This window comes from Lacerta agilis, chromosome 4 (genome assembly GCF_009819535.1).
Source record: "Lacerta agilis isolate rLacAgi1 chromosome 4, rLacAgi1.pri, whole genome shotgun sequence".
Classification (NCBI taxonomy): Eukaryota; Metazoa; Chordata; class Lepidosauria; order Squamata; family Lacertidae; genus Lacerta; species Lacerta agilis.
Window position 1 is genome coordinate 23,882,983 of NC_046315.1, and position 61,463 is coordinate 23,944,445.

Here is a 61,463-nt window from a genome sequence, read left to right on the forward strand (position 1 = left end):
CCTCTGTTTTAATCTGGGCCACTCTCTTTTGTAATAAAAGATACTGTATTGTTAAAAAAAAAAAAGATGCCCCCCACCTGCAGATGATCTCATTAAAATTTCTAGGAAATAACTCTAATAAATCCTAGAAGTATGTGGTCTCCAGACAAGAAGCAGGATCTGGTTGATGCTGCAGGAGAGGTAAGCCCAGCGGTCTGCGGGGGGCTCCTTCCATCCTTCGCTTCAGTGTTGGGTTCATAATCAAAGACATTGTGAAATTAATCATCACAACTGATTAAAAGAACAAAAGCAGCATCTGCTTTAACTTTCATTCTTGGAACTCTCTGCTGGAGATTTTCCACATTCTTTGAAAAACAGCACTGGAGCGCACGAAGGAGCTGAATTTACTCAAATATGGCAAATAGATGAGCCTTGTTGTTGTTTAGTCGTTTAGTCAAGTGCGACTCTTCGTGAACCCATGGACCAGAGCATGCCAGGCACTCCTGTCTTCAGTAAATGAGCCTACTTTCCCCTTATTCCATCTTGCTCAATTTCCGCTATTGTGTTTCTAGTTGTTTTGCAAATTGTATGCTTATTTGTGTGCATGTAATGTGTGTGTGTATGTGTGTGTAGATAATGGGAAAGAAAAAAAATGCATTTGCTTTAGGGACTGGATTTAAGCCCCTTTGCAAGTTTGCCTAAGTGGGTGGGCCACTGAGGGGGAGTTCTCACGTTTGCAGCCCCTGTTTTCCATCTCATTATTCAGTCCTTTTGTATGTAGTGAAAGAACTAGCACTGAAAACATTTTTTTAAAAAATTCCTTATTTTGATGATGCACATTACTCAGGTATCCTCTAAGTATTCAAACGGTCATCAGATAGTTTGTATTTGATGTCTGTACATGCCATAGCTGACATCAGTATGTGACAGAATTTAATAGGTGACACCAGGACTGTATATGGGACCCCTGATCCAATTATGGGCTCAATCCAGTGCTTTGCAGTGGCCCTGACAGTGAAATCGTTTCCCTCAGAAGGTTGTGGTCTCTCCTTCCTTAGAGGTTTTTAAGCAGAGGTTGGGTGGCCATCTGTCATAGATGCTTTAGCTAAGATTCCTGTTCCGTGACTCATCTGTTGAGGCTGCGAACAGCAAAGGTGCAATGGCGTCCAGCACACTTCCACTGTGCCAATCTGCTTCCCCCGGCTGCAGCAGAGTATCTTCAGCAGCGGTGTGTCTGTGCGTAAGGAGTATCAGCCATGCAGTAAAACTTTCGTACACAGCTTCTTCTATTCTACAAAGCTTTGTTGTACAGCAGCAAAAAAACAACAAATCTGCCAGGAGAGAGCGAAGGCATGTTGCCTCTCCCTTCATAGCCAAAACAGGAAGTAAGAGGTGTTCACATAACAAAGTATAGCACCCGTATGCGAACACACCCCAGTGACAGGATGTCATTTCCCTTGAGCTTTTAGCTCTGTAAGCTCTGGGTCTCCTCACAATTCCTGCATTGCTGGGGGCTGGATTCAACTCTACATTTTTATGATTCTATGATCATTTGTTCCGCCCACTCTTTGCCTATTGCCCTGCCCAGCACTGACATGAAACCCTCCCCAATGAGGAATGCATCCCTCAGGCTGAAAAAGGTTCCCTATCCTTGCTTTAAAGACAAGCGGATTGATTACGGCATGAACTTCCATGGTCCAGAGATGGATGGCAGAAGCCAAGGGTGAACAGCAACCTGGGCACCCCTGTCCCAGTGATGTGGGGAGATGTAGTCCAACAACATCTGGACAGCCACAGCTTCCTTGCCCTTGTCAGGAGGCAGTGACGGCCACCAACTTGGTTGGCCTAACATTGTATGCAATGAAACTTATAACAAGTGAAACTGATCTGTAGAAAACACAACTTGAAGACGAGACAATGCACATATTTTTTGTAAACTAAGCAATCTTTAATACAAATATATTAAAAAGAAAAAAAGATTAGAAGAAAATGGTGGAAGAGAAGTCTATCAATGGTTACTAGTCATGATAGCTATACTTTGCCCCTGTGTTAAGAGGCAATATGCTTCTGAATGCCAGTTGCCGGAAAGCACAGGAAGAGAACATGACCTTGCGCTCAGGACCTGGTTTGGGGCTTCCCGGAACAGGATGCTGGACTAGATGGGTTATTGACCTGATCTAGCAGGGACCTCCTTACGTTCTCAAATCTTCGGATGCTGCCATACTGACAAAGCACCAAGATCTGTTTCACTTCATTTTCCCAGCAGAACTCGTTAGTACAAGTAAACAGAACTTCTGAAAACTACGCAAGTCTGTTTAGCTCAGTTTCCTTTTCTACTTCAGATGGATCGTGCCCTTAATCACAAGCATGTGTAATGATTTCTCAAGATGGCAACTCAGGGCTGGTGGTGGGACTATAATTCTTCATTATAAGCATGGATCATGCCTATATTTAAAGTTGAGAGATACGGTAATGACCAAGAAGATAAGAGTGTGTGTGTGTGTGTGTGTGTGTGTGTGTATTCTGTTCTGGCCGAGGATGGTTAAGCCTGCTGTGACCCAGCTTTTATCAGAGGAAATTCACTTGTGTAGGACAGTGGAAGTTTAATCTATAGATTCACAGTGCTGAGCTATTCTGATTGAGCCTGCTTAAAGCTCGTGTCCTCTAGGAGTACAGCCGGGTCAGACCTTCTCATGGCACCATCAGGGTAGAGCTTTGAGGCAGAAGTGCAGGGACCACTCAGCACAATGTGCAAGAAAGCCCCCCCCCCATGCAGCAGGCTGGGGTTACCACATTTCGAATTAAAGAGGGCCCCCGTGAGACCATTAAGTCTGAAGTTACCTAACTGCACCCTTGAGCTGGATGGGGCTTGAGGACAGAGCCAGGCCTCTGGGTGCAGCGCCAGGAGAGAGGCCAGCGAACGGCCTCCTTCCTCTTCACCACACCTTCAGGCGCAAGAACGCATGAAGAGAGCTAGAGAGGTCAGAGGAAGCCAGCCAGGTTCCGGGAGGATCTTTCGAGCACCGTTAAGTGGGAGGCTCAAAGAAAATACAAGCAATCAGATAGAGAAGACAATTGTGACTTGAGAACATAGAAACAAAATGGCAATTATAGTAAATGGGGATGCGTCAACAGTTCAGAATGCTTCACTGAGTCTTATAAACTGCAGATATGTGTGTGTGTGTGTATATATATATATATATACAACCTCTGCACAGGATTCCTTCTCTGTACTGTAATCAGTAAGTTGATTTAATAGGCAGATGCTGGGAAGTCATCGTTACAAAACAATCTGTGATTCCTAGGCATGCCTTCTCAGAAACAATCTCCTTTCCATTCATTGGGGCCAGTGGTGGACTTACAGTAGAGGTTTCAAATTTCAGCAGCACCCTGTGTGATGACAAAATTTGCTCTTGCCGCCTCTCACCTTCCTTTGTACATCATTTCTGTGGTTCCCCCTGGAGTGCAGGTGAACTGGTTTGAGCACATTACACCGATCCTGGTCCAACTGCACTGGCTACCAATTAGTTTCCAGGCCCAATTCAAAGTGCTGGTTTTGACCTATACAGCCTTAAATGGCTCAGGACCACAATACTTCAAGGACCGCCTCTTTCCATACAAACCTACCTGGACCCTGAGATCATCTTCTGAGGCCCTTCTTTGTGTGTCTCCTCGAGAGGTCCGGAGGGTCGCAACACGAGAACGGGCCTTCTCTGCAGTGGCTCCCCATCTGTGGAATGCACTCCCCAGGGAAGTTCGCCTGGTGCCTTCATTATGCACCTTTAGGCACCAGGCAAAAACGTTCCTTTTTAACCAGGCCTTTGGTGATCCAACACTCTTTTAGAATGTGGGTTTTTTGGGGGGGTGGGGGGGTTATTGGGTTGTTTTTATTTTTATTGTGTATTTTGTGGTTTTATATTTTGATTTCATTCTGTGAATTGCCCTGAGACCTCCAGGTATAGGGCAGTATATAAATTCAATTAATAATAATAATAATAATAATAATAATAATAATAATAATAATAATAATACTGAGTAGAGACTTGTGCTGCAAGTCAGGAGTGGGGAGTCTTTGGCCACCCCCATGTTCCTGAACTCCAACTTCCATCACCCCAACAAACATGGCCAGTGGGCAGGGATGATGGGACTTGTAGTTTGGTGATACCTGGAGAGCCAGTTATTCCCCATCACAACTTTAGGTCAACTGAACTGGCAAGTGAGGGGTGTGGCTCTCAAGGAGGCCCAACTGTGGGTGCAATGGGACTCTTCAAAGTGCTAGGCCACTGAACTTGGGGGTTGGGGGGGGCCAGATAGCAAAGGAACAAAAATCAGTGGGCTTTCCCAGGGAGTACGACTTCAGGAAGTGAGCAGCAGAAACTGACTCTCAGTCTAACTTATTTCACAGGGTGTCATGGTCTGGTTGGACACAGAGGAATGGTGGGAGGAAGCAGCTGGGGAACCACCAAAGGAACAAGCCACAGAACTGGGGAAGTGGTGGTGGGACAACGATGAGTGGTCAGAGGGAGAAGAGGGAGAGGACTGGGAGGAGGAGGAGGAGGAGGAGGGTGTAGAAGCAGAAGCCGATTTCCTCCATCACTTCCTTAACTGCAAAAAATTCATTTAAAACAAAAAAACAAAAAAATGTATTTGTTTTACCAGGTCAGCAGAAGGCTTTAATCCACTTTAATCATGCAAGCCTAAATTTCCAGTATGTAATTGAATTCCTCCTGATTTATTTATTATTATTATTTTTTAAAAAATAGAGATTCTACAGTTAAAGCATGTGCTGTGTGAAGAAGTGCTTTGTTATGTCTGCCACACCTTTGGCTTTCACCATTTGAGCTCACTAGTCATTGGAGGGATGGTTATCGTGATTGGCACTCCCAACGGGCCTTCGATTTATCAGTGAGCAATTTCTGGCGGATTTATCTGCGTTTTTCTTACGTGCTTTAAGGTAATTTTGCGGCTGTGCAATAAAGCAATATTAAATCAGTTCTGTTCATCAAAAGAAATCCATCAAGCATACAATTTTGTCCACCTTAAGAATTTTAGATGGAGGGAAATTTTGCTGAGAAGCTTATAAACATCCATGGATTGAAAACTGTTCCTACCATGGATGTAGCCAAGGGGGCGGGGGCAGGGCAGCTGCTCCCCTAAATCAATAAAAGTCAATACAATTCTGAGGTTCTTCCTACTCACTTTGCCAATGGCTTTGCAAACATTACTGTCTTTAAGCGCCATCTTGTGGCTTCCAGGAACTTGTTCCTAATTTGTTCTAAGGAAAGGTTTAAGGACGAGGGTTTACTCTATGAGGCAATTATTTGGGATATAATTGTTGCCATGGTAATAGGGCCTTGTCCATCTTCATGGTGCAACTCGTCATCAGTTTGCATTGAAAACTCTTCCTATATATTCAATGGGAGGATGATGCTAAAACTGCAATTGCTTTCTTCTTAGAGAAATGCCAACCTTTTGGAGGGGAAGAACTCTGCCACAAGGAAGCAAACTGGGTTTCCCATCCATGTGTTTGCTGCAGGGAAATGTGGGCAGGGGTGGCAGTATTTCGTAACATGGTGCCCTGTGCAAGCCCAAAGGTTAGCCCCCCAAAATGGATCTTTTCAATTACGGATCTTCTCAATTTTGCGCCCCCTTGGCTCGGCAACCTGTGCAGGGGAACAGCCCACAGTGCCCTAAGTCCTAAGGTGCTGATGTGGGGCCAGAGGACATCTACAGGGCGAAATCAACACGTGGCAAATCTCCCCTGCGAGTATCATCCTGCCCTGCATTCATGTTAACTAGCAGACCATATTTTGTGTTCCCCAGTATAACATTGGGCTCATCCAGACATCCTGCTTATCCAGATATCTTGCTTATGCATCCTGATCTGTCTGCAGAAAAGTCTCCCCCCGCCTAAAAAGTGGGTTTCTTGCACTAGGGTGACAGAGCACTTTAATCTACTTTAATTGCACAAACCTAAATTTCCAGGATTTGCTTGCTTCCCTCTGAAGGCTTCCAGAGTCCCAGGTATGGTTGCTGTGCAAAGAGTGTTCTACACAGGCAAACACATTCTAAAGACAACCACTAGATGTCACTCTTGTGTAAGGGACAGAATACCACTTGCTAGATTTTCCTAGTTTGCTGACATGCTAAATGGAAAAAAAAACCTTGCCTTCTTTGTGAGAGACTTCGGGAGTTAATGTTTAAAAAGTTGTTCACGGTCAGGATGACTGCAGGGCATTGTGGGTGAGTGTGTGGGTGTTTGGGTGGCCCTTCTGATTTTTTCCCCTCCTTTCCTTCCTAAAAGAGGAAGGACTTGGCCTCGGAATATTTCATCAAATGCCACCCACGCTTTCTCTCTGTGTGAAGCTTTTCTCCCAATGCAAACAGCAGTTTTCAGAGAACTGATTTTGGTCAGGACCACATCAGAGGAGAATACCGTTGATCCCTCCTCCCTCCTTGCCTGCTGTGATCTTACAATTATCAGCCCTTCCTGAGGCTGCTATTACCTGTTACCTTACCTGTATTATAAAATGCATGTGCAGTACTGTAGATGCAAATAATCATTTCAAGGCTGCTTTGGGCTAGATGCGTACCCTCCAGCATTTCTCCTGTGAAAATAGGGACGTCCCATTCCATAATGACCATTTTACTATTTATACCCCACACATCTTACTGGGTTGCCCCAGCTACTCTGGGTAGCTTCCAACATATATAAAAACAGAACAGAACAGGCTTCCTCAACCTAGCCCCTCCAGGTGTTTTGAGACTACAATTCCCATCATCCCTGACCACTGGTCCTGCTAGCTAGGGATCATGGGAGTTGTAGGCCAAAAACATCTGGAGAGCCGAGGTTGAGGAAGCCTGTAACAGAACATTAAACATTAAAAAAACAACCCTTCCCTATACAGGATTGCCTTCAGACGGCTCGGATAACTCCATACCCTCCAACATTTCTCCAATGAAAATAGGGACATCCCAAGGAAAAGTGGGCCGTTCCAGGGTCAAATCAGAAACCAGGATGCCTTCTCCAAATCAGGGACGTCCCTAGAAAATAGGGACACTTTGTGGGTCTGTACATGTGCTGCTTTTATCCAAAGGTTTGGCCATCCTGGGCGCAGCTTGGTCATTACAGGATCCTAACCTTTGTTTCCAAGCGCTACATTCACTTCTGGGTGACTCCATGCCATTGGCGGGAGCGAAATTGGATACAGGAAAATTTGCCTTTCTACAATAGGCTAGTTTCCACACACATAAACACAACCCTCTCCGTTTTCCATCCAGACAAGCAAGAGGCATTCTCATGGTTCGAGGACATATTCCAGCCAGGCCAAAACACCTGGGGTGTAAAGCAAAACCAGTGACGAGTGTGGCTGTGGAGAAGGTGTGTGGCTTGGGGGGAGTGTCCAGGATCAGATAAAGATGCCCAGAGGGCCACATTTGACCCCTGAGCCCGAGGTTCTGCCACCCGTGATCAGGACTGTGGATCTCATTCTTTAGTATGGTTCCCAGTCTAGAAGTCAGCCAGTGGCCCTGATGCGTATTATCTGTGGTGTGTCTGACCAAGACGGAAAACTCCTCTCAAGTAGTTCATTGCTTTGTTGCTTTGGTTTGTTGTTTCATTTTTTACTTGTGTTTGATCTTGTATTTTATTCTGTGAACCACCCTGGGAATCTCTTGATGAAGGGTGGTATATAAATTTAATTATATAAATATAATCATATAATATAAAATTTATATAATTATAGAAAATTATAAACTCTTTTATTATATTTACTATAATATTTTTATTATAAAAGATTATAATTATAATTATAATTTTTATAATTATAATTATAATCTTTTATATAATTATAAAAGATTATAATTTTGTAATTATAATCTTTTATATAATATAAAAATTATGTTATATAATATAAAATATAATTATATTATATAATTATAAAAATATAGATATTTTTCACATCTAGGGGGAAGCTAGGAGAGGCGTTTAGTGACCATAGTTTCCCCCCGACCTGATTGGAATCATTCCATATCTCGGATTCAGCCTTTGCCAAAATATATATCTTTGCAGACAAATGAAATATTGCTATTTTCCCCCCCAGCAAGAAAAGCACACACACCACAAAATCAATTGAAAGCTGTGCGGCTTAATTATTAATGGCCACAGAGCTGACTAATCGTGTTTGCACAGCCTTTCTGTAAACAGGTTGATCACAAAATGCCGCGTAGTCCAGTCCCTGAGTGTCTAGCATTGATTCTCAATATAAACACACCTTTCAGCCGCTATCTTCCAATGCAACAAGTTTAGAGAAGATAGCCAAGATTAGGCCCAGCTCCATTTTTCAGGACAAAAGTCTGGATTCAGCTGTCTTGGACGATGGCATGGAGGCATGGTGGAATGCCAGCCTCTTGGGCGCAACTTCCCTCAGAGGCAAAATACGTTTTTACCTGGCCGCGCAGGAAGAGCTCCTCTGAGGAAAGCAGCAGGGGTTTTCTTTCAAGAGTAACAGAACCCATCGCTGCACACGTTGCAATATTGCCTTTGAGGATGGCTTTTCTATCTGCTGCATTTGTATCTCACGCTTCCCCCTATAATGACTTTGCAAAAGTAGGTCGGGTTGAGAGATGCATTGCCTGAGGCCTCTCAGTGGAGCTTTGTTGAATCCAGGCCTAGCCTAGTCCACTCAGGCCACCTTTGGTAGCACTATGGTATGTACCACTTCAAACTGACATGGCTTCTGGAAGCTTGCTAAGCACGCTAAGAGAGCTGTTGGGAGACCCCTTCACAGAGCTACAATTTCTAGAGTGAAATTCCCCGTGAAAGGCTTTGCTTATCAAACCGGTATTCGAATTCTTGTAGAAACAAGGTTTGTACCCGACACTGCGCACAAGCGGGAGGCAGATTGTGCAACGGCTGGTTCCGTCCCTCTCCCTCCTCCTGCAGCCCCCATAATCCTCTCCAGAAGGTCAGGGAGATCTACTGAACATCTGCCAAACATTGTGGGCTGTGCCTTATTGGGGTGCAGGATGCGTTTGTGCAAGAGTGTTGATCCAGACAGAACCACGAGGTGGTGCCTTTTCATCAGACTTCTTGCAAGTCTTGCTGAGTCTCGCATTAAGAGTTTTCTGCACGATAGTCTCTCCCGACTCCAGCGTCACTGGTTGACACTTTCACCCTGCAACTAATATGAGTCCCCCCACCTCCAGGGGGTGGGCTGTGACACAGGGGAATGGATTAAACCCAGTTTCCCCTTACTGTGGCTCAGCTCAACATCCCCACACCTGCTCTTGTTAAAAGAAAAGAAACATCCAGTCCCGTTAAATGAACCCGTGTCTTTTTAATGTCACATCTGTTTCTGCCTGGATAGTGTTCTGTTGCTTGGTCCCAGCCCCTACTCACCTAGCAGTTCGAAAGCACGTCAAAAGTGCAAGTAGATAAATAGGTACCGCTCTGGCGGGAAGGTAAATGGTGTTTCCATGCGTTGCTCTGGTTCTTCAGAAGCGGCTTAGTCATGCTGGCCACATGACTGTACGCCGGCTCCCTTGGCCAGTAACGCGAGATGAGCGCCGCAACCCCAGTGTCGGACACGACTGGACCTAATAGTCAGGGGTCACCCTTTACCTTTAAGGAACCTGGAAGACATTCTTGTGGGGCTTACATAAATCATTTTAATCCCTGAACTCAGGACAAATGGCACAGTTCATTCACTACATAATACTTTTAAAAGAATCAAATACTATCTTGAAGGTTCCAGTTACAGGTGGGTAGCCGTGTTGGTCTGCCATGTTGTTGTTGTTGTTCAGTCGTTCAGTCGTGTCCGACTCTTCGTGACCCCATGGACCAGAGCACGCCAGGCACGCCTATCATTCACTGCCTCCCGCAGTTTGGCCATAGTCGAAACAAAATAGGAAATTCTTTCCAGTAGCACCTTAGAGACCAACTGAGTTTGTTCTTGGTATGAGCTTTCGTGTGCATGCACACTTCTTCAGATACACTGAAACAGAAGTCTTGAAGGTTGTTAAGTTTCTAGCCCTCATGAATGCAGAGGTAAAAAAGTAAAATAGGATAGTTATGGAGGACAGAAGTAGATGGTATATTATAAAAGAAGTCTTGTAAATGTAACAAGTAATATTATATTGGTGTCCATAGTTTCTCACACCCCATAGGGTTCACACATTTGGGGTGGGGGCTTTGCTCTTATGCCTTAAACAAACACTCATAACTTAAGAAATGAAGCTGCAGTGAAGCTGTATTTAGAGTGGATATTGCTGATGGGAAAACCATCACAGGAGTCATTTCTGCCTAGCAGGCTCTGCCCAGCTTTTAGAAGGATGCAACACAAATAAGAACAGTAACTCTAACTGTAGAGATGGGTGTTACCTGTATATTTCAGTTCCTCTTATTTTGCCTACTCTTAAGTTCAGTTCTCAACATTTCCACATCAGTTTGTGTGCGCGCGCATGTTTTTAAAGGCAGTCCTCATGAAAATTCATCAGCATTTTAGGGCAAATTTATGCTACTCTACACATTTTTGCATGTCATTTTGCCTAATCGACACATTTTTGCAGACCCATTTCCTCTAATGTAATGCTTTTGTGTATGTTATTTCAAGAAATATCTGCCCCCCCTTTTTTGGCATACTTTAGTATATGCATTTTTGCGCACATTACTTGCCTGATGAATTTGGCCCTGCGAAACCTGGAGAAGCGTGGATTTCAAAGAGCAGCTGTGTCTTGGTTTGCATATTGTTTCAGAGAGTGCAGATTAGGTAAATTCACCTTTAAACTGCAACTTAGTCCGTTCCCCCCACCCATCTCTACCCTACTGTGCATTCACATGCCCGTGGTGTGCCGTCCAGGCAATGGCCAGACCCAGACCGGCTTAGCATCAGCAAAGTGGTGCCCTGAGACAAACAACCATGCTGCTACTGGGGGAAAACAGTGGGCCTTCATTTCAGCCAGTGCTCACTAGGGAGCCTGAATCTGATTTTAGCAACAAGGCATGGAAATTCTAACAATGAGAAACATGATGTAAAAGGGTAGTTCTTCTGAGCATCTGTAGAGTGTCCAGCAGTGGTAAAAGGTAAAGGGACCCCTGACCATTAGGTCCAGTTGTGTCCGACTCTGGGGTTGCGGCGCTCATCTCGCGTTACTGGCCGAGGGAGCCGGCGTACAGCTTCCGGGTCATGTGGCCAGCATGACTAAGCCGCTTCTGGCGAACCAGAGTAGCACACGGAAACACCGTTTACCTTCCCGCCGGAGCGGTACCTATTTATCTACTTGCACTTTGACGTGCTTTCAAACTGCTAGGTTGGCAGGAGCAGGGACTGAGCAACAGGAGCTTACCCCGTCGCAGGGATTCAAACTGCTGACCTTCTGAACGGCAAGCCCTTGGCTCTGTGGTTTAACCCACAACGCCACCCGCGTCCAGCAGTGGAGGCTGGTGCATTTGGGGGCAAATGAGGCACAGCCCCACCAACCTGTACTTAGCCAGCACCCAACAGCCTGTTTTCTTACTTCAAAGTCTCAGTTTTGCCCTTGTAGAACTCATCAGGGAAGAGCTTGGGGAGAAGACTAGACTTAGTTGTCTCTGCCCATCATTGGCTCTGGCGCCACCTAGTGTTGGCCTCCCTGCCTTCTGCCCTACCAGTCCCAATGGGATGGTTTCTCTAACATAAAGTGTGGCTTCCAGGGGACATCTCCCCTGATGAACAGCATCCTAGGAATTATTCACTCTCAGGGTGGAAGTCACTGCTAGACTAGTCCGGGAAAGGGCTTGCTTTGCAAAAAAAATATTGTCCCCCTTGAGTGCGAAATCTAAGCAGGCATGACCCTTGTTTTTCCATCCCCTCACCCCTTCTAGTCACGCTGACTTCCCAGTAAACATGTTTTCTTTTCCAGGTACAGCACTTGTAACAGTATTTGCTTGAATTAGGGGGAAGTTTGCTCTGCAAACTGCATTCACCTTTGCCAGATGGGAGCAGCTGTTCCCTTGACATTCTCCCAAGGCTTCTTGTTTGCATAGACTCTTGTCGGCAAATAACCCACCCTAAACAAGCCATTCATGCTGCCTTGCTCTCCAGAGCTGATAGGAGAGCCCGGAGTGGTGTCAAAGGACACCTTCTCCCTCGTCTTTCCCCTTCATTAACAGACAGCCACCTCCAAGACGGCGCCACTGGACCATTTACCTCCTCCATCAATCATTTTGATGGGGCTGATGGGAAGCCTTGCTATAGAAAGAACGAAGGAAGCAAGAGCGATTACAGTTTTGCTTTTGTGAAATGTCTTGAGTGTGCCAAGCCGACACCCTCATGTCTTGGTGAAGCAGAGGCATTGTCCCTTCCTACGTATCTGGAGTGTACTCAAGCGACCAAGATGCGATATGGATCCAAGGACAAATTCCAGCCATTCACCTTTCAATGGCCAACTAGATAGCATTGAATTTGAACCTGGGAAGCCTTGCCTTAAAATCCCAGGCTTAGGGTTGCCAGACTTTAACCAAGGGATGAGGTCGTTGCATTATTGTTCAGTCTGCGGCTGTGCTGGCATTAAGGTGAGCTGTCCTGAGGTCTAAAGGCCTATTCAACGTGGTGGATTGGTGTGGTCATTCCAGCAACGGAATAACCACGTAGCTATATAAAGCAAAGTGACAACACACAAAGCTGTCACACGGCAAAGTATTTGCAAAGGCACGATCACATAGCAAAGGCATGGTCTGAACTGAGAAGAAAAAATGTAGCCTAGGAAGGGATTGTTTGGGAAAGGGTTAAGCATTTCCCCCCAGCCACGGCTTCTCTGGACCAATCAGTGCTTTTTTCTGGGGGGATGCAGGGGCACACATAACCCTAAACATTTTGTGAATCTACGTTTGGCCTCATCGAGGGGCAGTATTTCAATATGAGTAGGAAAATGAGAGTACCCCTAAACATTATTATTATTTTTTTAAGAAAAAAAGCACTGGAACCAATTAATGTCTTCCAATGCTCTCTCTCTTTGGGCTTTCCCAGGACATTTTGTTGCTTGAGATGGACAAGATAGTCCAGGGGTCAGCAAACTTTTTCAGCAGGGGGCCGGTCCACTGTCCCTCAGACCTTGTGGGGGGCCGGACTATATTTTGAAAAAAATATATGAATGAATTCCTATGCCCCACAAATAACCCAGAGATGCATTTTAAATAAAAACACACATTCTACGCATGTAAAAACACCAGGCGGGCCCCACAAATAACCAAGAGATGCATTTTAAATAAAAGGACACATTCTACTCATGTGAAAACACTCTGATTCCTGGACCATCCACGGGCCGCATTTAGAAGGCGATTGGGCTGCATCCGGCCCCCAGGCCTTAGTTTGGGGACCCCTGAGATAGGCTCTTTCCATGTGCGAAAGCCAACCACACTGGCAGCTGAATTTTAAGAACATGAGAAGAGCCTTCTGGATCAGGCCAACGGCCCACCTAGTCCAGCATCATGCAGGAAGTTGCCTTATACCATCAAGCCTTTGGGCCATTTTGGTTAAACTTGTCTATAGACTTGGATTGACAAAGATGCTGCTCTCTCATTCCTACCGGAACTTGAGTTGGAGAGCCTGGGGTCATGGACTTGCAAGGGGAGCTGTCCAGCCAATGCCAAACATGGAAACTGGAGCCCGGACCAGGACATGAGTGCTAAATGGCAGGAGAGCTGTCCACAAGGTAGCTGAGCCACAGACCAAGGGAGCTGGGGCATGATAGATGTGGCCTCAGCAACAGACAGGCAGCCAATGAGGGCCCTTCCGTTGCAACTCCACCCATTCTGGTACCTCAGCAGAAGCTCTCATCCTGGAAGCACTTAGACCTCAGACCCTGCTGTCTCTGCAAGCACTTGCTTATATATGTTGACTGAACTTGTAGTCAACTAAGCCCCACCCCCACTGTGGAGCTACCCGGCTGTTAAAGGACCCTCACTTTTTTCTGCAGTCTTTGGATCCTGTTGTGCTGGGAGGGGGAAGACAAGAGCGCTGAAGACAATTCAGAGTCCTCTGTTGTACAGTACACAATGCAAAAGTTGTTGGTCATGACATATAGAAAGCCCTATTAACATCTGCTATAAATTTTGGAAACCTATTTGTTCTCTGGGCATTTGGATACCTCTTAAGAGATTGCAATCAAATTACTGAGATCAAGGAGCAGGCTTTTGTCCTTGTTTCGATACCATCAGACCACAATTTTGACTCAAGGTGGCTGACTGAATGTTTCAAAACTGCCCTGATTCTAACCACTGATTTCAAAACGGCACTGGTACTTTTGTTTCTTAGAATTTCCAAGTGATGCTAATTATGAGGCTGCGAGTTAGGAATTGGGGGCCAAAGCCCAACAGACTAAGATTAGTTTGTCAAAATGGAAATATAAGGAGCAAAATCCGTTCCACCCCCCTGAAGATTTGGTCATCAACCAATTCAAGTGCTGTTAAACAATCAATCTGACTTTTAGCAGGCAGCTGTTTACACTGACGTTCTTAATTTGGAAGCTCATCTCAGCTGTCCACTGTGCAGATGTAAACAGAAGTTCCCAGCTGTTACAGATTGAGGGGCTGGGTGGAACTGCTGAGCACAGATTTTTATTGGGGGTCATAGAGACAAACCCTCTTCTTTCTAACAGTAGGGGTCATTCTCCCTATAGCACTAGCGTTGCACTGACACCAGCCCAGGGCATTTATAGCTGGTATGTCCTAATCTAATGAAAGTGGTGACATCCTTTCAGTGTGTCCATGTATGTAAACTTTCTTCCTTAAAAATAAAATTAGTTACTAAGCGTTCTGGAGAGGATGATTTATTAACAACAACAACAACAACAACAACAACAACAACAACAACAACAACGTAACCCTTAAAGTCCATTAAAAAGAAAGAAAGTGGGTTTGGTGCACTAGGGCGATACAGCACTTTAATTCACTTTGATTGTGCATTCTGGAGGCACACTTAATCTGACTCAGTACAAGGCAGCTTCTTAGGTTTCAGAAAGCTCCTGTATTTCACAATCAGAGGCAGCATGCTTCTGAATGCCAGTTGCCGGGAACTGCAGGAGGGAAGATTTGCAATCAGGTCCTCCTTGGGGGTTTCCCATTGGCTTCTGGGTGGTCCCTGGGAGAAGAGGGTGCTGGAGCAGATGGGTCCCTGGCCTGATCCAACAAGCTCTTCTTGAAACTAGCATGGAGTTTGAGGAGGACGAGTGAGACCTAGGAGAATAGACCTCGGGGGCTGGGTGAGAACAGGTCCACAGGCTGGAAGTTAGTTACCTGATCTTAGGCTTGCCCTCCCTCTGAAAGAACAGGTTTGGAGTATGGGGTTGTTCTTGGATCCATCTTTGTTGGTTAGGTTTACTGTATTGTTTTGTTCCCAGATAGAATCATAGAATTGTAGAGCTGGAAGGGACCCTGAGGGTCATCTGGTCTAACTCCGTGCAAAGCAGGAACCCTGCCCACAGCTATCCCTGGGCGGGCTTGAACCATCAGCCTTCTGGGTAACAGCCAGAAGCAGTGGCAGAGGAAGCCTCTCCGTTGCCTGGGGCGGCGGAGTGGAGGCACCCCCCTGGGGGCAGGGCGTCACGGCGCACATCGGATGCACTTCGCATGCCCGGAATTTCTGGGCATGCGTAGTGCATCCGGACTGGCGCTGCTGCTCCCGCGGCAAGCCGGCAAGCGAGCGGCGGCTTGTGGGGCTGCCCCGGCCGTGCTGCTTTACGGACGGGGCAGCCCCACAAGCCAGCGAGCGAGTGGTGGCTCGTGGGGCTGCCCTGTCCGTCCATAAAGAAGCGGCGGGGGAGTGGCGGGAGGGGCCGGGGAGTGTCACCCCCATCCCCCGGAACCCGGGGCGGCCTACCCCTTACACCCCACCCTTCCGACGCCACCAGCCAAATGCACCGGCCCATTGTTAATTTCTTGCACCACCTGATTGTAACAACCTTATATCAATTATATTGATTTCTTGGAATTTTCTATCAGAACGGTCAGCTTCGGTTATGTTTATTGCTTGCATGTTTATAAAAACCATATAAATATATTTAAGAGAGAGAGAGAGAGAGAGAGAACTGCTCACTAAACTCCCCCAATTTTTCTGTGATATGTGTGTACTGCGTGACAGAAAGTGCTAAACAGACCTGAGACAACAGGGAATGTGATATTAAGGAAAAAAACTGGTCTTAAATATTATTAAATAAATATTAAATATTCATTTAATAATGGCACCTGGGTGGTGGAGGCTGGTGCAGAAATGTACTTTAACAGAATAAATGTACTTTATGTTTTTCTGCTTATAAAGAGTTTGACAATAAAACAAACCTATCTAATCTGAAATCTAAATCAGCTCGCATGAGTTTAGGAAAATTTAGAAGTGGCCTTGAGTCCTCCCATTTCTTTATTATACCTTTTCTTATGTCCAGTTTTATCTCGCTAGAGGATTGCTGCCTTTTGTGTTCTGGTGAAAAGGCAAGAATGTTAGAGATAACTCTGCAAACAAGCTAACCAGGAAGAAGGGAATTTTTAAAAACCGCAATGAAAAATATCTTGGGTTTGCAGAGGGCAATCAGACCTGCACCTATCTATGCCAAAAGTGAAAAAGAACAGTTGCAACTTTAATAGAGTTCAATCTCTTTTCTGTTTACAGGGAAATGTGTGCACTGCATTTTCCTATCATGCAAATGAGTGACAGGGTGCTTTTTTGGTTGTGTGTGTGTGTGTGTGTGAGAGAGAGAGAGAGAGAGAGAGCATGAAAAGGATGATTCACAAGAAACTGAAGAATTTACAGTTGGTAAATATTCCACATAATCAAAATGGTTTCTATATTTAGAAGGGTGGCTTCTGTTTTTTAATGTATAAGCACATTGCCTACCATTTACCTGCCATAAAACATAATTAAACAGGCACATGCATGCTCCCTTGACTCTGGAAATCTACTTCAAAAGAGGAAGATGTGGTCGGCAAGTTGTAAAGTTTATGGCACCTAGTTGTGATTCCGGGTTTATGGGGACATGGCCCAACAGAGAAACACAGTATGCCTCCAAATAATACCAGTGGCTTTTGTGGTCTGGTCCTGTCTGTGGTCTTCCCAAAGGCATCTGGTTGGCCGCTATGAAAACAGGATGCTGGACTAGATGAGGAATTGACCTGATCCAGCAGGGCTCTTCTTTTGTTTTTAGAATGCTACTGAATGGAGAAGTCACCCTGTATCCTTATAATTTTGTGGGAATAAGAAACGACCATCTCTTAACGGAACGGCCAGTATTTGGGGGGCTTTAGTCATCTCCACACTGTTCAGCGCATGAAGTTAAAAGGTTCTTACGATCTATGTGTAGCAGGACAACATATATGTTGGTCACTAATGCTAAACATACTGGTTTTGGTTGTTGTTTTTTAAAGCCAATTGGCAAGGAAGTAGCTGACCCAAGAATCCAGGGGGACATGACAAAAAGAGGCTTGTTTTAAAACTAAGCCTTTTTTTAAAAGGAGATTGGTTCATACATGTTTGGAACTTTGGATAATGGCTGAGGAAAAGCAAGCTCCCCCGGCCAGCCTGTCTTCTTCTCCAGAGATGTACAGGTGATGCCAATCCTGGGAAAACTGGGTCATTATAAGCCGCTATGTAAAAGTAGCGTCCATCTTTGCTTCCCTTTTAACAAGATTAGTCTTGCTTTTCTCCTGCTCTTTATGTGGCTGTCTAATGGCCACCTCTTCACTCTCATGCTAATGTGATTAGCTGGGCATGGGGACCATACTGGGAGATACTGTCACAAAGATCTCTTCTTACTTGAGTGCACCTCTTTCCTGAATGCAACATCTTGTGTTGGTAGTCACAGGGGGCATTGTTAACCCGAGGATTCGAGCAGAAAGGGATATTTATGATACCCCCCATAAAACCTGATTCAGGGAGACATTTAGGAAAGGAACTGGACAGAAGACAGATGTGTTTCCTTTCGCAGATGCAGAGGGGGGTTCCTCTCACTCGCTTCGCATATGGAACAACTCTTTATGTTGTTTTACAAATGCTTTTTTTTATTTACGAGTAAAGCATGCCCAAGTTACGAGTAAAGCATGCCCACTTTCCATTGGAACATTTATCCTCCATCTTAAGCACATATACACAAAGTGAAAAACCACCAATCTCAAGATAGCTTGCTTCTGAATAAATACGCTTAAGAGTGACAGCAATAGACACGTTTTGGCAACCCTTAGATGTGGGGAAATCTGGTGTTTCATACGTTAGAAGAAGAAAAATAGAAGATTTGGATGCCGTTGGAGTTTTGATCAATCTGAGCAACATAGAATACCAGGTATCCTGTTTTTGATTCCTAACAAAACTACCCTAGAAATGATAACAAACCCATTTGCAAAAGCAGAATTAAAGATTTGGTGAATCCGGATATCAGAATTAACACCCCCTATATCTCAACTGATTGCACCCCTCCTTCTACACATCTGAAGAAAGCTGATGATGAACTGGAAAGAAAGAGACATATACTATACTGATTCACTTGAAAATGACACTTCTCTCACAGCCAGGCAAATCATGGAAAGAATGGAAGAGTGTGATGTGAATTGGCTAGTAATCTATCAGGTAAAACACTTCATCTCAAATTCAACAATTAAAACTCAGGCGACTAGACCACTGACACCATTTGAAAATCTGATTTTGCATAGGACTGAACCCCCTCCCCCCATATTATCAATTTTATACAAAATACTTACTGACCTAGCCATTGGACAATGTTTGGCTATTAAAACAAAAATTGGAGAAAGGACCTTGGTATCAAAATTGAAGAAGCAGATTGGAATAGTCTATGGGGAAACCCCCGCCACCACTAAATTCAGCATCAACCCATATTAGGGAAAACTCTTTTAAGTTAATAAACAGATGGCAACCATTTTGGGAAAGAGTATCAACAGAAATAAGGAAAATTACAAATCAGGATGTACAATGCAACCGCTGGCTAGGTTTGTTAACGATTTTTAAAGACGCTCCACTTAAACGACTGCACAAAGGACTTTTCACTTTTCTGTTGGTAGCTGCAAGATCGCTCACAGCAAAACTAACTAACTAACTAACTAACTAACTAATTAACTGGAAAGGACTTGATCACCCACACATCACACAATGGAAACAGAATGAATGGACAATCACTTTATCTGAGAAACTAAGTAAGAGTATATGCCCTGGATGATGCAACTGATACAGACTGATTTTGCTGAAATATGGCACCCCTTTATAAAGTATTCAAATGAACATCCTGATGACTGGCACCCACCAACTACACATATAGATTTATGGGGAAAATTGTTTACCACCTTAAGCTGGTTGGAGGAAAGGTGGATTATAAATGTGATAGCTAAATAATAAAATAATAGTTCCACTGATGTAGTGGTAGCCTGTCGTGGTGGAATTTCTTGCTTTACTTTCCCTCCATGCAAAAAAATGCCTTATCAGGAATTTTAATTTTTCAGTCTGTTCAATGCAGCTTCTCTGGTTCCCATGAGAATTTTTTTTTAATTAAAAAAAAAACCAGTCTCACCCCAGGGCAAAGAAAGCACTACTTGTTTTATGTACAGAGCAGACAAAGAGGCAGCGTATTTCATGTATTGATTATTTACTTTGGGAAAGAAAACATCCAGGTTGAAGGATGGCGTGTTTTCTTTCTGGACAGGAAGAGATAGGGCAATAGAATAGGCAGCCCTTATTCTGCTGACATGGGAACAAAGTGGTGGTTTGTTGGGGAGTGTGTGTGGTTTGCTTCTGTCACACACTTTGGGACACACTCAAAAAGGCCTGCCGTTTTCATTGGGTTTTTGTGAGTTGGGAAGAGCTGGTTAGTGCAGGGGAGGCTGGTCCATTAGGGCAAATGGGATGCTGTCCCACCAACCTCAGCATGCTCTCACCTGGGGACATTCTTATTTTCAGCTGGACCAGGGGGTGTCTATTGCTGTCAACTACCTCCTCCTTAATCTTGTACAGCTCAGCAAGGAGGAGGAGGACGGGGACTGTTATGTACTAAGCTGAGATCCTAGAACAATAGGCAGGTAGGATCCTAGAATGCAACTACTGATTGGCTTGCAGGAGAAGACCAATCAGACTCCAGGAAGGAAGCAAAATCAGCCAATCAGACGGGACTCATTGTGTACATAAATGTATATAAAAGCCTGAGGGTGGGGGGGGGGTTTCAATCACTGTTTTACAAGCTGCAATTAAGAGCATGAAATCACTGCAGGACTATATTTCAGGGACAAAACGGTTGGCTCTGCCTATCACTGTCTTTGGCTCCAGCTTCTGTTGCCCCCCGCTCCCCTGGCCTGCTGCTACTGAATTAGCAATGTGCTGGATTGTTGCACTATGGAAAAGATCGCTCATAATTGGTGGAGCATCTTTAACAGCTGCACACTCCTATGACACAACTTTACTTTGGAATGCTCTCCCCAGGGAGGCTTGCCTGGTGCTTTCATGACATACCGGTATCTTTAGGTGCCAGGCAAAAACATTCCTCTTCTCCCAGGTCTTTGGCTAATTGATTTTTGTGTGATCTTCAGATGAAAATTAATAAATGATAATAATGATGACGTTTTTCTTAGCAATGACCTTATATTATCTGGGTTTCATCAGCTGCTGGACTTCCTTGCTAATTCCCCCCCCCCCTTTGTGGTGCTGGTTCCAGGGAGCCTGCCCCACCCCCTGTAGTTCAATGGTGGGATTTAGTGGGCTTGCCTAGTACAGTAGCTACTGGTGGACCAATTGCAGAAACAACTGACAGCAGTGCTGCAATCCATGGTGGCCGGCTGAGTCTGAGCAGTCATTTCAGCTTCCAAGAATGTCCTGGTGTGATGCTACATTAGGGCATTGTGGGAAGTGTAAATGGGGTTTAGACTCAACCAATCAGTACATGGGCCTAAGCAGCTGTCCATGGGTGTCTGTGCTGACTCTAAGCCTGTCTCTTTTCCTTCTGTTTCTTTTCTTGCTGTATCTGGCTATTTATTCTAGAAGCCTACAATTCCCCTCTCCTTTCCCCCTTTCCTCTATTGAATGGGCTGTGCTGGGAAATTATGTGGGCATTTCTACTGCTGTCTGGTTATATTTTCATTAAAAGCAATACAAATCTCTGTATTTAACTCTTTTTTTATAAATGAAATAATAATGCTATGTTTTCTAGATAGATAGAATCCATTAGGAAAGAATTAAATTGCAACTTTTCAGATGTCTAACGTATTTCTTGGTCATGTGCTCTTCTTAAAAGCAGGGGAAAACAATCAATGAAATGCCCAGAGCCCTAACAGCAGAAACATCTGTTTGATTCAGCTTTCTTGGATGAATGAGCAGAAGGAAAAGCTCAACTGATTAACTCTGCAATTTATCCAACGTGATTTTGGGGTAAACAGAAATCCCAGAAAGGGCTCTTAAGGACACTGAAATTATCCTGCTGACAATAGACCAGTCAGGCATGGCACACACCAGATTCTTAAGCACGTTATCTGTCACCTGAAGAAGGAAGATATGCCAAAGGGGACATAGAGAAATTAAAGGCATGAAATGGCTGATAATTTCTATGTGCATGGTGCTTTTTACTGCCTTAGTTTAGCATAGGACTATGAAGTTTGTTGTCAGATGAAACAAGCTGGGAGCATGCATGGAATCGCAGCAGAGGATGATTGGAAAATCTCCCCACTATTTCTATGCCTGCTGAGCTTTGGGTTGGAATACTAGCTTCCTGGTCACTTAGCTTGAACTAGCTAAATGGTAAAAAAGGTAGGAGAAAACAATATTCCCTTAAGTAGGTGTATGTGAGTGAATTAACTTCAACACTGCAAACAAAGATGCTTGCCACATCTGGACAAGGTTGGTATCATTAAAGCAATTATGGGGAATCTATAGGATGCTGCGACCCACACTCTAGGAATTGTATGCTGTGCAACAGAAAACCTGGAAGACAAAGCTCCGACTCCATCCTTGAGGGAAGAAAAGCTAGGACAGGCATAGGCAAACCCGGCCCTCCAGATGTTTTGGGACTACAATTCCCATCATCCCTAGCTAACAGGACTAGTGGCCAGGGATGATGGGAGTTGTAGTCTCAAATCAAGCTGTCTGCGGACAAATGCCGGCTCCCTCGGCAGGCCCTTGCAGAGCCAGGCAGAGGCCCAGGTCAGGTAGATAATGTGGCCCCCTTTTTTTCACCCTGGGGATTTCAAGGCTTGAACCGTATCTGCATATAAACACAAAATGGAAAATATAGATATACAACAGTGCTCTTTAAAAATACATAGGGAAAAGGATTATTTTAAGTATTTACATTTAAATGGTGAGCGATTGTGAATATGCTGACTGAGGCCCCCTTTGCAATTGGAGGCCCAGGCCAAGTGGCCCATATGAACCCCCCCCCCCTGTTTGGGCCTGTCCCTCGGCCTATAGAGCGAGATGACCGCTGCAACACAAGAGTCGTTCACGACTGGACCTAATGGTTAGGGGTACCTTTACCTTTAACTATTTCAGACACATGGTTTATATACTTATGTATGTGTTTGCCTTGTGTTTCTGAACGTTTATTTTATATTTGGGACCTTAAAATTCTTACAACAGACCAGAACCTTTTAAAATTCCAGCCAACTATTAAAATAAATTTGGATTTCAGAACAAGTGCTCCAGTTTACACCTCCCTCCCAACCCTTTTGTGTCATGTCCTTTAGGCTCTCTTTGCCTTCAAATGTAATGCACATTTATTAGATATGTATATACACTTCATAAACGCGCAATACAAGATTTTTGGGAAATAACCCGAGTTGTGTTTTTTTTTAATTCGGCAGACTCCGCCCACCCAGAGGGCGAACGCATTGCGCAATCGCGGATGCCGCCGTCTCTTCTCATGCAAACTCCTCCTTGCCCCATCCAGTGGCAGGACGGTGGGCGGGAAGGGACAAACTAAGGATTGCGAGGCTTAGAGGGGCGTGGGCTCCAGGGCTACCACGTGGTGCGCCGCCGTTCCAAGCATGGCCGGAGAGGAGTCTGTCGTCGAAGAGGAAAATGCCGCCGCCTCCGATCGGCGCAAGCTCAAAGAGCCCGGAGCTACTCGTCGCCAACCGCCTTCGGCGCTCCTGAGAAAAGCCTTCATTTGCTCCTTCCCTGACTGCGACGCCATTTACAACAGGGCCTGGAAGCTGGACGCGCACCTGTGCCGGCACACGGGAGAGGTCAGTTGGGCGGGACTAAGGAGAGCGGTCATTGGGCGAGAGCGTGTCCGCAAGAGGACCAACCGAGGTGCCAGGTGTGCTGACGGGCAGCAAGAGGGAATCGAACCTTGGGGCGCGTGAGCGCGAACGCGGCGGCTGCTATTGGAGCGCGGCCTCCCTCACATAGCCAATCGAGGGGAAGCCGGCCGTCACTGGCCGGTCGGGGGTGACGCGCTTGTTCGGGGCGGGGCTCTCTGGAGATGACGCGTTTCCGGATAGGGGCATGAGGGTTTATTTGTGAGTGGCTGTCAAAAGCTGCATTGGTGTGTACGCCGCTCGCGTGAGATTATCGTTAATATATACAGTATATATGTATTTATACGTCGCCATTTATGTATTTACAGTATACATCGCCTTTCCCCCTGAAGGGACTCAAGGAGGCTTACAGATAAAAAAACAAAATAACCACTAAAAACATAGAAGACACAACCATTAAGAAAACAAGCATTGATAAAAGTTAAAACTATGAAAGGGGGGGGGGGATTAAAGGGAGTAAATGCAAATGAAAATCTCTCAAGAATATTGGCCAACCTTCTAACTATTAAAGGGGTGAAACTGGTCCTAGCCAGCGACTGGGGGAGTTTCTGTAACGGGAAGCAGTAGGTCAAATACTTGTGGTGTATTGGACAAAAAGTTAACATTGGGTACTTTTGTGTATGGAAGTGAGAGCTGGACCATAAAGAAGGCTAATTGGCAAAGAATTGATGCTTTTGAATTAATGGTGCTGGAGGAGACTCTTGAGAGTCCCATGGACTGCAAGATCAGACCTATCCATTCTGAAGGAAATCAGCCCTGAGTGCTCACTGGAAGGACAGATCCTGAAGCTGTGGCTCCAATACTTTGCCCACATCATGAGAAGAGAAGACTCCCCGGAAAATACCTTGATGCTGGGAAAGATTGAGGGCACAAGGAGAAGGGGACGACAGAGGACAAGATGGTTGGACAGTGTTCTCGAAGCTACCAACACGATTCTGACCAAACTGCGGGAGGCAGTGGAAGACAGGAGTGCCTGGCGTGCTCTGGTCCACGGGGTCATGAAGAGTCGGACATGACTAAACAACTAAACAACAACAACTTTTTTAAAACCTTTGTCAAATGCAAGTCAAATAGACATGCTATATTTGATCATCAGAAAATTGTCATATGTAAATTAGAGTAATTTGCATAGAGAAAATCTCTGGAAACTTTTCCAGTTATTTTTTTAAAAAAGAAATCCCTTATCAGCTAAGTATGGTATTTGGTGTGCAAGAGCAACTGTTTTGGGAAATTGGTAGGATGTTTAAGATTATGAGTAAAGCAAATAAATTTGTGATATAAAATCAGCGGTCTTTCTCCTTATCAGCTGCCTTTCGTTTGCGATTATGAAGGCTGTGGTAAAGGCTTCACTAGACACTTCCATCTTAAGCGCCATTTTCTTACGCACACTGGAGAAAAGCAATTTGTGTAAGTATACTATGGGTGTGAGTGGGGAAGGTGCTGGAATTGTTAGAACAACAAAAATCCCAAGAGATGTTAAGATCTGCAGTTTGCAGGTTTGCTGCTCCAGGAATAGGATTGGGTGAAGCTGGCAGTTGTATGTTTGCATAACTAATAGGATTAAAATATTTTGTTGAGGTTTGGCTACATGAAAACTCCATCCCTATGGGTGAAGTGGAGGATATGAAATGAAAAACCTTTAAAACAAGTATGGTTCTGGAACATAGGATATTTTAGTTGGGACACCAGTTTCAGCTTTTAAGTCAGTGGTGGGCAACTGTTTCTCTTTTGAGGACTGCATTTCCCTCCAAGGCAATCTTTCAGGGACTTATTAAAACACTGCCTTATACTGAGTCAGGCCTTTGATCCATCTATCTCAGTATCGTCTGTAGTGACTGGCATTGGCTGTTCAGGATTTCAGGCAGGGTTCTCTGCCAGGTGTACTTGGAGATGCCGGATATGGAACCTGAGCCCTTCTGCATGCAAAGCAGATGCTCTACCACTGAGCTACAGCCTTTCCCTAGCATGCTGGCTGTGAGCAGAGCCAAAGCCAGCAGGGGCCAGAGAGTAGGACTCTAAATGCATTTAAAGTAGCATCATACACCTTTGAATAACAACTCTCTGCACACTTAATAAACTGATCCTTTGTGGGAAGCCATGGCTATTCAAGTGGTATTATAGTGCTTAAAATGTATAATGCAGATGAGGCCTAGGTTGAGGCACCCCCTTTTCTTTCTCCTAATGATAATCCCCATTTCCCTCTTCCTGGCACCCATTCCCCCCCTCTCAGCCCAGTGACTAGCTTGAGAGGGGAGTGGCATATGGCTCTTTCTAGAGGTGGGAACAGTTTACCCACCACTGTGATATATTATGTTATTCCCCCCTTCCTCTGTGTGTGTTGTTTCTTTTTACTGAGATTCTTCATAACATACTTATTTTAACTGTAACACATTTATTAGAGAAAAACAATTAGAAAGGGGGGAAACCCTGTACTGACTAAAAAGGTGCACTGGTGTGTTTAATTTTAAGATTCATTTATAAAAAATGTGTGGTGCATCATCTTAGGAGATCTTCCTCCTTCTTTCTCATGCAAGTGTGTGTTGCAATGTATGCCTGCAGCCCCTGAGAATCAAGAAAGTATTCCCTTTTACCCTCCTAACAATTATTGTTTTATTCATTAGCCAATGTATGCACCTTAACCAATTAATTTGGCCAATTCAATGATTTGACTAAGGTTTCTTTAATTAGCTGACATCTGGAAAGGCCAGTTGCACCTGCTTGTATTCTTTCATATTCTTTATAGAGAACATACACTTGTGTATTTGTAGGTGCATGGTGGAGGGCTGCAATGAGAGATTTACAACAAAATCAAACTTGAACAAACACCATGGCCGCAAACATTTACAGCATTGTAAGGAATACATAGTAAGTGGCCTTCTTTATTTGCCCAATTAGGCTTCTAATAGGTATATAAATGAATAATGATAAATAATCATTTGCTCAGTGTAAGGAAATAATTCATAAAATGTGCTTGACTTATTAACTCTTTTGCCAATGTTAGAGCTTAGCCTTTGCATCTAGGTTGTGATTAAGCAGTACAATTATCTGTATACACATGGTCAGCTTTTACCCATTGACAGCTATGGCAGGGGGGGCATACCCTGTTTGCTTGCAGGGTGCTATTTGCTTGTAGCAAGCAGTAGGAGCCCAGTCTGTGCTGAGGACTCTAACCAAAGCTTTGCTGCATGCTGTGTGCAGGTAAGATACTAGTGTGCACTACTGGATCAAGTGACTACATTAAACCCCAAAAGTCCTGGGTCCTTTCCTCAGCTTTGCCATAGTGATCTTTATGGTATGATGTAAAATTGAGCATATGCTAGTACTTTACGTTAGCCTGCCTCTAACAGTAACTATCTTGATTTTTCCAAACAGTGTGACTTTGAAGGATGTGGGAAATCCTTTAAAAAACACCAGCAGTTGAAAATTCATCAGTCTGAACACACTGGTGAACCGCCGTTCAAGTAGGTGAATATTCCTGTTTTTTCATGAAAATAAGTATGGAGGTTTTCAGGGTCCTTGTAGGCAGGAATTTTAAACAGTTGCCCTGAGGAAGATGGTGTTTTTATGTAACAGAGCCTGAAGACCAAAATTAAAGGCTAAAATTAAAAGCCCTGAGAAAAAGGTATTCACCAAGCATTTAAAATAGGATGCCATCTCCAACAAGGCCCTCTCCTTACGCAGCTCTGTTAAGTATCATATATGCTGGCACTGTGAAAATAAAACAAAAGCCACCATGATCAGTTAGTTGTCATTCAAGACTTGAAAGTGGAAGATGTAACCTTAAAGTGTGGCACATTGCGCTTCCAACCGGAGAACTCTTCTTTCAGAACAGTAATTGGAGAATCATGTTAATCTGGGGTGGGTGAGTGATGGAAGTACTGTAAAGGAAAAGTCCACTTTCACTTACACTGTTTATGAACTGGGATTGTTATTTCTGTTTTGAGTGTTGTGTGTTTTGTTTTTGTCATGTAGATGCAGCCACGAAGGATGTGAAATGCGCTTTTCCATGCGTGCCCATCTGAAGCGTCATGAGAAGATTCACGAAGGTAAATTACTCCTCTTGCTTTGGCTGTGTAAAACCCAGCACTGTTGTAGATTTAATGGGTTGCCTTCAAATATAAGGCTCAAAACTGGAAATTATGGAAGCAGGTCTGTTGGTTTTAAATCAGATTTAAATCAGTCACAGTGCAGGGAGCGTGTCATTTCAATAGCAAATTATATGTAGGGCAGGAGTGTGCGAAAAGCCTTTTTTGAGCCTACATTAGGGCTGACTTTGGGGATGATGCTCCTCTTAAAGGTGGTTTGCAAAAAGCCTCTTCCCCATTGACCCCATGCTGGGTTAACATTTCATTGTGGAATACTATACAAGTCACTGTTAAGAGCAGTGGAGCTAGCCCTTACTGTACCAGAAACTCAGCTTCAAATTAAGTTAATTTGTTAACTCTCTCCTTGGACAGCAAGATCTAGGCAGAGCGTGGTAAAAGATGCCCTACAGGAGGGGAAAGAGAACCTGTGGCCCTCCAGCTGTGGATGACAGCTCTCACCATCCTATTGAGAAACAAAATTTAAAAAAAATAAATCCTTCAAGTAGCACCTTAGAGATCAACTAAGTTTGTTCTTGGTATGAGCTTTTGTGTGCATACACACGAAAGCTCATACCAATAATGAACTTAGTTGGTGCTACTGGAAGGAAATTTGTTTGTTTGTTTGTTTGTTTGTTTCAACTATGGCAGACCAACATGGCTTCCTACCTGTAACATCCTATTAAGGACTGCCTTACTCCTTATGTTCGGTCTCGACCACTGAGATCTTCTGATAGGGCACTTTTCATTGGTCTCACATACCTCTCAGGTTCAGCTGGCTTTTACCACGGGCTGAGGCTGTAGTGTGGCAGGCCTTGTTCTGTGGAACTCCTTGCTAGTAGAGGTTCAGCAGGAGTCATCATTCCAGCTGGTTGTAGATGATTTCCTAAAGACTGGGTTATTCAGACAGGCCTTTCAAACCTGAGGTGCTTTGCCAATCACCTTTTACTGTTGTGTTTGACATGGTTAATGTTTTTACTTAATACTGTGCTTTTTATGTTGTATACTGCCTTGTGACATATACAAGAGTGTGGTTTGTAAATAAGACAGTCAATCTGTCTCTGCCCAATGGCTGGGGCTGATGGGAGTTGGGAATCCAACAAACGTTTGAGGGGCTGCAAGCTGCCCATCCATGCCCTACAGCATGTGGCTTTGCATTTATTTACTTTTTGATATTAAAAAAGGTTGTTTAAACTATTTTTCTTAATAGGTTATGCATGCAAAAAGGATGGCTGTTCATTTGTTGGGAAAACCTGGTCAGAGCTTCTGAAACATATGAGACAAAGTCATGTCGGTAAGTACTTTCAGAACTTTTACACATTGATTCAGCTTGAACGATTTCTAAAGTTTGAAACCTATTATGTACTTTTTTCCCTTCAAAAATAGCAATCATTTCTTCTACTAATTATCCTTTCTTGACTTTTTTTGCTTTATAGCAATACAATATGCTGTGCATGCAACTAGTTTCAGATGTGCATTTGTAAGCATGGCTATAATTGTATATCTATACACAAACCGCAATTGCATAACTCTCTTCAGAGGGTTAAAAGCCTGTCATGTATACTCTTGACAGTCCTAATAATAACCCCAATGCAGGTCAATATTATTCCTTTTCAGAGATGGGGGATTTGAGACTTGGGGGATTGTAGCTTGTTCAAAGCCACCAAGTGTGTTCATTGCAATGATAAGATTTGAACCAGGTACTACTTGGTCCACAGCTCTGGACTTTTGGCCACTCTGCTACAATATCTCATATGTAGGGTGCAAGGAATATGTGTGTACAGCTGATGGATGTGAGTAGAAAGTAGAAAGCAGTTGAACAGGGATGGGGAACCTTTTGCTTACAGGTCAGACCTGCCAGGTGGCCCAGTTCAGCCTGCACAGTTGTTTTTGGCCAGCCACACCCACCTGCCAGTTACCTGACATATGACAGACATGGGGAATCGTTGGCCTACCGGATGTTGCTGAAATACAACTCCCATCATCTTTGGCCATGCTTGCTGGGGTTGATGTGAGTTGTAGTTTGGCAGCATCAGCAGGGGGCAAAGATCACTCCAACCTGTCATACAATGTCAGCTGCAGCTGCCCTTTTGTAGGGAGGCTTGGATTTGGTGTCATTTAAATTCAGCAGTGAGTGCAAGCCTTGCTGCTTTCCAGTGGAATTGGGTTCAGCTTAGGCCGTGTGATATATCAGGTGATTGGTGGGTAGATGCATCTACCCAACAAACATAGCCTGCAGAGGTTTGCCCACTTTTCCATCCGGCCTGCTAGACAGAACTGGTTCCCCACGCCTGCTGTAGCAGAAGGCTGTGAGTGCTTGCTGGATTGTACCGGTGCAGGTAATACTCTGATATAATGATGATGATGATATTAATAATTTATTTGTACCCCGCCCATCTGGCTGGGTCTCCCCAGCCACTCTGGGCAGCTTCCAACAAATATTAAAATACATTAAAATACATTATATTCTGCTGCTGAAAATAGTACGCACGTAAATTGTTCCTCGCCTTTGAAACAAGAGGCGTCACTGTTTAAATCCTACTGTATTTAGAAATTCTTTTATTTCAGGTTTTACATTGGGTTCTCCCCCCCCCCCCCGCACCCATTTTCTCTTTCATCTCCAGAACCGATAACCTGCAGCGTGTGCGGCAAAATATTCCGCCGCAAAGATTACCTCAAGTGCCACCAGAAGATCCACGCTGCCGAGAGAGAGGTGCTTAAATGCCCAAGGGAGGGCTGTGGCAGAACGTACACAACCCTGTTCAATCTTCAAAGCCACATTGTCTCATTTCATGAGGCAAGATCGTTCACTTGTGACCACCCTGGCTGTGGGAGAGTCTTTGCCATGAAAGTAGGCGTTCTCAAGTTAACCTTAACGTGCACATTTTTCTTCCTCCTCTCTTGGTTGCACATGTATAAACTTTTAATTTTTGTTCTTTGCAGCAAAGTCTTGTAAGGCATGGTGTTGTACATGACCCTGACAGGAGAAAGTTGAATTCAAAAGTAAGTCAAAGGTTTCAGTTTGCTCCTCCCCATGCAGTTTTTAAGTATGAACCCGCTTTGAATTGCAGGGCCTGAGTGGAGGATGTGACAGGTTTATTACTGAACGGGGTAAGCTGAACACTGGGGTCTACATCAGTGTTTACTAAACTTGGGTCTTTGGACTGTAGTTTTTGGACTACCAATTCCAATCATCCTTGACCACTGGTCCTGCAAGCTAGGGATATTTGGAGTTGTAGTCCAAAAAGGGGGGGAAGCGGGTGACCCAAGTTTGGGAAGCTCTGGTCTACATGATAGAACTAGTTTATTCAGCTCTTTGCTATTAGCCATTTCTTTGTGTGCTGCTAATAGCTCACAGTGGTTGGCAAATGGGAGCTGATGATTAGGCGATAACTTTAAATGAAATATCCATCAGAGCTTCTTTGTGAAGGTGACCTATATGCACAGGGCAGGGGCTGGGGTGCGTATCTACGTTGGCTTGAAGGACTTTGGAGGTGCAGAGTTGATCTGGTGTTTTGCATTGAACCTGCTGGCTTATAGGAGTGCCTGCTCTTTGCCACATCCTGCTTACACCCTACTTCTGCATTTAAATATCAGAGCAAATATCTCAAAAATATTGTTAAGTTGGATGCAGAAATAAGGCAGCTATAAAAGGGGCTGACAGAAATACATTCTCCCGACCCCACCCCACCCCGTCCTGAAAAATCTCCCAAAAAGAAGGGAAAACTTATTGAAGTGAATGTGGGGCAAAGCTTGAGCTGAAAACTGGGCAGAGGCAACTTCCATGAGTAAGATTTCCACTTGTGAATTTCCACCAAAATTTCAGGAATTTCCTCACCCCCAGTGCCAATCCCATTCAGTAGTCCCCAGGCCCCAGGAAACTTATCAGGGAAGTCAGGGGGAACTGATCTCTGGATCCGGGGCTCTTTTCTGCAAAAGGAAACCAAACCTTGAAACTTCTCACCGCTTAGGAAAACAGACAAGAGCAGACAACAACACTTTACCATCATTTCCCACTGGTTAGCTGCCAAGATTGCTGACTACAAACCGTATACGTACTTTTTAAAAAGCTTTATTGTTTATATGTTTGTTCCCTTCTGTGAGCCACAAATCTATGTGTTTCCTTTCAAAGCCACGTCCTAAGCGGAGTTTGGCCTCACGCCTGAGTGGATTCATCCCACCTAAAGCATGTCAAAGAAATGTTTCCTCTGTAGATGAGACTCTGATCACACCTCAAGCGAGCGCCACGTTGCCTACTGTGGAAACACTGTCCCTTGGCTAGAGTATCAGATGAACAGACGATATATTCATGCATATGAAGCTGAAAATGGCTTTATGAAGTAGCCGTTACTGGCAAGTCTATGGGGTTTGTAAAGAAAACTGGAGAGACAGTCAATTTTTTTTATATAAAAAAATTTAAATCACTACTTGAGGGTTTCTGATTCAGTGCTGTCCTTTCTCTTCTCCTTCTCATCTCCTTTGTTCTTCTCTATTCTTTTGTATTCCTGGATTTCTTTGTTCGACATATGCCTCAATACACACGTGCTCCTTCCTTCTTTGACAGTGCGGGGCTCAGAGAGGTAAGTCGCTTTCCCTGGCATCGTATCCAAAATCTGACCAAAGAATGCCAGCTGAAAAGGAAAAGATGTACGGGCATTATGAATGTATTACATGAGCCTTTTTTTTAAGGGTTAGTGAAAGGACTTGACTGAAGTGTAAAAAATCAGACATAGGCTGTTGCTGTAGGAACGTCTACTAAATTAATGTGCAACAAACTCTGTTGGTGGCAAGCAGAAATTCAGTCATTTTACAGATTCTGACTTGGGTCAGTTAGCAATGCCTGACGAAGCACAGCCTCCTCCATCTTGTGTGTTAATTTAGTGCACTGGTGGGCACCTCGATTGGGGTTGGAGACTTGCCTATCCCCCATTACGATATTCTCATTATTGTTCTGGCCTATTGGGACAGGTGCCACTTCACTCCGCATGCTTATTTTCCTCGTTTGATTGACAACGGCACTGGGGAAAGATAAGTAGTACCCTGTACTGGCTCTGAGGCAGAGATCTCCAGCTCCTGACCCCAAATGCCTTTGTAGAGGTCAAAAATAGTTTACCTTCACCCCGATTTCAACAGGAATTACTTTCATATAACTATGCTGTTAAGGAATGTAGCCAACATTAAAACGTAAGCCTGTATTCCTTATGCTGAAATGTGTGGCGTTAAGACATGCTTTAAAACAGTGCCCTCCAGGTGCATTGTGGCTAGAGATGTAAAGGTCTTCAAATTTCTAATTGTGGGCTACAACTCCCATCATTCATGATGGCTGGCCAAGGTAGCTGGGGCGATGGCTACTGGGAGTCATAAGAACATCTGCAGAGTTTCAGGTTCCCCAAAGCACTTCACTCATCAAGGTTATGGGCAAGAAAGAGGGAACTGGCTGTTTGAAATCTTTTTAAGGTATAAGAAACAAAAAATGTTCCAAATAGTGTTGGCAGAAACGTAAGTCATACAAAAGGTCAGTTCACACTACTGGTCAACTTGACTGCGAGAGGCCCTCCATGAAAACTTTGGTTGTAACTTACCATTTTTTCCTGTCCATCACCACCCCTCTTTTGCTGCAGTGTAACCCGAACATGATGCTTCTTATCAATCCACTGCTGAATCTGTTTTATCTTTGTGTCTAAATCGTGCTGCTCAATTGCTGTGGAAAAGGTTATCTCCTTCTGCTGAACGGGGCCTGTTGAAATGATAAGCAAAGAGATTTTTAAGATTAGTTTTAAAGCAGCTGTGTTCCAAACTAGCTCAGATTTAATTATGTATGGGGTTTTTTTGGGGGGGGGGAATTGCAGCATGAATTTCACATGGCAAAAGTATATGAAGTAGCTCCTTATTTACAGAGGCCCAAATATCCTTAAGAGGACAAGAAATGCACAGAAAATGGTTTTTCCTGCTCTCCCTTTATAAAACAAGATACACTGCTCTTCCTTGCTCCCAAGTTATTGTTGTTTTAATATGGATAATAAACTGGCAAAGCATATGCTTTTATTCTTTTAAGAGCATGACTTTATGTGATGTAGTGATTTGGATCTATGCTCAAGTGGCAATGAAGGAGAGCTTTTTTTTGTAGTCTTAAGAAGTGTGCCTTCTGCCAACAGTGCTGTAGTTACGATGAAGAACTATGTAAGGCATTAAAATCCCCAAAGCTAGTGGTGGTTCTGGGAACATCTACTTATTCTCTCCCCTCCACTTTCTGCAGTTGTGAACTAAAGCAGTAATATACGAGAGCCTGCAATCTCCGTTTAAAAAATGGTGCTATCCCTATATGAAATCCTGGAGCAGATGCAGATCAGCATACTTTCCCATTATTTTGATAACCAACTAGGCTAATAAATATGCATTTAGAAACTGGCTCTTTAAAAAAAATGCAGAGAAAAAGGACTGGAGCCTAATCCATCTTTAAAAATGCTTTTTAGAATTATGGACTGAATAAGTGCTATACATACCATTTTTAGAGCTAGCTTTCTGCTTATCTCTAAGTCTGAGCCGCTCTTCGAGGATCTGCTGCCCGGACATTAGTCTGTACAGTGGAGGGTCTGCGTTCTCTTTCAGAAGAACAAGCTTCACTGCCCTTTCATCCATGATTCGAATCACATCTGCCCTGTGAACGTTTCCCTGGTTTTCGCCATTCTCATCAATCAGCTGAATAATCCGATGGGGGATTTTCCTCCCAACACTTTCAATTGTGTTTTTGAAACTGGGGGTTCTTTGACTTGCTTTTAGGTTCCCCTTGGCATCTTCGTGAGTACAGAATGCTCGTGTAGGGACAGGCAGAAGTCCTTTTTGAGAATCTCTCATCCAGGTTTCCAAGGCTGTAGTCATTTTTACTGGTTGTACCAAGAAACTGGCGAAATACTTAGTGATGTGATTCACTTCCTTCCTTCTGGCCTGATCCAATAGTTTATTTAGGCACAAGGCAGCCATTCTGGATACATGTGGATGGGGGAATGCCCAGAAACCTAAAAACAGTATTTAAAAATGAGAAAACCTTGTGAAATAAATATAGTTTCATAAACTGCCTTGAGGTTTTATTACAGCTAAGAGGTACACATATGTCTTTTGAAATAAATAAAAGAATATTTTTACAAATGCACTGAAGGTGCTGGCTTAAACTATCAAGATATCATTTCATATGTAAACACCTGTAAAATTATATTGTATACAAGTTTTAAGGTGCCCAGAAATATCGACATACCCAGGCCTTTGCTGCTGCTTCATTACAATGTTATTTTTTAAAAAATTCCTGCCTGTTTTCAGACGTATTGCATTGCATTCTAATTAATGTATGACAGGATTTGTTTTTAAATTGCACATCCCCTTGGAACTGCTGTGGGAGGCAACAGAATGATACCCTAAGGGTATACAACACTTTATTATCAGTTGGATCCTGTAGTAGTGAGAGAGAGCATGTGTGCGCCTGCAGTCTGGCCCGCCACAAGGTCTGAGGGACAGTGAACCGGCCCCCTGCTTAAAAAGTTTGCTGACCCCTGCCTTAATAAATATATAACCCTTTGCATGTATTGGAGCTGCATGCCATTGAGTTCAATTGAGACATTCTTCCTGGCAAGCGTTTTGCACCTTAAGGGTGCAATCCTATTCCTACTCACCTCAGAGTAAGCCTTACTGAACTCAGTGGGGCTTCCTTCTGAGCAGACATGCCTAGGATTGCTCTGTAATTAGGATGCATGAACACCATATTTGCTTAAGAATTTGGACAAATAAATAACGTGCAATTTTTTTTTACAAAAGCATGAATGGTGGATTTGATAGGCATGTATGTGTGCATATGCATGCATGCATAAGAATCTTGCACCCCTTATGGCAATGCCAGAGCATAATGTGTTGGGAGGAAATTTTGCTCTGTAGACCAGGGGCTACAAATGCACACACCCCTTTTGGAATATTTATGTGTGAAACATTTGCCTGGCAAACGAGTGGGCCCAAATCAGAGTAGGCCTACTGAAACAAATGGACCCCAGTTAAGTCATGCCAATTCATTTTAATGAGTCTTCTCTGAGAAGGCCCTACAGTGGATACAAACCAATATTTTTAATCATTTTCACATTTTTGCAAATTTGCGCATTTCCAACTGTCCGCGCACCTGCGTTTTGTCAGATATTTTCTACTGAAGGGAGGGCGGTTGTGGTCATAATTAAAAAATTTCATGCTGCTGGCGTGTGGTGCTTTATTGATCAATATTACACATGCTTGTTTCTGTCAAATGTAATCTGCCATGGTATTGCTTGGCAATGGAGAGTGGGAAAGAAAGAAAACAGGAGATTTATAAAGTGGAAAAATCAACTGCAGAGGATGAAAAGAAGCAATTTGCAGTTCCTGCTCTGGATTCATCCAGTGAAATGGGCTGTACGTTTAGGGAAACACAAGAAAGGACTTCATGAAACAGTGCATAATACAATTCTTATAAAAATGCATTGCAATGTGATGTTTGCTCTGTAACTTTGCTTTAGTGGAGTGGTGGGGAACTTGTTGTGGGCCTCAGAACGCTGCTGGAATGCAAGTCCCATGGTTTGGAACCCAACAACATCCATTGAGACACTAGATTCAATCAAATGAGCATAATATATCGCAGCAACTGGTGAATGTCACACTCCTGCTTTCTATCAGCGCTTTAAGCCCTCGGCAAATCCTCATGTATCAGGTGCTTGAAAAAGTGCATTTCACCCTGTGTACACGCCAGAGATTTGGGGTGGAATCTCATAAAACTGACTGGCAACTTAACGGGGTGCAGCAAAAGGCTTTATATACAGTATACACACACAACCCGCTGTACCACGCAAGGCTGCTGTAACTTGGGAGACCTGCCCGTAATCCCAGATGTGGTTTAGACTTCTGGCCCTGAGCTCTCTCAGAAGCACCCTGTTCTCGCGCGCCACCAAATTTTGGAGCCAGGGCTCGATCCGAAGCCGCGCCTCGAGGCTCTGGCAGGCAGACACAGCCCTTCTCCGGAGCAGCAAGCGAGGGGTGATCGTTCACTCCGGCCGCGGGTTCAAAGGCCTCCTGCAGGGCGAGCCCCTCGGCTTACCTGTCAGTCCCCCGGGGGCCGTCGGCAGCTCCAGCGCCAAGGGACGGGGGACAGGAAGCCAAACGACCCGTCGGAGGGGAAGAGGAAGGGCTTACGGAGGAAGCGGGGCGGGGAAAGGCTGAGCCGGTCTTCCGAGAGTGTCTGGCTGGCTGAGCAGGGGAAGGGAAAGGAAGGATGAACGCACTAGCTTCAGGCAGGTGCCTCGATCCGGACGCTGCGTCCTAGCGCGCGGCTGGGGCACAGCTCGCTGCTCCTTTTGCTCCCTGAAATAGCAGAGCAAATGTTACATTGGAGGCGAGGTTTCACAGCTAAGGACGGACTGGTGCTTTTCCAGTTTGCCTGGACCTACTCCCATCATCCCAGATCACTGGCTCAGGTAGCTAGGGCTGATGGGAGTTGCAGTCCAGCAAAAACACGTGGCAGGCCAAAGGTTTCCCCCAGTTCTGTTGTTATAGCACCGTGTGTACGCAGAGGGTGCCATCTAGCTATCTTAACTGAACTACATCTGATCTTGGGAATCATGAGGTAGTAGGTGCAGATGTTTTGCCCACAAGATGATTCATATGAACCTTTCTGAGCTGTGAAGCGACCCGAGATCTATGGATGAAGGGCGGCACAGAAATTAAGTAAACAAATAACAAACTAATAAGATTTTGCAGGGCTTGCATTCTTACATCTACTATCAGTGACACTACATTTATTGCTACGTTTATTTCTCACCTTTCCTAAAAGGAGCTCAAGGTGGCGTACATAGTTCTCCCTCCTTATTCTACGCCGCGGTGACTCGCCCAAAGGCACACAATGTGCTTCACAGCTGAGGAGATTTTAACCCTGTTCATCCAGTTCCTAGTCCAGCACTTTGAGCGTTAAACCACACTAGCTCTCAAACAATTAAGTATATGTTTTAAGCAGACACAGCCTGTTAAATTAGTTTTACATGTGTAGATATCCGTCATGTACCAATTGATTTAATAAACATTTCAACTAAGATTGGATTGATAAACACATGTTAATAGGTTTTAAACATCAGGTTACCAACATCAGGTTACTTTGCCCTTTAAACTTGGATTTGTCTGTTAGGTTTTTGATACGGAAATTATGGGGGGGGTCACCTAAGCAAAGTCTCCTCCTGAGTAAACTCATTTGGGGTATGGAGTGATGCCCTTAAGGGGACCCATCTCTCTGCCATGATCCAGTAGGCGAGAGACCACGTACACAGGGAAATGCCTCAGCAGGTAATCTCTGGGTGTTTCAGGCTAATATCCCTCAACCAGAATCCCATTGTTCTCTCCCAGATAAGTGCTCAAGGTATCCTTGCCAATACTTAACACCCATTCACACTTCTCAGGGCTATCTCCCTGATATTGCTCTGTTTCCCCCATATGCTAATCTTGTCTTTCCTGTTTTTCCTATATGCAAATCATGTATAACCCTTCCCTTTTGTGAGGTAGTGATGATGTAGTGATGATGTTTCCAAACTGTATTCTGGGATATGATAGGAGTTTTAAAAGTTCTTGTAACACTGTTCCGGGGGTGCAGTTTGACTGTAACCTATTGCGCAATAAACCCTGTCTTGTCCTTGCTCCAGTGGCTGGACTTCTTTTATTTAACTCCGCAGAAACCAGTGGGCCTATCCCTAAGGGCCAGGTGGCTGGGCAGTTCCACACCTGGGATTTTTTCCGTAACAGTTTTCTTTTTTCTTAAAAAAAAAGGGGGGGGAGCTTTTCCAAGCAGGTTCAATCCTGGGTATCTTCAGGTTGAACTAGGACTCCTAGGAGTTTTGGCAATGTTGGGGTGCACACACCCAAGTTACAGCACTATAAAAACCTTATCTTCCTGCTTCCTACTTATGGGTAGGTCAAAATAATTGAAGAGTTACTTTGAAGTACACATCCAGAGTCGCTTCAAATTGGTGCATAAATCTACACCACAAATTAAAGGACCGTTCTCTTGTTATACCAACAAAAAAATTGCACATACACGCAGGAAGTCACAATGCCTACAGCTGTCTGTTTCAAGTTTTGCGCTTTTAAAAGTTAAAGTGCAAATTAATCCAGACAATTGGGGCAAGTGGGGTGGGAGCTGAACAAATTAACTGTTTATTGTATCTAATCTGGTGGTTTATGCAAATAATGAAAACGTGTGCAGCAAGATGAATTAAAGCTGGGGTGGGGAATACATCTTTTTGGAACTTTTGAAAAACTATTCTGAAGAAGCACATTCCACCATAATGTTGCCCAAGATAGGCTTTTAAAGGAAATTTCATTGAATGGCAATTCTAAAAACAAGCTCTGTGTGTTTTCTGGTAGCAAATGAGTGAAAAATGAGAGAGAGAGAGAGAAAACACCACATTAAAAAAACCCCGTTGCCAATGTAACGAGTGTATTAAATGTCTAGTTAAACATGGCAACTGTATGGCGCGGGCCTTTCCGCTGTACATCTGAGACATTGTTCTGTAGCTTTTGCAAGCTGATGGGTTCAGCTGCAAAGATTCTGAAGGCTGCTTTGTCGCCAGCCTGGGACACATCCGTGACCTTATTAGAGTGGAAGTGAATGCTCTCCTTTTTTGCAACAGTAAATCTACTAATTTTACAGTCAGTTGAACAGCAATAGATTAATTTGTTTAAAGTCCGCATTCACAAAGCCAACGCGAACTTCACTGCCTTGAATACCCTAAACTACAGTGTGGATTTTCTTCTCTCTCTTTTTCTCGGAAGGGTAGACACTATTACAGCTTGCCCCTAGAATGGTCTGCGCAGTTCACTGTCACCTGCTTCTCAGCACAGGTGCTGACCTCTCCGTCTATTCTCTACCTCCTGACAGACTAACAACTAGACTGATCCTTTGTGTGCAGCAGCGAACGCTTTCCAAGCGACTGGACCAGTTTTCTTCAGCATTCCACAGGAAACAGGAGAAAGGCAAGGTTAAGGGGGCATTCAGAGGGTCAGAACGGGTTAAATTTAGTTAACATCAGAGGTTATAGCTTTTAACAAGGAGTTTGAAGGAAACTTATTTGAAGATGCAATTTGTTTCTTCTTTGTCAATCATTTTCCTCCCCTGAATCTCTATTGATAGTGACAGCTTAACAAAGTTTTTATATGGTGGCTCCCCCCCCCACCCCCCCGCCGACCAGCATCCTTTATGCAGGATAAAGGGGCTGGAATGCTCAGAAAGAGATGCAGGTGGAAAACGACTTTATAAAGCTTCCATGATTTTGAAATTGAGGGTTGAAAGTAGGTCCCCTGCTTGGCTAAGTCAAAATTAATTTGTAGATGTTAAGAAGATGGACACATTATTGGCAGAAGAGAGAGCTGCTGGCGGCAGGCTATTCTATGGGCCGCATTTTAACAGCCTGGTCTTTGTGTAGGGGGGTCTGTCCACATACATATCCCACTCTCTTTTCCCTTCCACAGAGAGGGAGCTCAGTGAAATTATCTATATGAGATTCCTGTTGGTGGTTTATTTTGTGGGGAGCTACTTAGCATAGAAACGAAGCACATGTAGCTGAGAGGTTTTGGTATTCCTCGAATATTCCTCGACTGGCTCCTTTTGTCTTTTCAAAATGTAAACATTCTGGGTAGGCTGCTCTTGAAAGTGCAGCTTAGCACATTGTTTTAAAAGGAGTTATTAAAGTAAAATCCTTTGATTTAGTCACGTTAGAGCCAGTGTTGTGTAGTGGTTAGAGGGCTTGACTAGGACCTGGGAAGCAAGGGTTCGGGTCCCTACTCAGCCATGAAGCTCACTAGGTGATTTTGGGCCACTCACACACTCTTAATATAACATGGTTTTTGTGAGGACAAAAGGAGGAGGAGGAGCAGGAAACCCTGGAGCTCCTTGGAGGAAAGGTGGGATATAAATGTAATAGTAAATACATAAAATAAAACATAAGAAAAACCTTTTGCAGGTTAGAGTAACAATTCTTGGTGCTGAAGTACCACCCCACTCCTCCTGCATGGGGCATCCCATTTTACCACCCACCCTACTCCCCATCTTTATATGAAGAAATATTATTTAATGAAAGCCATGCCTAGAGAATGCTTTTCCATTGCAACTTTAACAACAGCACCCTCCACCTCAGACAACCCGAGATGCTAATGTGTAATTAGGGAGCGTGCCACGGAGGCCACAGTACGCCATGAGGTTTAACCCTTCCTTCCTTAGCTTGATCCCAATTAAAAGCATCCTCCCCCTGCTGATGTTTGCCTAAGAACAGGAACCAGTGGGGAATTAGGACCAAATAAGAGCCTGCTGGCTCAAGCCAGTGACCCATCTAGCCCAGCATCCAAATCTGCAAGCAGGACCTGAGTGCAGCAGCAGCCCTCTCCTTACCTGTGGCTGCCTCCAACTGGCGAATAGACACAGACTGCCTTCAACAATGGATGAAGAACATAGCCATCGTGACTAGTCGCCATGGATAGCATTATCCTCTATAAATTTGTCTAATCCTCTTTTAAGGTCATCCAAGTTAGTTGCCATAACTACTTCCATGGTTTCCTCAGTGAATTCCATAGTTGAACTATACACTGTGTGGAAAAGTTCAGTTTTTGAACTTTGAAGGCAGTCCTGTTTTTAAAGTTTGATGTTTTATCGTGTTTTTAATATTCTGTTGGGAGCCGCCCCAGGGTGGCTGGGGAAACCCAGCCAGATGGGTGGGGTATAAATAATAAACTATTATTATTATTATTCATCTAAAACTCACAATATTGAGCTTCACTCAATGTCCACAAGTGTTAGGGTTTAATGAGAGAGGGAAGGAAAAAATATCTGTGTCCACTTTCTCCACGTATTACCTAATTTTATACACCTCTACAAAGTCTCCTCTTGCTCACCCTTTTGCTAAACTGCAAAGTCCCAAATGCTGCAACTTTTCCTCATGGGGAAGTTGCTCCATCCCATTCATCATTTTGGTATCCCCTTTCGGAACCTTTTCCAACTCCACAATAACTTTTTTGAAACGAGGTGACAATAACCAAACCAAGTATTCCAAGTGTGGCTGCACCATAGGTGTGTATAATAGCATTCTGGTATTAACAGGTTTGTTTTCAACTCCTTTCCTCATGATGCCTAGCATGAAATTTGCCTTTTTCACATCACTCTGGGTCGTCATCTACTCTAAGGTTTTGTCTGTCACTGCCAGTTCAGACCCTATAAGCGCATATGTGAAATTAAGATTTTCTGCACCAATGTGCATCACTTGTTTACATTACATTTGCCATTTTACTGCCCATTCACTCAATTTGGAGAGGTCCTTTGGAGAGCTCTTCACGGTCCCTTTTTGTTTTATTCACCCTGAACAATTTGGTATCATCAAACTTTGCTACCTACTCTCACTCTAAACCATTTATGAACAATTTTTTAAGCGCATGTTCCAGTACTGAACCTTGGAAGATTTGTTAGAGCAGATCCTTGGAGCTACTTTTGACACCCCTGCATTGGGAAAACTTTCCATTTACTCCCACTGTCTGCTTCCTCTTTCTTAACGAGTTACTGATCCATAAGGGGACCTCTAATCTTATTCCATGACTGATAAGCTTACTCAGGAGCCTTTAGTAAGGTACCTTGCTAAAAGCTTTTTGACAGCAAGTATACACTCTATAGAAGGGACGAGAGTGGTACTGTGGGTTAAACCAAAGAGCCTAGGAACTGCTGATCTGAAGGTTGGCGGTTCGAATCCCCGCGATGGGGTGAGCTCCCATTGCTCAGTCCCAGCTCCTGCCCACCTAGCAGTTCGAAAGCACGTCAAAGTGCAAGTAGATAAATAGGTACCGCTCCAGCGGGAAGGTAAACGGCGTTTCCGTGCACTGCTCTGGTTCACCAGAAGCGGCTTTGTCATGCTGGCCACATGACCCAGAAGCTGTACGCCGGCTCCCTCAGCCAGTAACGCGATATGAGCACCACAACCCCAGAGTCGGACACGACTGGACCTAATGGTCAGGGGTCCCTTTACCTTTATACACTCTATAGGCAAATCACATCTATTTACATGCTTGTTGACACTCTGAAAGAACTCTGATCGGTTAGGGAGAAAAGACTTACTCTTGCAGGGCATCTGTAAGGCATGTCCTAACTGGCGAAAGCCTAACAGCTCAGCCATTTTCACACTGCATGGGGCATCCAACAGGGTCAAAAGTTGGTGCTGGGGAATGTGGTCTCCTCCTCCAGGCGAAGAGTGCCGATGCACTTACTGTAAGCTACCTTTCCCGATACCCACCTGGAGCTAATTCTGCCTCTGTACATATCAACATGATGTTATTCCCTGGTGTAAACCTGTTGACTACAAAGTACATGGGTTTGTGTCTCACATGCCCTCCGAGGGCTCAAGGTGGTGTATAAGAGGGGGTATTCTGTTTTATCTTCACAACACCCCTATGAGGTAGGCTAGGCTGTGAGAGAGTTAACTGGCCCAGAGTCATCCAGTGAGCTTCATGTCTTGGTGGTGATTCAAGCTCAGATCTCCCATGTCCTTCCAACACTCTGTCACATTGGATCAGGATACACCCGGGTGCATTTGGCTCATTTATTTAGAAAGGGGAAAGGGGAATGCCTGTTACATTTTCTAACAAACTCCTCTCGCCCCCTCCCTCCCTGCTCTCACACATCTATTATGAGAAATGTCCGGGATCAGGTAATAGCTGCCTTAGGTGCCAGATGATATTATGTTAATGAAGAGTGGGATAAATGCTGTGGCAAATTTGCATATAATGATCACGGCCATAGCCTTTCCTGAAGTGCATATCCCAGTGTGGCTGCCCCCAAACAACAGACCTTTTCTGTACCAGCCATAAAACTCGGGGAAGAGTCTGTTAGAGAGACAGAACGGCATTTTCTAATTTCTGTCCTACATTTAACGGTGCTACTGTTGCAGCTCCGAAGGCATCAAGTAATTACGAGCATGAGAGTGGTTACACAAATGAAATATGCGGTATAATGTGGCTGTGTCAGAAACGGGTATTTGGCTCGCAACGAGCATGCCCAGTTATAATCAAGCTGTCACATCTTGTCTATAGAGAAAAAAAGCAGGGGGAACACACATAATTGGGCCTAGGTGTTTGAGCATCTCACATGGGACGCTTGTCTTTATGCTCCCTTCCTTTAAGCATGTTACTTTGAAAGCTTTGCACATGATGCAGACCTGAGACTTGGTCAGTGATGCAAAGAAACTTTAATCCCAGCCACACATGAGGAGCAAATTGAGAACAATGGTAGAGAACCAAATACAGCCCTCCGAGCCTCTCTACCTGGCGCTTGGGACTCTCCATGTCCCATCCCTTCCCCACCCTCTTCCCAGGCCATACCTCTCACAAGCCCTGCTTTGCAGCCCCCTGTAGTGCTTTTTCCTGGCTGGAATGGGCCTTGGCCCTTTTGTTTGCTTGGCTGGAGAATCGAGAAGTAAACATGTACAAAAGTAAACCTTTGACCACCTACTTTTGCTCCTGGCCCCACCCTCTGCTGGTTGGCAGTTCCCTGAAGGTGGCCCAGAAGGCAATGTGGCCCTTTCCCCCCATTCCGACCCAGGACATAGTCTTTCAATGATACTTTCCCTGGCACTGTAGTAAACAGTGTCACCAAATTTCAGGCACCTACAATCTAGAGTGGGGTTTCCGAAATGTGGGTCTCCAGCTGTTTTTTGGACTACAACTAGCAAGAGTAGCAGTCAGGGATGATGGTAATTGTAGTCTGAAAACAGCTGGAGACCCAAATTTGGGAAACAATGATCTAGAGGTCCCCCACTACACAAAAAGCGCCCAAAATATTCTCCAAATTTCACCCTAGTCAATGCAACATGCTGAGGTAAAAATGTTTCCAGCTAAACTGATTGAGAGAAGCAGATTTAAAAGCCTGGGATAAAAAAAATGTCCCAAGAAATTTGAAGTATTGTTAGTTTGCCTGCTGCCTTACTGCTTGCTCTGAGGTGAGATTTAAAGGAAGGCAGAGCAGTAGCACCCAATAGGGAATCCAAGCATAAAGTGCAGCCAAGGAGAATAGGCAGTCATGAAAATGGACAGGAAATTTTGGGAGGATGAAGGCAGGGACTGACACAACCACAGCCTGTACTGTTGTGTTGAAATCTTTTGAAAGGTATGAGTTTGGGCACTGTGGTTCTGCTGCAGAGTTGGCACTTACAAGAGAGAAGCATATAGCCTACAGTTTTACGCAGTGCCATTTTTCTAGAAAAATAATTCGCCATGACTGCCCCCCCTTGTTCTCTTAAGAATGGCAATGGCGCCCACCTGAGAGGTGCTGGAACTTGAGTTCCAGCTGAAAAAAGCCCTGGTTTTCTGGGGTTGTACCTGAAGGATAGGTAGGAATGTCAGGTTCTGTCAGTGGACCTGGGGAGGACTAACTTCCATTTGGTCCCCCCCCCCTTTCTGCAACCGTTTCTCGTGGTGGCTATTCCACCGGAATATTCTGTAACTTTATCATTGAACAGTATGGTACTCCAAACGGGCTGTAGTTTTGAAAAACCAACAGTAGGCCTAGCCTCTGGAGAGCCCCTCTGCTACCTTGCAGGTTTACCTAGTCTCCTACTGAGGGCGGCCTTCTTTATTTCCGACAGTGCCCCAAAGAATGTGACTACATTTTTTGGGGGGGGAGGATTGTGTTACATCAAAATTGTGGTTCTCCGACTCAACCGCTATGATGGATGGCATGTGCTGATGTTGGGCCTGACAGGCTGAAAGTGTTTTATTTATTTGTTTATTGCTCCATTCCATTCACGAATCACTTCCTATGAGGCATCTTGAAGTGACAAACAACAACAAAATAAACTATCAACACTAGAAACGTATATTAAGCAATTATTTTTTTGTATATGTTCATATAATGTCCCCCCTTTACACAGCTGTGTGTTTTGTTCTCTTTCCTCCCCCCCCCTTTTGTATAATTTTACTTCTTTATATTTGAAATTTTCTCAGTAAAATATCAATAAAAAATAAATAGTTAAAACAAAACAATTTCATACATAAAAGCAATTTCAAATCTGAGACAGCTGCTGACTGGGATAAAAACCTCCACTTAAAAGGCTTGTTGGGAAAAGAAGGCCTTCAACAGGTGCTGAAAAGATAATAGAAACCATGCCTGTCCGATTTGTAATGGGAGGCAGTTCCAAGGGGCAGGTTCTGCCACACTAAAAGCCCTTTTCCTACATGTATGGAACAGACTTCCTGATGAGATCCTATCTTTAGGGGACCCCACCCCTGGCAGAGCGCAGTGATCCATTGTTTATATAAGGGGTGAGACAATCTTGAGTTGGTTTATCAATATGTTTATTTTCCCTCTTCCTTTTATTCCTTATCTATTAAACTGTAAGCCATTATTTTAAACTGTGAACTGCCTTGATCATATTTATATGAAAGCAGCCTCTAGTAAAAAATTAAAATAAAATAAAGGCATACATAATAGCTGGACCCAAAGGTCTACTTTAGACTTGCCCAAGGGCTCGGGAGCACACCCAATCAGATTTTTGAACTTTTCATGTTATTCAAGCAGCACACTGCTCTCCAGCTTTTTGTCACTTGAAGCAATTAAGTCTACATGATGGTTATAACTGATATTTTATTCTTTTTCTATTTAAAAAAGCAGAAAGAAATATCAGTTATAACAATCATGTAGACTTAATTGCTTCAAGTGATAAAGTCAAGTTCTGCCCTCCCACACTGCTGAAGTTTTATTCTTTTTCTAACTTCAGCAATGTGGGAGGGTACAGCTTGACTCAGTTTTACCATTGGGTTTTGGGTTTTCTCATTTGTTGGGTTACAATTGATAAGAAAGAAATTGTAACATTTATATTGAGTTCAGCTTTCTGAAAGTTGTCCCCTCCCCCATACACACACTTTTCCAATTCCACATGCTTATGCCTCTGGTGGCAGTAATTAGCTCAATGTGCTAATGAGGACCCTTGGAGGAAAGACTGACAGGACTAATTAGTGGGTGAATTTCACTTTAATAAATGTATGGGCAATTTTCTAAATGCAGATGGCCCAGTCCATCCTGGTGGGAGTTCTGCCCAGAGCCACTTCATATGGTAAGTGTCTGAGAGAAGTGGTTAATTGGTAAAACGCTACATGATACTGATTAGAAGAGAGCTAATGGCTGCCTTTGCTTCCCAATGTATTATTCATTGCCAGACAATGTGAAAACCTCGTATCCTTCAAGAGGACCACCACAGCCAGGTATTTTCAGCAAATTGGATGGGGGTTACGAGAAGCACCTACCTGTGCAGTGACAAGAGCTCAAGTCATGGATTTCTTGCCCCAAAAGAGACCTCCGTGTTGGAAGCAGCATGAAACACGCATGTGTTCATGTTCCTGTGGCCATACACATGTCCTGGGAAGCCATGGCCAGCCAAAGCTTACAAAACACACCTTCTGAGCCACCATAGAGCCACATTATGCCGAGTCAAAGAAGCATTGGTTCATGTTGCCCAATGCAGCCTTTCCTGATGGGTTGCATCTCACCAGCATCTCAAGCGAAAGCTCTTCCCAGTTCTAACTAGAGAATCTTGGGGTTGTATCTGTCACCTTCCACAGGCAAAACATGCATTCAGTGCTAAAGCAATGGGCCCTTTCCCTTTGTAGGTAGGGAGGTAGATTTAAAAATATTAATTTTTTTTCATTTTCACAATAACCTTCAAATCAAATAAATTGGTTCATAAGTTGACTTCCCACCCTCATTTCTACAGTGTTTTTACTCAAACATTTTCTACTGCATTATATTTTTATCCGTTAAAAAAAGTTTCTCTATTACTTTGTCATTTTTCTTCTGCAGCTTTTATCTTGAATCCTGCCCACGATTTCATTTGACTGTAATATTCTTTTAAATAGTCCATGAAAGGCCTCCGTTTTTATATTAAAAGTTTGTCATTTTGATCTCTTAATTTCGCTGTCAGTTTTGCCATTTCTGCCATAGTCCATGACTTTCAAAAGCCACTCCTTCTCCTTCATTGGAACCTTCTCTTCTTTCCATTTCTGTGCATATACTATTCTAGATGCTGTTGTCACATACTTAAATAGTTTGGGCATCTTTTTTGGCACACCTGTTCCTAGTATACCTATAAGAAAGGCTTCTGGTCTTTGGGGAATAGACAACTTTTATTCTAGCTTTTGTCTTTCATCACATGGAATTTGTTATTTAGCCAATATGTAACTGTACTGATTCTCTATGTGCCCATGTTATGGTTTTCACAGAATCATAGAACTGAAGAGATGGAAGGGTCCCCGAGGGTCCTCCAGACCAACCCCCTGCAATTGCAGGAATTTTTTTTCATCTTTTAATTTTAATCTGTTACTATATAATTGTCTTGTTTTATATACTTTATAAAATAACAAATCTTTTAATGAAAGTACATACCGGTAGGCAGGGACACACAAGAGCATGCTCTGTTATAAATCTCAATCTGGATTTCAAGCCAGGATTTCTGGGAGCTGAATAATTTTTTGAGTTTAGAAGCTTCTAAATATCAAATAACTTTTACTGTCACTCCCATTGGTTTCAATGGACAGGCATTTCAGGAGAGTGCAGTTGGTTGACAGATTCAGACTAAGTTTGGGTGGCTGAATTAGTGTTGGGACACATGTACTGCATATTGCGCAAGGATTTATGACACCTATTTGCACCCTCCTTGTTAACCCCTTACAGTCTTCAGCATCTGGTTGGTCACTGTGAGAACAAGGATGCAGAACTAGATGGTCCAATGGCAGGAGCAACCAGTGGGGCTGAACAGGTGGGGCTCCCACCTTCCAGAAGTGCTGGGTTCCTGCTGCTTACTGAGAGGGGGTCTCTCACTCTTTCTCATCTGGTCCTCTTTTTAATAAACAGAAACAAATACCCAGAAGAAACCACATTGTAAAATTATTGAAGTAAGGGTATTGTTGTCCTGTTTCAGCACTTCTTTGCTTTTTAGACAGCACAAGAGCTGTACTTACACGCCACAGAAAAACATGCAGGCTTCCCCCAGATTAATGAATAAATTAAAACCGTTGCCAACCTGTGGGGCTAAATTCAGTCGTGGTGTAAGAGGCTGCGGCCCCTGTGTCATAGGACTCACTTAGGCACCTAGAGTTCAGCTCGGACCACAGTCTCTTTATTTTATAATAAATTACCACATGGATCATCAAATTTGATATTCTCTCATAAAGGTTTAATTAAGAAAAAAAGCCAAATCCCTTGACACAGAAAGCCTCTGACTAATAGTACTAATAAAATGCTCTGAAATGTTTGATAGAGCTTTCACATACTAATTGGCTTTCATTAACTTTAACACTGGCTGAACTGATCAGAGGAGCGCTGTCTGGGCTCACATACTCCAGTAACTGCTGCTGCTGCAGATTATTATTATAGTAAGTAAAGAAGGGAAAGGCAGATGTCCCATTTTTCATATTTGGGTCTGGAAGCAGGTTTTTCTCCCAACTCTGATTGGCCAGTGAGCCTTGGATATTTTGTTTTCCACACTAATGTGTGGGTTTGGCTCACTTGCTAAATCAGGTATGGGGAAATTTTGGCCCTCCAGAAGTTGCTGAACTACAACTTCCACCATTTCTGGCCATTGGAAATTGTAGTCCAGCAACATCTGGAGGGTCAAAAATTCCCCATACCTGATCTAAATAATGAATTTCCAACTTCCTAAGTCTGGGAAGGGGCGAAGGGAATACACTTATATTGGAAGCAGGTCTCACCAATCTTTTGGAATTTTGAGGAACTGTTGTGGGCACCAGTCACAAAATGATTGTTGTGAGGGACAAGACATAAAACAAAATTTCTGCCATGGAGGATTACACAAAATGGCGTTCTTTCTCTTTCTAGCCAGATGTCCCCAGAAGCTTGCAGAGCGGGGCAAGACGACAATGGCCATCCATTGTTGGTTACTTATGGCATCTGGTAGTCAGAGGCAGGCAGAGGTGGAGAAAGGGGGGGCATTGGGGGCGGTCCACCCCGGGTGCCACCCTGGAGAGGGGGTCACACTCTGCTTCACCCCCCGCGACTCCCAAGCTGCCGCCCAGCACCCTGTCCGTGCGGCGGCTGCAGTAGCTGGCAAGGTTGTCGTTCGCGCGGCAGCCCGGACGGACTGCACCTGTGTGGACATGCGTAGCCCATGCGGGATGCTGCACTTGCACAGTCCGTCTGGGCTGCCGGGCGCAAGCAGCACCCCTTCCGTGCGGCGGCTGCTTGCGCCCGGCAGCCTTGCAAGCGGTAGCTCGTAAGGTTGCTGTTCGCGCGGCAGCCCAGACAGACTGCGCTTCTCAGCGCGCATACATCGTGACGTCATGACGCATGATGCATGCGCACTGCGGAGCGACACCCCGCCCCGGGGTTGCCACCGCGTTTGCCACTCCGGGTGGCCAAGCGGCTCCGTTCGCCAGTGGTCAGAGGAACATAGAAAGCTGCGCTTATACTGAGTCAGACTATTAGTCCTTCTAACTCAGTATTCGGTACACAGATTGGCCGTGGCTCTCAAAGGTTTCAAGTAGGGGCCTCTCCTAGCCTCACAAAGAGATACTGGAGATCAAATCTGGGATCTTGGCTTGTGACCTATGGATCTTTTATATTCAGTGTACTCAGAAGTACACTGCTTCTGACCATACGCACAAACAAACAAACATGCATTTTCTTTCTCCTCTTATACATACGATACATTTATCTCCAAACTGTATATACAGAAAGGCAAGGCAAGGCAAGAAATTTGTGAACAGACCTGTGCATCTTATGATTGGGCCTGACACCAACAGGCAGAATATGCAGGCAGGTTCTAGTACCCCAGAGCCCTGCCAGGAGTGCCACCGCTGGTGTTGCTAGATGGCAGCCCAGCAGTGGCACACAGTAGGTCTGTTTTGAAAGCTGCAGTAGTGCATCTTGACAGATTTACCCAGCAGCTTTCACAATCACTTGTGCGACAAACCTCCACTTCACACTCTCCCCTTGTTACTAAGTGAATTTCTGATCAGGTGTTCTGGGTCAAATTTCAATCCACCCCACCTGTCCCTCTGAGGTCCGTCTGTTATTTCAATTCCCTTTTATTAATAATCTGGGAATCTCTTAGTAACGGGAGTTTTCCTGTCCAGCGGCCATGGCCGGTCATATCCTCTGCTCTGGGCTTCCGGGGTTAAACTCTTCTTTGCCTACAGTTGGGGTCTCTCTTTCATTAGATCCCTCACTATATCAGTTAGCTAAGCCCTCTTAGCAACTCTGTGGCAATACCAGGGTTTCCGCCCGCTAGCCCCTCCTGAGGGAACTCCAAGACACAAACTATCACCCTGCAGGTCAGTTTTGTCCTTTCCTTGAGTTCACCTCCTCCTGAGCATACATAACTCGCTGGACCAAATGAACGATGATATTTTCTTAGCTGAACAATAAGAAGTCTTAATTTTTTTCAGAACATAACAGTTTCAGTAATGGTTTATAAGCTTAATTTCATAACAGTGTAAACTCTTTCTTTCAGCATCATATACACATCCTCAACGATCCTAACCTAACCTAACCTACCCACCACTATCCTGGCCCCACACCCTCCTTCTTCCAGTCACCACTCTCCTTCACTAACGGCTGCTCCCTCCTTTTAAAGAGCGGAATGTCCCGCCTCCCAAGGGATATCTGCCACTCAAACTGGGGTGCCCATTAACTCCTAAAACACCGTGGGTTTCTGAACATCCCTTAACTTAGATCCGATTCGTTACAACTTGTCTTAATATTGGGATAGAGTCATCCAAGTGGTGCAGCAATAAAACTGCTAGCACATTTGCAAAGCTAAGCGGAGTCTGGTCTGGTTTCAAACTGGATGGGAACCTCATGTTAAGATTCCGGCATTACATTCTCATGTTCTCTGGGCTCACATTGCAGACTAGGCCTCAACTGTGTGCAGCTGGCATAAACTTAGTGGAAAGCTAAGAGGTTAAAAACAAACTGCAGTGTGAAAGGGATGTTAGAAATCAGAACAGACGGGTTACAGTTCTAATCAGTAAAACTAATGCAACAAACCTCACGTGTGAATACATCCTTAGTTTCTTTTATGGAAACCAGCTGTGTTAACCACTCTTTAGTTAGAATGATCAGATTTAGGCTCTTGCGTGATGGGCCCAATCTCCCGAGGGGAATGCTTTTGCAATCTTGGCTTGATGATTTCATTGCATTGCCCTAGCTACGTCCTGCACACATGACTTGCAACATCAGTTTCCACCAGGCAGGCTTCCAGCAGCCTCGTTGCTTTTACTGTACTACAAAGCACACCATACTAAAGCCATTGTAAAATCATACAGTCAATACTGGAGTGGGGTGCCTACCAGGCTCTTGCGGACAGCAGCTTGCCAACAGCACTGGTGTCTTAATTAGGCTGGCCCCTCTTCGGGCATATTTGTGCCAGGGCTGGGACTGGCATAATTAGCATGCTGGCTCCAGTGAGCCCAGAGCTTTATGCTGGCATATGGACTCAGAGCTGAGGTGAGCACCAGTGCCAGGCAGGCAGTTTACCTGCCAGCTAGAAAGCCACAGGGAATAGGCACCAAGAGGGGGAAACAGGTTCCAGTGGTGGAGAATCCATTAGAGCAGATTGCACAGGGTCTTCAAAAATGGGCTTGCTCTTGAGGCAATGACTGCAGCTTTGATTCAGAGATGCTCTAGGTTGTGCTAGCAAAAGTCACCTTGTTCCAGACTAGTCTTCTGACCTGGTGCCCTCTAGGTGTTTGGGGCTAAAATTTTGGCTAAGGCTGATGGGAGTTGTAGTGCAACACATCTAGAGGGCGATAGGTTGGCAATATCAAATTTAGATGGTAATGTGAATTATCCTGCTTCAAAATGTGGTAATGCAGCACTTTTGCATTTGGGCTCCCTGCTGCTTATTCTGCTAAATGGGGCCACAGACCTCTCTCTGCCCTAACATCCTGCTCTGACAACCCCACAATCCTGGGGGAAAGGGAAAATGGAGGAGGAAAGAGACACTCCAGCTCTATCTAACAGGCACCAAAGCCAATTCTCATCCTGAGGAATTTAAAATTGCTTTGATGCCCCGTTTGCATTGGAGATAGGACATTGAAAATATGCCAAACACCTGTGGAGATTCTGCACATATAATCCTCGCAAAATCCCAACGCACATTCAGAGAAACAAAAGGGTTATGTGGGAGATTGCAGTAAAATCCAACAATGCATATTCTAGCTAGTTAATAAGTTTAGGGGCTAATGACCACAGAGCTGATAGGCCTTAGAAATGTAATTTGTAGAAAGGGCTCTGTGTGATGTCATTTCCTCTCCTCTCTTGAGCAGGAAGAATCAAAGAAGCATTTCCTGTTCCTTCCCCCGCCCCGGGGGCAGCTATGTCTTCCACTTGCTCTGGCTCAGGCACATGTCTGAGACTGTTTTTACTACAAATGTATGTATTTTACATCAACATAAAAAAAACTAAGATCATGGCCACTGGTTCCATCACCTCCTGGCAAATAGAAGGGGAAGAAATGGAGGCAGTGAGAGATTTCACTTTCTTGGGTTCCATGATCAGTGCAGATGGTGACAGCAGTCACGAAATTAGAAGACGCCTGCTTCTTGGGAGAAAAGCAATGACAAACCTAGACAGCATCTTAAAAAGCAAAGACATCACCCTGCCGACAAAGGTCCGTATAGTTAAAGCTATGGTTTTCCCAGTAGTAATGTACGGAAGTGAGAGCTGGACCATAAAGAAGGCTGATCGCCGAAGAATGGATGCTTTTGAATTATGGTGCTGGAGGAGACTCTTGAGAGTCCCATGGACTGCAAGAAGATCAAACCTATCCATTCTTAAAGAAATCAGCCCTGAGTGCTCACTGGAAGGACAGATCCTGAAGTTGAGGCTCCAGAACTTTGGCCACCTCATGATAAGGGAAGACTCCCTGGAAAAGACCCTGATGTTGGGAAAGATGGAGGGCACAAGGAGAAGGGGACGACAGAGGATGAGATGGTTGCACAGTGTTCTCGAAGCTACTAACATGAGTTTGGCCAAACTGCGAGAGGCAGTGAAGGATAGGCGTGCCTGGCGTGCTCTGGTCCATGGGGTCACGAAGAGTCAGACATGACTGAACGACTGAACAACAACAATGTATTTTACCTGCATAGTTTTTCCTGCTGCTGTAGCTGAGAAGCAATGCAAGACTGTGAGCAAATCGTATTTTAAACTTACTTCCCAGTCTGTTGTCTGAATCTTTGTTAAGCAGGTTAAGAAAAGGGTCAGTCAGCTTGCTTTGTTTTCAGAATTTGGCCAGAGGTAAAAGTCATGTAGAGGCTGGTGTCAGCAACAATGTCTCTTGAGTCTTCAGAAACTGTGGACAAGCACCATTAAGACCCCAATGTAAACATCAGCATTTCCATATATACATAAGATCCCCTTGAACAAGGCAACAATTTAATTTTGAAGTTCATCCTGCCGCTGGTTTTTCTGTCCAATTCATGTCTAATCCTACTATACCACCTACTAAGATGTTTTGAAAGCATTGTGAGTGAATGGGAGGCAACGTAAAATTAAACAAGTGCTGAAGCTGAAATTTGTGTTTATAGAAAGTGAAGCTGTAACCCTGACAGAGAGGCAGCAGGAATATATCACTTTCTAACAGAGCTAAGGCAGAAACTTCAAGATTGTGAATTTGAAGCTGTAGGAAACGTCATGTTAAGAAACGAGGCTGTGCTGAGTAACACAGACAGCAAGTTAAAGGAGAGTTCCTTTAACCCCGTTCTAAGATTTGCTTAGGCTGTTAATGCTTGTGGGGATGAAGCACTGACAGAAGTCCAAACACATGCAATGGGACCTGAAATAAATGAAAATATATGCCACAGATTAACCAAAAAAGCACCTAAAGAAGGGCTTGTACTTAGACTAAGAAAGACCCCATCTAAAGCTAGTCCCCATAAAGATAGCAGCACAGCACAGAATAATCATTGCAACAGGGCATGGACACATTCGCAAGCCTAGAGCATGCCCAGCCCAAGGTGCTATGTGCCACAAGGGCTCATTTCGCCTAGATGTGCACAACAGAGAGAAAAGAAGCAACTCAAAAAGTGGAGAAGGAAGGTACACTGTTGGAGAAGTGTGGTATGCTACTATTGATGTTGTGGCGGCCCTTTAAGCTAGATAGTGGCTCTGAGGTGATGCCAGACAACTTTTGCAATGAACCTTCAAGGTGTGCGCGAAGACATTGCACTAGTGGCTTTGAAAAGCGTCAGAATTAACTAAAGGGTGTGATGATAGCACAGCTGAGCTGAACAAAGCAGATCTTAGGACGGGTGAATCTCTGTGTTGTGTTGAGTTCCCTTTGGCTCAAGAACTTGTCTCTTAAAGAGCAGTGACCACAACTTCCCTGACTATTATGGCAGTCTTCGCTTGTAGCGCACATGAGACACCGTGTGAACCTCGGCTTTCGATACTGGATATCTTTGAAATATCTTGTGACCTAAGAAGAACCCAAAAGCTATTCTACTGGTATCTTAAGATAGACTTGCTTTGGCAAAGATATTTGCCGCAGTGCTCTGTGTTTCTCTCTGTGTGTGATCAATTAGATTGTTGAATAAAGTACCTCGTGTGTGTGTTGCTTTAGTTGGAGCATTTGATTTGCGCTTTGTTCCTCGTTCTACTTTGTATTCCCTTAAACTTGGACAATCTTGGCCTGTGTGGTACTGTTATTGTTGCCTGGAGAACGTCTACTCCCCACTCTCCTTAGGACTTAAAAGGATGGGAACTGCCTCCTAATTGCCCAATTAGTCCTAATGCCACGTAGTGTTGACTATTTAGTTACCACGTATTGTGTACAGAACTAATTGTGGTGAAAGCCAAATGAATAGGAAGGAAACAAACAAGCTACTAGAAAATAATTACATGGAGTGTTTCTTTTTAGTACCTCTAGAGCAGATTTCATTATAGTCAACAGCTTCTAAAGCTGCTCGAAATAGCAGTATTTGTCATTTTCATAGAAACTTGATAATGACATTAATTTATCTTAATGGTCTGTTCTATTGTTATAAATAGTAAAATTAGCTCAAATTGTCTTGCTTTTGCTGGTTTTGGATAGCTCCAAAGGGCCCCACAACAGCAGATGAGTAGGTAATTTGGTGTGCTTGACAGACTTCCAATAATTTGTTATGTGGAACATGAGTAATGTTAGTGCCATTAATGTTCATTTTCCTCTAAATTCATTACTGCCCTTTTCCCTTTTATCTTTTTTAATGTCTGGGCCATTTTTCTATATTTCAAGTGGCTCCACCAAGCCTATTCATATTCCGCTGTAGTAGCTATTAACATTCTGAACATAGCGAACATCAGGTAGAAAAACAACTCTTTATGAAATGATGAGTTTGGTGGCTATTTATGACCCAAAGCAGGTAAAACAAGGTGGTATTAAACAATGGTCATAATTAAGTCAAATCTAATTGCAAAGAAATTTAAATGTTGTCATGTTTCTTGCAAAGATTAAGAAAACAAAATGCTTCATGAAATGTCTAGGAAAGTGCAAATGCTTTAATATATAATAATCACCGCAACAACAAGAAGGGGAGGGGGGAACCCACCAGCACAATCTGTTTCCCCGAGTATCATCTGTGTTTAAAGTTCACAAGATATTTTCATCCAAAGTGATAGCTGAATACACAGGATGTTCTACTGCATTTAATTCTTATTAGCCCTGGGAAATGGTCCTTTTGACTGAGGTTTGTTGACATGATTATCATCTAAACAAATGAGAGAGCATTTATAAGGGTAAAAATTAGTATTTGTAAATGTGTTTACTTTTCGATTGTGGTTGCCTTCAATTCCTGCCTCTTTTACTTCTCACGACGCTGTGCCTGGGTTTTGTACTGCTATTGACATGAGGCACAATATTTTGCTTTATGAAGTCTTAATAAGAGAAATACATCATGAGCAAGTTGCAGTGTACACCAGTGTAGCCTACACTGGTGTATCTGAAGAAGTGTACAAGCACACGAAAGCTTATACCCAGAACAAACTTAGTTGGTCTCTTAAGGTGCTACTGGACTATTTATTTATTTATTTATTTATTTCAACTGCGTCAGACCAGCACGGCTGCCTACCTGAGTGTACACCAAATTCAGTCATCAGTCTCAAGACAATGTGATATAATATGAGAATGCCTCTGGATATGTGGAAAGTTTATTTTTACTCCCTGAAAAATAAGAGCCTATTACACACATTTGTGATAAAGTTATCAAGGCTTCTAGGAATTGAAGTGTTATTTCTAAGCATGCTGGGATTAACTTTCACTGAGAAAAACGAAGTGTTCACATTTACAAAAGCACCTTGGACTAGCTTGAAACCTTCCTTGTCCTTTTGTGGGCCATTTTCAGTGGTAGTTTTGGGGTGGTGATATCTGGGAGAGCTAAACCATCTTGTAGCAGTGGAAACATAATTCTGTGGGTAAATGAGGGCTGCCAGGGGCTGCCCCCAGAACTGTCATTGGATTTGTTGTTCAGTCGTTCAGTCGTGTCCGACTCTTCGTGACCCCATGGACCAGAGCATGCCAGGCACACCTATCTTTCAATGCCTCCCGCAGTTTGGCCAAACTCATGCCAGTCGCTTCGAGAACACTGTCCAACCATCTCATCCTCTGTCGTCCCCTTCTCCTTGTGCCCTCCATCTTTCCCAACATCAGTGTCTTTTCCAGGGAGTCTTCTCTTCTTATGAGGTGGCCAAAGTACTGGAGTCTAAACTTCAGGATCTGCCCTTCCAGTGAGCACTCAGGGCTGATTTCTTTAAGGATGGATAAGTTTGATCTTTTTGCAGTCCATAGGACTCTCAAGAGTCTCCTCCAGCACCATAATTCATTATGTAGCACTAATCATTACCATACTTTTCTGTGTATAAGACGAGGGTTTTTTTTTTTTTTACTGTAAAATAATGTTTAAAAACTGGAGGCGCCTTTTACGGTAAATAGGAGTGTGGTTGGTTGCTGTTTTGGATTGCCTGCCGCTGTGGCAAGTTGGCTTGCAATTTCCTGCTGCTGCTGTTTATTGGATTGACACTTGTAGCAGACGCGAGCGATTTTCAGCAAGCGGTACGAGCAGTTGTAACCATTGGGTTAGTGATTTACTACAGTGTTTTTCAACCACTGTTCCGCGGCACACTAGTGTGCCGCGAGATGTTGCCTGGTGTTCCGTGGGAAAAATTGAAAAAATTCGAAAGATTTTTTTTTTTTATGTCAAATTTCCACGGCGAGCGGGTTCCGTCGGGGCGCCATTTAGCCTCTCTGGGGCATCGCCCTCCTCCGGCCAGCAGCGCGTCCGTCCGTCCAGAGGGCCGAATGGCTTCTCTCTGCCTCGCCGGCCAGCGCGCCCGCCCGCCGGGAGACTCTTTCTTCTTCATCCCCCTCCCCGCTTCGGGCTGCGCAGGGACACAGTGTGCAAAGACACACAAAAGGGAGGAGGGGGCTGCAGCTGCGGCCAGGGTCCGGCAGGACAGGCGAGGGGGAGGAGGCGGGGGCGCGAGGGGCTACCCGGTCCTACTTTCGGTGCCTCTTCATTGGCCTTTGGCTGGACCCGGGCGGCGGGAGGAGCCAGCCCTCCGTCCCCTCTCCCGCGCAAGCACCTGAGGTCAGCCTCGCCAAGCGCCCGCCTGAGAGGAGGAGGAGGAGGAGGGGGCGCGGGGGAGGAGGCTGCCGGCGGGTTCTCCCGGGGGATCACCTCGCTGCCTCTACACCGGCGTGGCTGTGGGGAGGACGGGGGCCCGGTGGGAACAGGCAGCGCTCCTTGATGCGCGCCCTCCTGAACGGGCTTCTCGCCCTGAGGATTCTGTGCAGCGCTGCCCGGCCCGACAGGGCTGCATAGAAGAGCTTCCAGCGCCAGGAGCAGCTGGGCGGAGGGGCTTCCCGCCAGCCATGGCGAAGCGCCTCGCAGCCCGTGCAATAAGGGAACAAGATCCCCCAAGAGCCAGCGGCCTGTTGCAACCTGAGCGCAGGGAGAAGGCCTGTCTCTCCCGGGGCTGCGGACACCCCCCCCCCAACATCTCGCTCGCTGCGCTGCTCCTGCCCGAAGTAGACCGTCAAATGCGGGGTGGGGTGGGGGTTGCTGAGGGACCCCAAGGAGAGCTGCCGGGGTCCCAGAGTAGAAGAAAGGCGGCAGATAAAGGGCAAAACATGCCCCTCCAAGCACTATTAACCCGTTGTTGCCTTCCTATTTGTCGTCTATTAAAATGATGGCTTGGGGCAGGGCAATATGTATTTGAAGAGCCTGCCAAACTCAGCTTTCTTTTCTACTTATCTATTTATGGCTGTCCTCCTAGCTCTGATTTTGGTGAATTGCTGCTATAACTGGAGACCTTGTTGAAGCTATGCAAGGTATGACACGCAGCACTTAGGGCTGATAAAGATCTCTCAGCATCAGTGCTGTGTGTGGCCAGCATAAAACTCATTGGCATTCTTTCGTAGCAAATATTCGACTCTTTCATTTCCTCTTGTTTAATTCCATAAGAAAACTGGGCTGCTGGATCAGACCAAAGGTCTGCCCCCCTCCTGCATCCTGTTCTCACAGTAGCCCAATGGAAATAAGCTTGAAAGCAGGGCATGTGCTCCCAACATGCTGCCTCCTATGTGAGGTAGATTTGTGTTTATTTGATTCCTATTCAAGAGAATTACTATATATATAGTCAATATAGGCACAGAGTTAAATTTTTTAACATTTTCTAATGGTGGTGTGCCTCGTGATTTTTTCCATGAAACAAGTGTGCCTTTGCCCCAAAAAGGTTGAAAAACACTGATTTACTACATTCCTCCCCCCCCCCAAACCAGAACAACCTCTGGCAATCCTCCCCCCAAAAAGCTCAAAAACTTTGGGACATTTTCTTAAATTTGAGTCCCCACAAATAGGGGGCGTTTTATACATGTGGACGTGTTATACAAGGAAAAGTATGGTAATATCTTAGAAAGGGAGCTGTGGGGAAATTGCCCAGACAAATGCTGCGTCTCCCACTTCAAAACAGGCAGCAGCAAGACAACAGCAAAAGGAGGGGCACTCCCTCCCCACCCCAATTGCAACTCTAGATTTTGTTGAGAAGTTCTCCCACCTTGGGCCTGACTCAGAGAAAGGTAGCTGCATTTTACATCCCATTAGACTGAATGGAACAGGTTTGTGGCAACTAAGTTGATTTTCATTGGGACATAAGGCCCTTTCGCATATCATACAAATGATCCATCACCAGGGAGCTGCAGCCAGTCTTATTTCATTCATTCGAGGTATATTCATAATTTCCCCTTCGTCGGTGCAGATGCTAGGGCAGTGTACAGAACACAGAAACAAGAACAACCCCTCCAAATCATAAAATAAGCAACAAGACTTACAAAATACACAAAATCATTTTAGGTATATACCTAAAAAAGAAAAGGAAAAGAAAAGAAAAAAAAGGTAGTCAAGGCCCTCAAGCATGACTAACTTCTTCAGGTTGGGAGTCTTGAATGATACATTCAATATGCATAGCTATATGTGCTGTTAACAAACGCAATTTTTCAAATGTTATGTATTCAGTTTCTGTTTCCAAGTATAAGAAAAAGTTTATTTTAAAGTGGTACCTCAGTTTACGAACGTAATCTGTTCCGGAAGTCTGTTCTTAAATAGAAACTGTTCTTAAACTGAGGCGCACTTTCCCTAATGAGGCCTCCCGCTGCCGGTGCCCTTCCACCGTTCAGATTCTGTTATTAGGCTGAGGTAAAGTTCTCAAACCGGGACACTACTTCCTGTTTTGCAGAGTTCATAAATCAAATTCTTCGTAAACAGGACTGTTCTTAAACCGAGGTACCACTGTATAAGATTAATGCCATGAGAAAAACAGTGACTTCATGTTCTTTTTCAACGAGGTAACAGATATTAGTTTTCTTCTGTAGACTCACGCATAGTAGCAAAGTATGCTGATCACATTTGGTTAATTAAATATTTTCACACATGCTTGAAGATAGAAAGTTATTAGTTTGAGGGTTTGTTTTTAAAATGGTGTCACAATATGCTAGCTTTCAGTCTTTGTTTCTTAACAGCACCTTTCTTGCTTGCATACCGGTAAGAAGGGGGGGGGAGGGAAAAAAAGCAAGTATTCATTTCTAAGATCATGCCATTTTGTGGCTTTATGTAAGGAGCACCATAATCAATATCCTAATCAAAATATACTCGCGCATGGATTGTTCTTTGTATTTTATTTTTTTTAATATGGAAGATAATGTTTTTGTAATGCAGGGTATCAGTGATAACAGTTCATAAATATTTATCCTAATAACGTAAATGCATCCACCTGCCTTCATTTATAAAATAATAGCTTTTGAGAGTAAGGCACAAACCTTATTCCATTTAACTGACTTTCCCTGCAGTCCATTAGACTCGGCTGTGTATTCTGCTAAGGAAGCTGCAGCGTGTCAGCAGTCCATAATGGTTCATGGAAGATAAATGGAATTAGGCAATTGAATAATTACAGGGGCACTCTCTATAGCGCTATAAGTAAAGGTCTGTCAGCATTTCCATTAGGAAATCCAGTCCCCCAGCTTCAGCAGCATACATCTGTAAAGTTTGACTGGGGACAAAATTCAACAAACAGAAACTCATTGTGGGGCAGGGGGGAGATATATTTCCATGTTTGCTTCAAAACCTGGTGACTAACTTCTAAAAAGTGCTCAAGTGGCCCCTAAGCACACACAGAGCCTCTATTTGCACACCATAATGAGCAGAGTTCTTTGCAATTTATATGCCAACAATCATCACATTAAAGCTGCAATCCTATGGGACCTACCTCCAAGTAAACATAAATAGGATTGGAATCCTAAACACTCTTAAGGATGTAGTACACACCACCATACCTTTTAAAAAAAACACCCCACTAGAGGAAATAAAGAAAAAGAATCCTACAAAATCTACAACCATTCTGTTTTGTTCTTTTTGAAAATCAGTACTGATGGAAGTTGTGTGGGGTTTTTGTATTATTATTTTTTTTTAAAAGAAGACTAGTATTATTATAACTTTAGGCATTGCCTTATGCTGAAAGGTATCAGGGCTACTTAAACAAATATATATTAAAACAATGCAATGATAACAACCACATATGACCA

At 44.2% G+C, this 61,463-nt stretch overlaps 2 protein-coding genes across 3 annotated transcripts; one reads left to right on the plus strand and one right to left on the minus strand.

Moving 5' to 3' along the window:
- The first annotated feature begins 22,957 nt into the window (after nt 1-22,957).
- On the plus strand, nt 22,958-32,011 carry GTF3A (general transcription factor IIIA). Of its 2 annotated transcripts, none has more exons than XM_033146407.1 (9): nt 22,958-23,173; nt 24,555-24,655; nt 26,017-26,113; nt 26,621-26,709; nt 27,221-27,294; nt 28,541-28,624; nt 29,955-30,181; nt 30,274-30,333; nt 31,463-32,011. In XM_033146407.1, exons 1-9 carry the CDS (start codon nt 22,973-22,975, stop codon nt 31,610-31,612), a joined length of 1,083 nt encoding a protein of 360 aa, XP_033002298.1. In that variant the 5' UTR covers nt 22,958-22,972; the 3' UTR covers nt 31,613-32,011. The 2 variants fall into 2 exon arrangements, with proteins under 2 accessions (XP_033002298.1, XP_033002297.1); XM_033146406.1 differs by having other exon boundaries at nt 30,274-30,337; nt 31,459-31,607.
- On the minus strand, nt 31,740-36,549 carry MTIF3 (mitochondrial translational initiation factor 3). The gene is made up of 4 exons (XM_033146408.1): nt 36,431-36,549; nt 33,834-34,346; nt 32,913-33,067; nt 31,740-31,961 (listed from the first exon to the last, which is right to left on the minus strand). The coding sequence occupies exons 2-4, from the start codon at nt 34,309-34,311 to the stop codon at nt 31,755-31,757; spliced, it is 840 nt and encodes a 279-aa protein (XP_033002299.1). The 5' UTR covers nt 34,312-34,346; nt 36,431-36,549; the 3' UTR covers nt 31,740-31,754.
- Nucleotides 36,550-61,463: the final 24,914 nt, after the last annotated feature.

Excerpts from the sequence above, each read along its gene's own strand:
- GTF3A (XM_033146407.1), top strand. The coding sequence starts at position 22,973 with ATGGCCGGAGAGGAGTCTGTCGTCGAAGAGGAAAATGCCGCCGCCTCC. Across the intron at positions 24,656-26,016 it reads ACTGGAGAAAAGCAATTTGT|GTGCATGGTGGAGGGCTGCA; the intron begins GTAAGTATACTA and ends GTGTATTTGTAG. Across the intron at positions 28,625-29,954 it reads TATGAGACAAAGTCATGTCG|AACCGATAACCTGCAGCGTG; the intron begins GTAAGTACTTTC and ends TTTCATCTCCAG.
- MTIF3 (XM_033146408.1), bottom strand. The coding sequence starts at position 34,311 with ATGGCTGCCTTGTGCCTAAATAAACTATTGGATCAGGCCAGAAGGAAG. Across the intron at positions 33,068-33,833 it reads GAAAGCTAGCTCTAAAAATG|GCCCCGTTCAGCAGAAGGAG; the intron begins GTATGTATAGCA and ends TCATTTCAACAG. Across the intron at positions 31,962-32,912 it reads GTGATGGACAGGAAAAAATG|CTGGCATTCTTTGGTCAGAT; the intron begins GTAAGTTACAAC and ends TTTCCTTTTCAG.